The sequence below is a fragment of the Macaca fascicularis genome, chromosome 8 (genome assembly GCF_037993035.2).
Source record: "Macaca fascicularis isolate 582-1 chromosome 8, T2T-MFA8v1.1".
NCBI classification, from domain to species: domain Eukaryota; kingdom Metazoa; phylum Chordata; class Mammalia; order Primates; family Cercopithecidae; genus Macaca; species Macaca fascicularis.
Window position 1 is genome coordinate 10955629 of NC_088382.1, and position 71589 is coordinate 11027217.

At 45.6% G+C, this 71589-nt stretch overlaps 1 protein-coding gene and 1 non-coding gene across 4 annotated transcripts; both read left to right on the plus strand.

Annotated features, from left to right (window-relative positions):
• The first annotated feature begins 15096 nt into the window (after positions 1-15096).
• LOC123575410 (small nucleolar RNA U13) lies at positions 15097-15200 on the plus strand. Its single transcript, XR_006700700.1, has one exon. It is a non-coding gene; the product is annotated as a small nucleolar RNA U13 (small nucleolar RNA).
• Positions 15201-27742: 12542 nt separating this feature from the next.
• Positions 27743-49438, plus strand: LOC102114916 (uncharacterized). Of its 3 annotated transcripts, none has more exons than XM_074000235.1 (6): positions 27743-27866; positions 28845-40968; positions 41529-41730; positions 42302-42358; positions 42700-42817; positions 43135-49438. In XM_074000235.1, exon 6 carries the CDS (start codon positions 47950-47952, stop codon positions 48766-48768), a length of 819 nt encoding a protein of 272 aa, XP_073856336.1. In that variant the 5' UTR covers positions 27743-27866; positions 28845-40968; positions 41529-41730; positions 42302-42358; positions 42700-42817; positions 43135-47949; the 3' UTR covers positions 48769-49438. The 3 variants fall into 3 exon arrangements, with proteins under 3 accessions (XP_073856336.1, XP_073856338.1, XP_073856337.1); XM_074000237.1 differs by lacking the exon at positions 27743-27866 and having other exon boundaries at positions 40849-40968; positions 43135-48304; positions 48577-49438; XM_074000236.1 differs by lacking the exon at positions 27743-27866 and having other exon boundaries at positions 40849-40968; positions 41532-41730.
• The last annotated feature ends 22151 nt before the right edge of the window (positions 49439-71589 follow it).

A 71589-nucleotide genomic window follows, 5' to 3' on the forward strand; every position in this document is an offset into this window, starting at 1 on the left:
GATTCAAGCGATTCTCCTGCCTCAGCCTCTCAAGTAGCTGGGGTTACAGGCATGTGCCACCATGCCCAGTTAATTTTTGTATTTTTAGTAGAGACAGGGTTCCACCAGCCAGGCTGGTCTTGAACTCCTGACCTCAGATGATTCACCCGCCTCAGCCTCCCAAAATGCTGGGATTACAGGCATAAGCCACCGTGCCTGGCCAGTAACAACTACAATTTATAGAGTACTTTACAGTTAATAAGGCCCTTCCACTTACCTATTCTGCTAAAGCAGAACAATTTCTGAAATATATGCAAGAGGATTGTGGGATGAAACAAGGGATTTTTCCAAGACTAATAAGGGACTGTTGGTATAGGTTACAATTGGAACAATATGCCAACTGTAGCAGGCAGCCTCTAAAACAGCCCCCAGATGTCCACACCTCCTGGTATTCATACCCTTGTGTAATTATCTCCCCTTGAGTGTGGGCTGGGTTTATTGACTCACTTCTAAAGAAGAGAATATGGCAGAAGTGATGGTATGTCACTTCCAAGAGTCAGTTATAAAAAGACCGTGGCCAGGTAGAGTGGCTCACTCCTGGAATCCCAACATCTTGGGAGGCTGAGGTGGGAGGATTGCTTGAGTCCAGGGGTTCAAAACCAGGCCAGGACAATATAATGAGAACCCTATCTCTACAAAACAAAATTAAAATTAGCTGGGCACAGTGGTACATGCCTATAGTCCCAGCTACTCTGGAAGCTAGGGCAGGAAGATCCCTAGAGCCCAGGAAATCAAGGCTGCAGTGAGCTATGATCACACCACTGCACTATAGACTGGTTGACAGAGTGAGATCTTGTCTCTAAAAATAAGTGTTTTTAAAATTTAGAAGTTAAACAAAGGACTATTGGCGGGGCAGTGCCTCACGCCTATAATTTCAGCACTTTGGGAGGCTGAAGTGGGAGGACTGTTTGAGGCCAGGAGTTTGAGACCAGCCTGGTAACATAGCAAGATCCTGGCTCAAAAAAAAAAAAGGACTATTGTTTCCTTCTGGGGTTCATGTCTCTCTCTCTAGAGCAAGGCAACCACCACGTCACAAGGCAGCCCTGTGGAGAGACTCACATGGCAACAACGTGAGGCTTGCCAACAGCCAGGAGAGTGAGCAGAAAAGCAGACACACCTGCTTTGGACCATGAGCCCCTGGCCAACACCATGACCCCCTGACCGCAGCCCCCATGAGGGACCTTGAGCCAGAATCACCAACCAAGCTGCCCCCAGCAAGCTGACCCACTTATAAACTGGGAGATAATGTTTGTTGTTTTCAGCTGCTATATTTTGGTAATTTTTGATGCAGCAATAGATAGCTAATATCCTGATTTTCACATGTATCGACCCCCCAGCTGTGGACAACTATTAGATCTCTTCACATTCACTTAGATGTTAGCACACACATTCATTCAGTTCAACAGACACACACATGTAGGTATTTCATACACGTTAGGATGCTAAACATATCATTCAAATATAAAATGTTATTTAAATGTACACAAAGGTTCTCAGATGGCATCTTACTCCAGGCTCCTGAAAAAGCAGAGCTTGATGTCAACCTCTTTTGGTAGAGACGGAGTCCCACTATGTTGCCCAGGCTGGTCTTGAAGTCTTGGCTTCAAGCTATCCTCCCTCCTCAGCCTCCCAAAGTGCTGGGATTATAGGCACGAGCCACCATGTCGAGCCTGAAGCAAATCTCATACCAACTCATTGCTATGATTTATTCCCAGAACCTCAGCAGTGAAGTGGGGGAAGGGAAGCGAGGCAGGGAAGGACAGAAACAAATACAAAGTTGTGTGTTACCGAGGTGGCTGCAGGGTCACAAAAAAACACAGCCAGTTGCTTAGTCACACAGGAAGTCTCCAGAAAGACCATACTGTGCTCTAAATGCTTGTGTCCCCCCAAAATATGTGTTGACATCTTAAGCCCCAAGGTGATGGTGTGAAGAGGCCTTTCGGGAGGTGATTAGGTCATGAGGGAGGGGCCCTCAAGAATGGGATTCGTGTCCTTATAAGATACCCCAGAGGGCTCATTGGCCCCTTCTGCCATGTGAGAACACGGTGACAGGACAACCATCTGTGAACCAGGAAGCAGGCTGTCACAAACACTGGATCTGCCAGAACCTCAATCCTGGATTCCGGCCTCCAGAACTGAGAAATATATTTCCATTGTTTATGAGCCACCCAGACTATGGTATTTTGTTACAGCAGCCAAACCAACCAAGACAGTCCACATGCGGCCATGGCACCTTGCACAGCCCAGGAGAGCCAGACAAAGTGAGTCATGTATTTCCTGGCTCTTTCCTGTCTCCTGGCCCTTCTTAGTCAAAATTCACCCCACGGGATGTTAAAATTCCCTACACTTCCCAGCGGCGTTCCCCACCTCCTCCGGGCAGCCACTGGGGAAACCAAGTCCTGTCCCCTATGGCATGTGGTCAGGTCGCCCAGCTTGGAGCTGTCATGGCTATCCCCACGGCAGACGTCACAGAGGCTTCACCAAGGTCTGGCCCTCGCTGGGGAGGCTGAGACAGATGGCAGTGTTAGGAGGCAAGGTGACAGAGAAAGCAGCTGGGGTTCTCTGCTGATCAGACAGCCAAGAACCAGAGGGAAGTGAGACTAAGCAGATCGGGGCGGAACAGAAACTGGATCTGGGGAAGATGTACGCAAAGACAAATGCCTGCTCATTGGGGTGCATGGTTATATTTGAATTGTGCATGGGTATATATACATTCGATGTTACACGCATTGGCTCAGACTTTTCTATTTGTCCCTGAGCACGGGGCTGAGCCGCCCTGCACGGAGGCTTAGGAGAGGGTTCTGCAGCTCTCAGCAGCCTTGTCTCATGGAGCCACCCTCCTCCCTCAGGGGAATGCCACCTTCCTGGAAACCTAATATTGCTAATTTCATTGTCTGATTTCATATCATGATGTCACCAAGAAAACAGGAAGAAGGGAGCTGACTCAGGATGCAGATACAACCTGGACCTCAACCACGCCTACCAGGCTCTGGTTGCTGGGATGGCCCTCAGAGTTGCCCCAGATGGAGGCAAGGGACCAGGCCTCTGTATTCCTGTATCAGCTGGTCACTGTCAAACCACCCCCTGAGAGGGAGTGAGGAAACAGCCTTGGAAGAAGCAGTTCCCCATTACCAAGAGCAAATCCCAGCTCTGAGCCACTTGCAGCCGATGTTCCCAGGAGCCAGGCGATGGGTGCATCAGGCCCACAAAGGGAATCTGCTGGAATGCTACAGTAGCCACTGCAGTTGGCCACCATCTTGCCTAAACTTCCTATCTTAAGAATGACAACTTTGGGCCGGTTGTGGTGGCTGGTGCCTGTAACCCCAGCACTTTGGGAGGCCAAGGTGGGCAGATCACGAGGTCAGGAGTCCAAGACCAGCCTGGCCAACATAGCGAAACCCTGTCTCTACTAAAAATACAAAAAAAGTTAGCTGGGCGTGGTGGCGGGCACCTGTAATCCCAGCTATTTGGGAGGCTGAGGGAGGAGAATTGCTTGAACCTGGGAGGCAGAGGTTGCAGTGAGCCAAGCTTGTGCCATTGCACTCCAGCCTGGGCAACAGTGTGAGACTCTGTCTCAAAAAAAAAAATGACAACTTCATCTAACTTTGAACACAGTGATTCAGCCTAGACTTTTCCCCCAGGATCAAAAAGTCTTCCAATCGGGCATCACAGAAGATTCCCGAGAAGTGCTTTGATTGATCACAGGAGATTTCCCTCCGAGCTCAGTTGACTTCCTGATTCACTAGAGCTACAGGGAAAGGAGCACAGATAACCCCAAATTCCAAAAACATTTTCTGTCACAAATAATCCGAAATACAGGTTGGATTTCCGTAGCCACAATTCCTGGATTTGGTTGTACCACCCGGAGCAAAGGGACAAACCCAGAGATTTGCCCCAGACCAAGAACACTCCACCCCTCTTGTTTCCCTAAATCTAAAGACGCTAGTAAAATAAAATAAAATAAAATAAAATAAAATAAAATAAAATAACCTTAATCCTAGGTCAGAAAATCTCACAAAATCCCCCAAATGTGGCCAGTCTCCTCTCATCACTCTCCTTCACCTACCTTTTTTTTTTTTTTTTTTTTTTTTTTTTTTTTTTTTTTAATACACTGGGTCTCACTCTGTTGCCCAGGATGGAATGCAGTGGCGCAATCACAGCTCACTGCATCCTCAACCTACTGAGCTCAAGCGATCCTCTCATCTCAGCCTCCAGAGTAGCTGTAACTACAGGCATATAACATTGCACCCAGCAAATTTTTTAATTTTTTGTAGAGACAGAGTCTCACTATATTGCCCAGGCTGGTCTCAAATTCCTGGCCTTAAGTAATTCTCCCGCCTCTGCATCCCAAAGCACCGGGATTACAGGCATGAGCCACCATGCCAGGCCCCCACACCTACCCTTTATCCTTGCTCCTACAGTCCGTGCTGGAACAAAGGCTGCAGGGCCCTGTCACTGTGCTCATGAAACCCCAAACCTGCACGCTTACCAGGCCTCCAGGAGTCTCCTGCTCCCCTAAATCAGAGCTTCTTGAAGTGCAATCTGAGGGCTTTGGGGTCTGACATGGGAGGAAATAGATTCCTTATCCTGGATTTTTGCAGAGCAGCTATTTTGGTGTTTGTCTTGCTATTGGTTGTTAATCTGTTTCACATACTGGTCTGTATGTAAAACATAAAATGTTTACTGAAGAAAGGTCAAGAAAATACATTTGGGAACTGTTCCTCTTATTCAATATTCAAGTGATCGGCATCCACGTCGCATCGACGTCTGCTTCAGTAACTGGGCTTCCTTTCTGTGAGCACAGGCTTATCTCTCTGATACTTGCTGATCAGCCATTTTAACCCATTTAGACACTGCAAAGCCTCAGCAGTATCTAGCCACATTGTGTGACTGTTTTTTTCATTGCATTCCTTTTACAGTTGCTTTCTAGCATGGCAAGCAGTATTTGCTCCCCATCAACATTTATGCCATAGTCTTCATTTCAAATAAATACATTTCAGATCATTATGTGAAGGAATTTAAAGAAAACTATTAAGTAAATAATAGAGCAGGCTCACAGTTATAGCAAAAACCATGCAGGTGGTACAGAGATGAATACCATCCTCAGTGGAACAGTTACCTCCTGCTGGGTGTTCCATCTGCGGTCCATCATCCAAGGATTCTCTGTGACAGTTCTCCACCTTGTTGTGCATAAGAACCAGAGACTTTAGTTCAACACGTTGGAGAGGGGGACCAGGAATCTGCATTCTTAACAGGTGCCTCTGGTTATTCTGATACTTGATTATCCTCTTCCCAGAATATCAATTCTCCAAGTCCACCAGACCAAGAGCTCCTTAAAAGCAAAGACCATGCCTTCCTCATACGTAGCTGTAGAATTTACATATGGCAGCTGTATTAGTCTGTTTTCACGACGCTGATGAAGATACACCCAAGACTGGGTAATTTATAAAGAAAAAGAGGTTCAATGGACTCACAGTTCCATGTCTCTGAGGAGGCCTTGCAATCGCAGAAGGCAAAAGGCACGTCTTACATGGCAGTGGGCAAGAGAGAATGAGAACCAAGCAAAAGGGGTTTCTCCTTATAAAACCATCAGATCTCGTGAGACTTATTCACTACCATGAGAACAATATGGGAGAAACTGCCCCCATGATTCAATTATTTCCCACCGGGTCCCTCCCACAACATGTGGGGATTATGGGAGCTGTAATTCATGATGAGATTTGGGTAGGGACACAGCCAAACCATATCAGCAGCCCTCAAATAAATATTTGTGAAATACAGTCAGGCAGGTAGGACAGAAATTACACGAATTCCAAATGTCAAGCTGGGAAAGGTCTTTACATTTTGCAAACAGAAAGTGAAACTCAAAGAGGTTAAATTCCTTGGGTATGGCCCTTGACTGGTAAAAGGCAGAGCTGGAACTGAGGCTAAATATCTGAGCTCCAGGCCAGCATTCTTTCCCTTACGGTCCTAGAGCACTGCCTCTTGAGTCAGTGATCCTCCCAGGTTGGAGATGGAGTTGACAGGATCTTAGAAGATCATGGGCACATAATTCAGTTAGCTTGGTTCACTCTATTCTATAGCATAATTTTAGCCCTGAATTTTGTGTAAGTATAAGGGAGATGAAGTGAGGCTGCCTAGAGAGGTCTGCATGACTGGAGGAAAAAGAACAAGCAAATCTACTCTAATGGGTCAGTAGCAAATTCAAAGAAGCATTTACCAGGCACTGAACACGCCCTGGAACCAAATGAATGCAATATCTCAGTAACATAAAGAAGCTGCATCCCTCCCCAGCTTAGAGAACATGAGGACCTGTGTAGCCATCTTTATCCCCACTGATGTCCTGACTTATTGCTATAATTGCAGGGCCTCATTAAACACATCCCCAGGAGACAGCATAGTGCAGTAGTGAACATGCAGGCTCTAGAGCTAGATGCCTGGGTTCAAATCCTGACTCTGATCTCACTATCTCAATAATTTTAGTCAATTTTTTTTTTTTTGAGACAGGGTCTTGCTCTGTCACCCAGGCTGAAGTGCAGTGGCGCAATCTCGGCTCACTGCAACCTGTGCCTCCCAGGTTCAAGCAATTCTCATGCCTCAGCCTCCTGAGGAGCTGGAATTATAGGCATGCACCACCACACCCAGCTAATTTTTGTATTTTTAGTAGAGATGGGGTTTTGCTATGTTGGCCAGGCTGGTCTCGAGCTCCTAACCTCAAGTGATCCACCTGCCTTGGCCTCGCAAAGGCTGAGATTACAGGAGTAAGCCACTGCATCAGGCCAATCTTAATCAGTTTACTTAGCATTCTCTCTACCTCCATTCTCTCAAGTGTAAAAGTGGGTTAATAGGAGTTCCTACTTCATAAAGTTGTTCCTACATCAAGGGTCAGAACAGTGCCACCTAACATGCACTAGGCATTTGGTGTTAGCAACTATAATCACCAATCAATCAATAATCACCAATCAAACACCTTTGTTAGGCACCATGAGAGATACAGAGCTGCCCTACAGGTACATGCAGTCTGAAGGAGGAGGTGCAAAGTGTACGAAAAATTACTGTAATTCAAGGGGAGACAGTAAGCGTTCTAAGGTTGTACACATAAACAGTTACCATGTAGGAGCATCTACCTTGAGGTAGATAGTCCAGGCATTCCCATTTGACAAGCAATAGAACTAAGGCATAATGTGGTTACTTCACTTACCCACAATCACACAGATACTGAGTAGTACAGCCAGGCTTTGAAGACGGGCTTCTCTTACTGCAAAACCTGTCCTCTTCACCATAGTACAGGATACACATTGCCTGATAACATGCTATATTGTAGGTGCAGCTGTGACCGTTTCTAAATAAACTCCATCAATAGACCAACACTCCTCAGTGTTGACCTCACCAAACCCAATAAATCTCCAATGTATGTGCTAAACAATTACTAATTCAATTAATTACTTAATTAGCTAGCAGATACACTAATGCATTAAGAAGCCCATAATACCTAATTATACCTATTAGTACCAGCCTAATACTAATACCATTAGGCTGAGATTGGCACAATGCATTCCCTGATACCTAGAACAATGCCTGGTACATAGTATAGTATGCATTCAATAAATATCTGTTGACTAAATAAACTTACTCCTGGTTTGTGCTCATTTTTAGGTTCAAATGTCTTTAACATTTTTATTATTAGAGTTAGTATTTTGTGTGTAATTAGGTGCCAGACCTTATAAGGACTACAAGCTTCCTAATATTAACACAACATCTGCCCTTTCCTAATTATTGCATCAATTGATGACAAACCAAGGATCACAATAAAAGTTTATATCTTGTGCAACTCTACCAGGAGCCTAAGAAAACACCTCGTCCAGGCAAGAACAAGGCAGAGACCCTTGGATGGGGCAGGGGCAGGGCCAGAGAGAAGGTTGATGGACTCTGAAAAGAACAAAACTTCCACAGCAAAGAACATTTCAGCAGCCTAATTAAGAAAAGTGGACGGGGAATTAGAGATGGAGCCATCTGCCAAAAGATAAATTAGAACAGGTATGAAACCACTGACCCACTTTTTGTATGCTATGATCTTTAGTAAACACAGCCACAGTGCAACTTATGTTCCTATCAGCTGGTACGCAGGGAGAAGAAACCATCATAACAAACCCTGCTCTAAAATATGTTCTGGTCTCTTCTACCTTGCAAGGAAGTTTCTAGTCTCCGCACAACATGAACAGTCAGAGTCCTAGCAGGAAATGGATGGCAGTGCAAGCCAGGCAAAAGAGGGGAGATAGCAAGAGAGTATTCACAGAGGTGGCAGCAAGACTAGAAGAAACTAACAAGGATGGTGCAGTGCCCCAGGGCTAGCAACATGGAGGGCGCATTACCACCCCAGGATTCAAAGGCACAAGGGATGGTCTTGGTGTCCAGAACCTGGAGAAAGTAGCTGTGTGGGGAGGGACTCCTTAATAGGAGCTGTGACCTTTGGTTCTTTGGCATGGGGTGCAGCAATACAGCGAGGATAAGCCAGAGGGATAAACACCCTGCCACCCTCCTCCTTGTGGTGCCTCCTGTGGGCCAGATCTAACCAGAAGCCAGAGGGCCAGGGTGACCCAGTAGAGAAAAGGACGGACTTCCAAGGGGCTCAAAGACTCTTTTGGGGGGAGATGAAAATATATGCTATTCTGACTGTGATGATGATTTCAATGGTGTACACGTATCCCAAAACTCATAAAATCAAACACTTTAAGTATGTGTGGCTGGCCGGGCGCGGTGGCTCAAGCCTGTAATCCCAGCACTTTGGGAGGCCGAGACGGGCGGATCATGAGGTCAGGAGATTGAGATCATCCTGGCTAACCCGGTGAAACCCCGTCTCTACTAAAAAATACAAAAGAAAAAACTACCCGGGCGCGGTGGCGGGCGCCTGTAGTCCCAGCTACTCGGGAGGCTGAGGCAAGAGAATGGCGTGAACCCGGGAGGCGGAGCTTGCAGTGAGCGGAGATCCGGCCACTGCGCTCCAGCCTGGGCAACAGAGCGAGGCTCCGTCTCAAAAAAAAAAAAAAAAAAAAAAAAAGGGTGGCTTATTGTTCACCATTATACCCCAATAAAGTTGTAAAATATATATATAAACAAAGTTAAACCACAAACTGCAAAAATCACTGCAGTGAGCCAATAAAGGAGTATTATCTACAAGGTAATGAGGATCCCAACAAATCAATTAAAAATACAAATGAAGCAATAGAAAATGGGTACAGAGCACATCCTCGGAAAAAACTGTTCTGTCTCAAGAAAATGTAAAAATTCACCTTATTTACCTACGGTTTTGAAGGAACAGCAATATCTGTAAGGGTCACTGGTGAGAATTCGGTCCTTCAGTTGGGAAGAACACGCCTCACAGAGCATCCTAGCAGGACCTCCATCATCCTAATCACACCTCCAGCATCTTAACCGGACCCCCAGCATCCTAATCACACCTTCAGCATCCTAATCACACCCCTGGCATCCTAATCACACCCCCACCATCCTAATCACACCTCCATCGTCCCAACCACACCTCCATCGTCCTAATCACACCCCCACCATCCTAACCACACCCCCAGCATCCTAACCACACCCCCAGCATCCTAATCACACCCCCAGCATCCTAACCACACCCCCAGCATGCTAACCACACCCCCAGCATCCTAATCACACCCCCAGCATCCTAACCACACCCTCAGCATCCTAACCACACCCCCAGCATCCTGATCACACCCCCAGCATCCTGATCATACCCCCAGCATCCTAATCACACCCCCAGCATCCTAACCACACCCCAAGCATCCTGGCCACACCCCAAGCCCTTCTAACTCATCCTGCCAGACTCAGCATCCTAGGTGCTACCTGGCCTGTCAGATCACCAAATTCCATATGCAAAACAGAAGGCCCACTCCACATGTACATATGTCCTTGCACTGTATTTTTTCAGTCCAATCGTTTACAAACTTTCCATCTTATTGGGTTGCTTTTTTGTTTGTTGGTTTTTTGTTTTTTGTTTTTAACAGGGTCTTGCTCTGTCATCCAGGTTGGAGTGCAGTGGTGCAATCATGGCTCACTGCAGCTTCCAACTCCTGTGCTCAAGTGATCCTCCAGCCTCAGCCTCCCAAGTAGCTGGAACTACAGGAGTGCACACCAGGCCCAGATGATTTTTAAATTTTTTGTAGAGGCAGGGTCTTATTCTGTTGCCCAGTCTCATCTGGAACTCCTAGGCTCAAGCGATCCACCTGCCTCAGCCTCCCAAAGTGCTGGGATTACAAGTGTGAGCCACTGTACCCGGCTTCATTTATATTTACATTACTCAAACCCAATGCAGAGAAGGGATTGTTATAATCCTCAGGCCAGGATAGAGCTCCATGGAGGTTTGGACCACAGTCTGCACTGCTATGGTGAAGGCACACCTATCCTTCCTGCTGTGGAAACACAAACTCCTTGAGGCCACAAGGGCATCTGTTCCACCTAGCCCCTCAGAACGGAGCACGTGACTTCCTGCCCTGCGTCCAGAATCATATCTCTGAGTTTTATTACAGGCACTTTGCAAAACATTTCCAAATACGTTTTTTTCCCTTTGTTTTTGTTGCTTTCTTTTCTTTTTGAACCAGGGTCTCCCTCTGTCACCCAGGCTGAAGTGCAGTGGTTTGATCATAGCTCACTGCAGCCTAGAACTCCTTGGCTCAAGCTATTCTCCTGCCTCAGCCTCCCAAGTAGCTGGGACCACAAGTGAGCACCACCACACCCAGCTAATTTGTTTTATTATTATTATTATTATTATTATTGTATAAATAGGGTCTTGCTAGGTTGCCCAGGCTGGCCTCGAACTTCTGGCCTCAAGTAATCCTCCCGCCTCCACCTTCCAAAGTACTGGGATTACAGGTTTGAGCCACCCCTCTGGCTCGAACGTTTTTCTTATTCAAGTTTCACAAGAACCCTGATCTGGTATCACAGTTAATGTTATTATGACCCTTATTTGACGACTGCAAAGACTTGCAGGTGAGTGATTGTACCCGAGGCTGTCCGGTTCATCAGGAAGGGGACCTGAGCCTCCCGCCTCCTGCCTCCACGTGCAGCGTTTTCCCCAGAGCCCCGACGAGTTTTGGAAACCAGAGCTGCAGGCGACTGCCGCTTTGTGGAGAGAGCTGAGGCGAGGCGAGGCGAGCTGGGGTGGGCGCGGCCGGATGCAGAGCTGCAGGGTTCCTTCTCCTTCTCCGTCCCCCTCTGCCTGGCGGTTCCACTCCGCCTGCCCGCGGCGGACTGAAACTGACAGGCTCGCGGGAGAACTGGAGCAGAGGCGGGAGGGGGCGGGGACAGGAGGCAGAGCCCGCCTGGAAAAATCCCAGGTGGCCGTGGAAGGAATAAGGGGAGAAACAGGAACATCTATAGGAAAAGAGACATTATGTGCACATTTCGTGTCTCCTCGGCTTTCCAGCTTTTCTCCCTTTAAGCCTTTATTAAAGGGAAAAAAATGAACAGATAAATAGTTCGTTTATTAATTATTAACAAACAAGTGGCACTAATGAATAGCATCATTAAAGGGCATTTTGTGAATATTAATGTGTAGTTATAGTCTAAATAACGTCTCCGTTCTCCCCTTGGCCAGCCAAGGTCTTTCCCATTCTTGTTCGAAAGTCATCTATCTTAATTACACCGCACCCCCGCGCCCCCGCCAGCCCCGCCAATTAAAACCCCGCAGTCACAGCCCCTATTCGGCATTTCCTGTAGTCCTTATCACATAGGACACTATTAACACATGATTTTGACGTTTATTTTCATTGTCTGTCTCTGTGCACTAGAGCAAACGTTTTATAAAGATATGAATTTTTGTATTTTGTACACTGATGTGAACAAGTACCTGATAATGCCATAGGTGGACAATAAATATTTGTGGGAAAAAATAAAATAGGCCGGGCGCAGTGGCTCATGCTTGTAATCCCAGCACGTTGGGAGGCCAAAGCAGGTGGATCACTTGAGGTCAGGAGTTCAAGACCAGCCTGGACAACATGGTGAAACCCTGTCTCTACTAAAAATACAAAAATTAGCCAAGTGTGGTGGTGTGCTACTCCGGAGGCTGAGGCAGGAGAATTACTTGAACCTGGAAGGTGGAGGTTGCAGTGAGCTGAGATCGTGCCACTGCATTCCAGCCACTGCATAACAGACAGAGAGCCAAATCATGAGTGAACTCCCATTCACAACTGCTTCAAATAGAATAAAATACCTAGTAATACAACTTACAAGGGATGTGAAGGACCTCTTCAAGGAGAACCACAAACCACTGCTCAATGAAGTGAAAGAGGACACAAACAAATGGAAGAACATTCCATGTTCATGGATAGGAAGAATCAATATTGTGAAAATGGCCATATTGCCCAAGGAAATTTATAGATTCAATGCCATCCCCATTAAGCAACCAATGACTTTCTTCACAGAATTGGAAAAAAACTACTTTAAACTTCATATGGAACCAAAAAAAGAGCCTGTATGGACAAGACAATCCTAAGCCAAAAGAACAAAGCTGGAGGCATCACACTACCTGACTTCAAACTACACTACAAAGCTACAGTAACCAAAACAGCATGGTACTGGTACCAAAATAGAGATATAGACCAATGGAACAGAACAGAGCCCTCAGAAATAATACCACACATCTACAACCATCTGATCTTTGACAAACCTGACAAAAACAAGAAATGGGGAAAGGATTCCTGTTTTAATAAATGGCGCTGGGGAAACTGGCTAGCCATAAGTAGAAAGCTGAAGCTGGATCCCTTCCTTATACCTTTAAAAAAATTAATTCAACATGGATTAGAGACTTAAATGTTGGACCTAAAACCATAAAAACCCTAGAAGAAAACCTAGGCAATACCATTCAGGACATAGGCATGGGCAAGTACTTCATGTCTAAAACACCAAAAGCAATGGCAACAAAAGCCAAAATTGACAAATGGGATCTAATTAAACTAAAGAGCTTCTGCACAGCAAAAGAAACTACCATCAGAGTGAACAGGCAACCTACAGAATGGGAGAAAATTTTTGCAATCTACTCATCTGACAAAGGGCTAATATCCAGAACCTACAAAGAACTCAAATTTACAAGAAAAAAACAAACAACCCCATCAAAAAGTGGGCAAAGGATATGAACAGACACTTCTCAGAAGAAGACATTTATGCAGCCAACAGACACATGAAAAAATGCTCATCATCACTAGCCATCAGAGAAATGCAAATCAAAACCACAATGAGATACCATCTCACACCAGTTAGAATGGCAATCATTAAAAAAATCAGGAAACAACAGGTGCTGGAGAGAATGTGGAGAAATAGGAACACTTTTACACTGTTGGTGGGACTGTAAACTAGTTCGACCATTGTGGAAAACAGTGTGGCGATTCCTCAAGGATCTAGAACTAGAAATACCATTTGACCCAGCCATCCCATTACTGGGTACATACCCAAAGGATTATAAAGCATGCTGCTGTAAAGACACATGCACACGTATGTTTATTGAGGCACTACTCACAATAGCGAAGACTTGGAACCAATCTAAATGTCCATCAATGACAGACTGGATTAAGAAACTGTGGCACATATATACCATGGAATACTATGCAGCCATAAAAAAGGATGAGTTCATGTCTTTTGTAGGGACATGGATGCAGCTGGAAACTATCATTCTCAGCAAACTATCGCAAGAACAGAAAACCAAACACCACATGTTCTCACTCATAGGTGGGAATTGAACAATGAGAACACTTGGACACAGGAAGGGGAACATCACACACGGGGGCTTGTTGTGGGTAGGGTAAGTGGGGAGGGATAGAATTAGGAGATATACCTAATGTAAATGACGAGTTAATGGGTGCAGCTCACCAACATGGCACATGTATACATATGTAACAAACCTGCATGTTGTGCACATGTACCCTAGAACATAAAGTATAATAAAAAGAAATAAAATAATTTTTAAAAGAAAAAAAAAGAAAAAGAAAAAAGAATACTACAAGTGAGAGTGAGAGGGGTTCCCACCATATGCCACCACCCACTTCCTGTATTCCTCCTTTCTGTCATCAAGGGCTTGCAAGAGAGGCAAGAGAGGTGAAGGGAACTTCGCCTCAGCCATGAGCTGTGTCCTTCCCTCTGAGCAGGCTCTGGAAGTCTCCACTGCAGAGCTCCTGGCTGCTACCCTCTGGCACTCTGACGCCTTGGGTGGCATCCTCCCATGCGGGCACATAGTTTCAGAGTGGAAATAGCCCAGTGCTCTTATTTTACAGGACCCCGTGAGAAACAGTGGCCTTCCCAAGGGTACACAGTGAGCTCCTGAGTCCCTCTCTCCCTCTCTACCAGTGCACAGACACTTTGTCAGTCGGTGGCCAATGGCCTGGCCCTTGGCAAATGCTGGAAGGTGGAAGCTATATTGAGGCCTGGCAGCCTCTACTGTCTGTGTTCTCTTCTCCTGTCACCCCAGTGCTGGTCTTTCCTCTTTCCGCCTTCTCAGAGCCATGATGTACTCAGTGATTCATCAGTGATTGCATTTGTCCAAGCAGACAAACGCCTATTTCACTCCAGACTCCAGGGGAGGAGGTGCTGGCCTAGAATTGCAGTCATCAGAGAGCTAAGTAGACAGATATTTTGCAGAGGAGGATCATCTCGTCCAAACTCTAATACGTGCTTTTTCTAAAGAGCTTTCAACTTTTTAAACCCACAGGACAGAGCAGAGTCCAAAGCCAGAGAGGAAATGACTGGTCCAGGATCTCTCTGGGAGTCAGGGTTGTAGGAGTCCAGGTATTCTGATTCCCAGTTCTCCATCTGCAGATTTTCTCTTCCCTCCGTTATCAACATATCTTGAGAAGAGAAGAGCCACATAAACAAGAACATTTTCCAGCAGGTTTTCCCTGTATCTTTCCAGCTCGAAGTAAGCCTGACATATGGATGCTTATTCTCACTCCTATCTTGAACCTCATCATCAGAGGCTGCCAGAGTGAACTTAGAGCAAGAGATAAAAAAAAAAAAAAAAAAAAAAAAACAGTCCTTAAAACAGGCCAGATCCTTTTGTGGTTCATAAGCATGATGATTGGGTCTTCAGGCTATTGTGTGAGATGTGCCTCGCTCAAACTATGATATGACGTCTGCACATTACCCAACTGATGGGAAGAAAAAGAAAAAAGGCCAGGGACAGCAGCTCATGCCTGTAATCCCAGCATTTTGGGAGGGTGTGGCAAGAGGATCACTAGCGCCCAGGAGTTTGACACCAGCCTGGGCAATATAGTGAGACCCTGTCTCTAAAAAAAAAAAAAAATTAAATTAGCCAGGTGCGGTGCACGCACCTGTAGTGGGAGGATCACTTGAGCCCAGGAGGTCGAGGGTATAGTGAGTTATGTTTGTGCCACTGAACTGCAGCCTGGGCAACAAAGCTAGACCCTGTCTCATAAAACAAACAAACAAACAACCCCAAAACAGGCCACAATTATTTCTATTTGTTGAGCATCTAATATGTGCCAAGCACTTCCAAGTATCCATCCTCTGACATAATCTACACAGCAATCCTGCCATATCGGCTCAGAGACCACAAAGCCAGGAAGGATCAAAGCTGGCATTTACACTGAGCACTGCGTGACACCAGAGCCCATGTTTTTTGCTCCTTAAAATCTTAGCTGCAGTGGGCAACATCAAAATGGAGAAAAAGACCTTCAGGGAGGTGACCCTCTTGTCCCTCAGAGGCTGCCAACTCCAAAGGAGTCCCTTCCATCCCGCATTTCTGGGTTAGGTTTTCCACAGCTCCTGTTGCCATGGCATTAGGGGCTCTTGTCACCATTTGAAAACTCAGAAGAGGAAAATAAGAGGGTTCAGCTCTTTGATTCAAGAGCTGACCAGTTCAGGGCTGAGCATGGTGGCTCATGCCTGTAATCCCAGCGCTTTGGGAGGCCAAGGCAGGCAGATCACCTGAGGTCAGGAGTTCAAGACCAGACTGGACAACATGGTGAAACCTCATCTGTACTAAAAATACAAAAATTAGCTGGGCATGGTGGCAGGCGCCTGTAATCCCAGCTATGCAGGAGACTGAGGCAGGAGAATAGCTTGAACCTGGGAGGCAGAGGTTGCAGTGAGCCGAGAGCTGAGATCGCGCCACTGAACTCCGGTCTGGGTAACAGAAGAAAACTCTGTCTCAAAAAAGGAAAAAAAAGAAGAGCTGACCCTGACCAGTTCTTTTAAAAGATCAACTCAATCTGGTCTTTGAATGAGGATTAGAAATTAGAGACAGATGATGGCACTTGCAGGCCTTGAAGTTATTCAGCTTCTTGCTCTAAGAAGTTCTGTTCACTTTTCAGACATGATCTCATTCTCCTCCCCAGGATCATAGTGGGAGAGCAGAGAGGGGATGGGGACAGTTCTCTGTAGGGTCAGATGAGGAGTGAGGCTCATGCCTCCACCCCTGTGGCAGAACCTGCTCCCTCTCCTCTCTTCTCCTGCCTGGCATGAAAGCTAAGGCTATCACGCCACTGGCACTGTTCCAAGGAAGCTGGAATTTACATGAGGGCCATGGTTTGCACCATCAAGTTTAAAAGATCAAGAAACAGGGTCAAGTGTAGTAGCTCATGCCTGTAATCCCAGCACTTTGGGAGGCAGAGGTGGGCAGATCACTTGAGGTTAGGAGTTCGAAACTAGCCTGGCCAACATGATGAAACCCATCTCTACTAAAAATACAAAAAATTAGCCAAGTGTAGTGGCGGGCACCTGTAGTCCCAGCTACTTGGGAGATTGAGGTGAGAGAATCACTTGAACCCAGGAGGCGGAGGTTGCAGTACTGGGATCGTTCCACTGCATTCCCGGCTGGGCAACAGAGTAAGACCTTGTCGAGAGAGAGAGAGAGAGAAAGAAAGAAGTCCCCATGTCTATAGACTATTAGAGCTGAGAAGGACATCCCTGTTCCAAGTTTATCCTCCTACTCAACACCCACCTGGCATCTTCCAGAAGGGCAAACAGGAGCCCAGAGGGATGAAGCAAATGGAAGAGAAGGAGTTCCTGTTCAAAACAGCCTCTAGGTATCACGTCCCTCTTTCCTACTCCAGTGAGGAACATTTTCTATGCCCCCTATAAGATGCTCAGCATATGCTTTGTTCATCATTCTCTCGTTTGATTTTCTCCATGCTATGGTCTGTGTCCCTCCAAAACTCCTGTTGAAATCGTAACCCCCAAGGTGATGGTATTAGTAGGTGGGGTCTTTGGGAGGTGGTTAGGTCATGAGGGTGGATTCTTCAGAATGGGATTAGTGTTCTTATAAAGGAAACCACAGATAGCTCATTCACCCCTTTTGCCAGTAAGGATACAGCAAGAAGAAAGTGCCAACCATGAGCCAGAAAGTGGGCCCTCACCAGACACCAAATCTATCTTGAGCTTGGACTTCACAGCCTCCAGAACTGTGAGAAATAAATTTCTGCTGTTTATCAGCTACGCTGGTTATGGTCTGTTCCTTGGTTTCCCAATCTGTTACATCTCCATTTGTTACAGCAGCCCAAATGGACTAAGGCACTGTATCACCCTGCTTGCTCTTGGTGCAATGATACAGTGAAAAGAAAATGCCCCTTTGGAATCAGACAGACAGGTTTAAAGCTCAGCTCTCCTTGCATTGAATAGCTGTGTGATTTTTAGCAAGTTTCTTAATATTTCCTCAAACTCAGGGCTGAGAACAGTCTGGACAGGTCCATTTTAAATCTAACACTCTCTGGTTCTCTGTCCTAGATTACTTAAAATAAGGTACTGGAGGACTCCAGCTCTTTGCTTTATGTGTTGATATTCTAGTACTTGTATTCCAAATGTTTTTAACATTCAGCTTTGCATTCCATGTCTCAAATGTACCACATTTTTATACTTAGAAACTATGGTTTACATCACATTGACCAGTTCTCAATACAGAGGGATCTGTTGGGAGTTCTGAAACAGAGACACATACCAATTTCCAACTTGGCCAGACCACTCAAAAACGAAAGGAGAAGAGACAGAGCTCTTGCTTATGGAGTACGCTTTTTAGTAACCAGCTTCCCATTTTGTAGGTGAGGCCAAGGATGTCAAACGTTGTTTGTTTAGGCATCTGTGAATTAGCGCTCCCAGCTTTTAGCCCAAACTGCAGAGGAAAATTCATTTGAAATTTCCAGTAGTCCCAGCCTTTGGCAGCATATAAATTAAAAAGAAAGAAATGGCCTGGGGGTGCAATTCTAGAACATTCTAGCACAATAAGTAGTACACTCAAAAATTGAGCACATTAGACACTATTTATTTATTTATTTGTTTATTTTTATTATTATTATTTTTTGAGACAGAGTCTTGCTCTGTCGTCCAGGCTGGAGTGAGGGGCATGATCTCGGCTCACTGCAACCTCTGCCTCCCGGGTTCAAGTGATTCTCCTGCCTCAGCCTCCTGAGTAGCTGGGATTACAGGCATGCACCATCACACCCAGCTAATTTTTGTATTTTAAGTAGAGATGGGGTTTCACCATGTTGGCCAGGCTGGTTTCAAACTCCTGGCCTCAGGTGATCCATCCACCTTGGCCTCCCAAAGTGTTGGGATTACAGGTGTAAGCCACTGCGCCCAGCCTAGACACTATTTAATTAAGAATTCATCCAGTATTTTATTCATATGTTTAGACTAACCTCTCTACCTACCTGTTTTGTCAGAATCACTCTCAAACTCGTAGGGCTTGGAGAGCTAAGTAACATTCTAATAATTCAGAAGCTGTAAGTTTTCACACTTAAGTCCTTCAGTGCCCAACAGGCCTGAGCTAAAATCCCTGAGCAGGCCGGGCATGGTAGTTTCATTGTTAAAAGTAACTTTGTTCTTGTTTATATCATGGACTTCCCCCTACCCTGAAGGACAGGGAAAGTATCCCACAAAAACTTGCACTTGGGAAGTGCTCCATATTATTTCTGGGCTGTATTTTGTTATTGGATCTGTTTGAAATACGGAATTAATCTCCTATAGCCTCTTTTGTTCCTCAATTTCCCCATCTGTCATTTCTTTTCTAGTTTCTATCTAGTTGTGTATCAATCATCTATCTACAGGTGTGAAGAATCAAGCAGTCTCTAAACATGGTTTTCTCCATTGTCTGTCACCCCTGTGAAGCAGGCAATAGTCAAGAGGAGGAAATTATTGTTCCAGCTGAGAGGTCATCAGTTAAAGACCCTTGCATAGAAAGGTAAACATGATATCATCTCAAAATGCTCCTTGCAGGAAGACTAATAAATGTTGCCCCAAGGAACCCTTTATACACAGGATCTTGGGCTCCAAAACTGGCTTCCAAGGAGTTTTGAGTCCTTCTATTAGGTTGGCGCAAAAAATAATTGCTTTTAATTGCAAAAAAACCACAACTACTTTTGCACCAACTTAATACTTGCCAAAGATCTCCTACCCTGGTAGGACCTTTGTTCAATGTAACTACAGGACATCCTTCCTACCAAAGCAAACAACACAAATCAAGCAATTAAGTTATAAAATGAGGCTTGGCACCTAGAGGAAATAGAACAATGATTAAGAAGGAATCCAAACACCTAATAAAATAGAATCCATAAACTGGCAGACTATGTTCTCAACCTACTGCCACCAAATGTCATCTGACACATGTGGCTCAGAGTGGCAGGAGTGAGTTTTCAAAATGCTGTTGGTTGAAGAAGCTCCATAGATTATTTTGGGGTACTACTTGTGGGGTTCAATAGCAGGTCAAGTTTGCTTTGTGTCTCTGACAAATGACCTAGACCCATCTCCTGACGAGCAACGGAGTCTATCAGAATGCTTTTAGCTGCAAGTAACAGAAACCCTTGTTCAATCAATAAAGAACTTTATTATCTCACATAACAGGAAGGCCAGTAGAAATGCAGGTTTCAGAATTGATTGATTTGGTGGCTTGGCAGTGTCACCAAGGACTCGGGTTCTTTTCATCTCTCTTCCCTGTCATCCTCAGAGTTGGTTTTAATAATAGAATGGCAGGAATAATTCTTAGCATCTCATCCAGACCCTTCATCATCTTCTAGAGGCAAGAAGCCTTTCCCTGAGACCTTGCAGTGCTAACCACCAGCCAAGGAGAAAGACACACTTTCCCCAGTCAAAAGCACTCTGGAGCTGAGGGTGAGGTCATCTCTCCACAGGCACATGGTTACATGGGTAATGAAGGACACATGAACAAGATTGGGGTACTGTTAAAAAAAAAAAAGAGGGGGGAAATAGAGTGATCATTGCACAAACCATGCTAGGACACAATGGAATGACTGCTGAGGGATTGAATGCCTATAGGAGCATATAGGCAAGAATTGCATTGTCCTCAGACTGAGTAACAATATGGCTTTCCCTCCTTTCCGGGCAACACAAGGCAGTCTGTCTTAAGAATGCTAAAGGAAAGTCAAATCATCCCAAAGATGTGACAGCAATGAGTGGAAGTGACATGAAGGGAGTTGGGGGATGGGTGGAAGCACATGACAGTTACTCATACAGACCCACAGGCTTTCTGCAAGGTCCTGAGCTGTCTTCCTGCCCATGGGGAATGGCAAGGAGGGGATGTGTCACTGGCTGTTTCCAGCAACACTGTGACTGCCTGATAAACCGATGGTGTCAGTGTGAGTGTCTCTGGCTTATTAAGTTAATGGAGGAAGTAAACTTTTCTTCTGAATATGGAATGGACAAAAGCCAAGTTCAAAGGCAATAGCCAACTCAAAGCAGGATGATAAGTTTCCCTTGGAAGTAGCCTGACATCACTATCTGCAGACTCCATCATGGGCATGATTTGACATTTATCTAGCCCACAGTGATTAAAAGACAGAAATGCCTATTCCTTCCCATCAAAGACTTTGTAGAAACTGTTATTATTAATTGTTATGGCTTACCTACCTTACAGTTAACAAAACAACTTCCCATAAATGATCCCATTAATTTCATAAAACTTAGGGTATTTGTTGTTATCCTCCTTTATAATTGAGGAAACTGACCCTTAAGGAAGTTAAATAACCCACTCAGGATTATGCAGTTGGTGAATAAGTCGACCTATACCCAGAATAGCCTTTCATAGAGGTAGAACCTCAACTTGTCTTTATTGTACAATGTGTGGCATCTCTGAGGCCCTGAAGGGTTGTAGAGGCTATCTTCCACCTTGATCTGAAATTGAGCTTGACTTTCCTACTAGGAGGAACATCCCATTGAGCTAAGGCACCATGTCTCCAAATGAGTCCTACCGAAAAGTTCACGTACTGCCTGGGAAATGGAAAAGAAACTGGAATCCTATTTTCTGCCAGTTATACTTCAGTGGCCCGCCATGCCTTCCCTTCAATCCAGAGCTATGTAGCTAGCTCTCACATGGAAATCAGAGGGCCAAGGTCCATGGAAAGAAAGAGTTACTTAGACATAAGGTAATTAGATCAGTTATGAGGAGAAGGAAGAGATGCTACAGGATTTTATCCTCCTTCTTACAGGAGTGCCTCAGGCTGCTGGAAAAGGAAAAGGGAGGCTTAAAACTCAAAGGATAGACAAAAGGGAAATGATTCCAAGCCTGGAGGAAAACCCAAAGGAACCTAAATTACACCTCTGGGTGCTGAGCATTCCTTAAGATCCCGAGTTTAAATCATCAGCACAACTTGCGAAGGACATTGAATCAAACATTCAGAACTTCCCAGTCTAAACAGCGGCAGGCAGAGGTCCCAGCTTGTCTCCAAGGGGACCCTCCAGGCGCTGTCTTCGGTGCTGAAGCAGCGCAGCCTGATGCCTGGAACAAGCAGAGGCAACAAGGACCTTTCCAGGCTGCTCCGTGTTCTCTCTGATTTAGCTTCAAGGTCATAGCAATCCCTAAGCCTGGAATTCAGCTGCTTAAAAGGCAGAATTGGGACAAAGTGCCTAAATCTCCACCTCTAGCTTTACTCCCACCAATGACAACAGCTTTTTGAAGGCTTAGAAAAATTATTTTTGAAGCTTCAAGAATTGTATCAGCCAAACTGCCAGGTCAGATAATTTGCCAATAACATTCCAAAAATCCACTTTTCTAGTCCCATTTTCTCTCTCAGTGGATCTTCCTTTCCCCGTCTCAAATGCTGCCCTCTTATACTGGGCCTCTTCCACAACCCATTTCCAACCTCCTATTGGAAGAGCATCTGGGAGACATCTTTTAAAAGCCAGAGTGCATTTAAGTCAGTGTGGGCCTCCGTTTAAAACCTTACATTCAGCCAGGTGCAATGGGTCATGCCTGTAATTCCAGCACTTTGGGAGATCGAGGCAGGAGGATTACTTGAATTCAGGAGTTCAAGACCAGCCCAGGCAACATGGCAAAACCCCATCTCTACAAATAAAAAAAAATAATAAAAATAAATTACAAAATTAGCCAGTCTTGGTGGTACACACCTGTGATTCTAGCTAGTCAGGAGGATCACATGGGAGAATTGCTTGAGCCCAGGAGTTTGAGGCTGCAGTGAGCTATGATTACACCACACCACTCTAGCCTAGATGACAGAGGAAGACCCTGTCTCTAGAAAAAAAAAAAAAAAAAAAAAGAAAGAAAAATGAAAACCCTTGTATGCCATGGAGTGAAAAGTTACTGCCACTTGGGAAATGTATTTTGAAGGCAATAAAAAGGTATTTCTCAAGGCTTATAATGCCACACCCATGGACAGCTTCCTATTGAATGACCAATGTTCATTGCTATCATCATTGCACAACGTAAAGGGTTTGGGTATTATAGGGGGAAAAACACATTTAATTTACTGTCAACCAAGAATATTTAGTTATTCAAGTGAAACACAATAATGACTAAGACAGAAGCTCTGTTCTCAAGGCATTCCCAACTTAGTTGGGGGAATGAGTGGTGGACTGCAAACTGATAACTTACATACCAAGACATAAGCCAGGTTTCATAGGAGTCCAGTGACCTGCCTAGAGGACCAAGCCACAAATCTTGAGAAGGAATTTACTAGGTTAGCAAAAGGGGAAAGAAAAAAAGTACAAGTTTTGAGGTTAGAAGGCCTAGGTTCCAATCCTAATTCTGCCAACTAGAATGTGATCTTAGGACAGTCATTTTAACTTATTTTTCTTTATATTTAAAAGGAGAAGAAGAATACCGAGTTGCCATAGAGATGAATTGAGGTAATAAAAAACATAATTTATAAACCGCAAAGCACTATTAAATAAAAAGTTAACCATTTCTGACTGTTCAAGAGCTTGCATGTAAGTGCAATGAAGGCAGGGCCAGGTCCCCCTAGCTAGTTACAGCGCCTGGCATATCATTATCTTCCCAGAGACATGTATCAAGAGCCTTTTGATTGCAAAAGAGCTCTGACTTGGGGAAGAAAAGGTACAATGTTTGTCCTCAGTGGCCAGTTCTGCCCAAGCCACCCCTGGGGTGTGGGGCAGAGAGGTGCAATGGAAAAAAGGCAGTTTTCACAGGAGGAGTTGGCCTACAACATTAGCTCCAGATGGAATTTCAGCTGGAAGCACACAGAAGCAGCTGAGCTCAAAGAAACGTCTGAGGTTTTCTGGACCTCCTCTCTGGCTAGTGGATGAGATGCATCAGAGAGAAATGGAGGACAGGTGGTGCAGGCAGAAGGTAAGGAGAAGGGATGAGTAGAAGCAAAAGAGAGGTCACAATGGAGGGTCACATTCCAAATCTTTTGCTTGGGTGGAAAATTTTAAGGAATACAACTGTCACTGTGTATCTCTCCATCCTCATGAAGAGACACTTTTTAGAAAGAAGATAACCACAGATTATTAAAGTTGGATGAGACCTTTAAAATGATCTAATCCAACATCTTCATTTCACAAATAAGATTAGGGCCAAGAGAGGTGAAGTTCAAAGTGTAAAAAAAAAATGATTTCCTGATGAAACAGAACAAGGAGTCAAATCTGATCCACAGGTCAGTTTGTTTCTCACTACTCAATAGTTGAAAGAAGGTAAAGTTTGAGGTGCTGTAACAAATAAACACAACACTGTAGAGACCTGGTAAATAAATAAGGGTTTTTTCTCCACATTAATGTAACAATCACAATATGAGTAGCATATTGGTTTGGATGGTCCAGGAAATAGACTAATTAAGGGACTTGCATGCTAGAGGTTTACTGGGGAGTACTCCCTGGAGCAGCAACTGGACAGAAAGCTTGTTGCAGTTGCAACAGAAGCTTCAGCCAATGCCCCATGGGGCTCTGATGTCCCTTTAGAGTTGTCTAAAACTGAGGCATGTCCAATTTAACTTAGCACTGTCCAATCATTGGATATGGGATGCTCCTGGGTGAGGGAGTGGAAATTCTGGTGAGGCAGCTCTCTTTGGCCAAGAGCAATTCCTAAAGAAGAATTCAAATGTGACCCATCAGCAGCGAATGCTCCCAGCATCTGGGAGAACGAGTGCTTCAGGACTAAAGGGGAAGACCTGGAAAGCCCTCCCACAGTATCCACTACAGTAGTCCAGGTTTTGGGTTGGAGATAGGACAGCAGCTTTACTCCACATAGTGATTCAAGGATCTAATCACTGTTCAACCATCCCTCAAGAATCATCATTATCCACATGTCCAAAGCTGGTCATCATCATGTCTAGGTTTATGCTAGGGGAAGGAGAAATACAGCATGATAAAAACACACTACTCTATTAATAAACAGGCCTGGAAGTGGTTCAGATTCCATTGACAAGAACTCAATCACATTACTGTACTTAATATCTAGGTAAGCTGGGAACTGTAGTCTTGCTAGGCAGCACGCGCCCAGCAACAGTTCTGCTATTACCAGAGAACGTATTAAGAAAGAAGGCCCTAAAGTGCCATCTATTTTTCAGTGAATATATGGTTAAAATGATCTCTTGGTGTTTTAATTCCTCTTTTGGAGGTGGAGAACACATACTCCTTGAGCTTCTTCTACCCTATTATTCTTCCTGAAGCCAAATTTACTCCAGAGATAATCACTACCTCCAGTGGTCAAGCCAGACTGCTCTCTGGGTGGGGGTCTTTCTCGATTGCCCTTGGAGTGACCCAGAAAACTATCGAAGAGTCCCTTAGAGACTATCACTCTATTTCAGAGAAAGCTGGGGTTCTAGAGTTCTCCAGGAAAATCTGCAGGGCGCAATGACTTCAAGTCTGTGCCCCTGCCCCCCGCCCCCTCCATGAATGTCATCCCAGGGTGAACGACAGAGACTTGCCCTGTGAAGCCTGGCCTAAGTCATAATTTATGAATATTCTGTGTCTCTCTCCCTAAGTCTGTCAGATCATAAGCAGCATCTCTTCTGCCTCAATACCCAATATGACCTGATCCCACTTATTTCATATCAGAACCCTGTAACCTAAGTGCTGTTGAAGAAAGAACTGATGTTTTCAAGATCCAGGGCAGGACTTTTGAGACTTCTGTCTAAAATCCTAGAACTGTTTTGATAGTTCTGGTTCTCTGCAACTCAACAAAGCCCTCTGAGAATACAGTGTGGAAGCATTTTTCATTCTTCCTGTTTATAATCCTATGGTCATACTAAATCCCAGAAGGCATCCTTCTCCTGGGTCTCCAATCTGAAGAATGAAGAATGGGGATCTGCATTTGAGATATTTCTAGCAGTCGTGCAGGGGGCACCGCTGGAGTCAGAAATGTCTATATATGACCATGTGACCAGCCTACCCTGCCCAGGACTCCAATCACAAACTAGGAAGAATCAGGCCAGTTCTTTTGTGTGTTTTTTGTTTTGTTTTGTATTGTTTTGTTTTGTTTTTGAGATGGAGTTTCACTCTTTTTGCCCAGGCTAGAGTGCAGTGGCACAGTCTCGGCTCACTGCAACCTCGCCTCCTGGGTTCAAGAGATTCTCCTTCCTCTACCTCCTGGGTTCAAGCAATTCTCCCGCCTCAGCCTCCAGAGTAGCTGGGATTAGAGGTGTGTGCCACCACACCCAGTTAATTTTGTATTTTTAGTAGAGACGGAGTTTCACCATATTGGTAGGGCTGGTCTTGAACTCTTGACCTCAGGTGATCCACCCTCCTTGGCCTCCCAAAGTGCTAGGATTATAGGCATGAGCCACCGTGCCTGGCCTATTGGGCCAATTCTTATTGTGAGCACCAATGAGATCTATCCCTCCTGGAAGTGTCCTTAGAGTTTTAGGTGAGTACAGCTCTACACATGAAGAAATTCTTCTAGATATCAGCATCCTCTCTTTGATTTAGCCCATTTGGGCAACTTACAAAGCATGTTTATGTCCATTAACTCAGTGGTTTCAAAGAAAAAAAAAAGGGTGCAAGCAGCTACCCCAGGAAATACGCAGAACCATCCATGAAGTGCAGGAAGGAGAATACCAGAGGCTCCCTATAATCCAAAATATCAGAAAGGGAGCTTTATTAATATTCGATATGTAGGTTGACACTGATGACTTTTTTGTCTGTGTGTCAGTAGCCCAAGTGTCACTTCCAGGAAACACATTATCCTGAGGGAAGAACAGGAGTTCCACAATGTGAGAGGGGTAAATGAAGTTCCAGATTATACAAACTGGTTTCAGTTAAATTCACCCCCGACAAAGTGGATGCTTGGCTTAGAAAGATTCCTGCAAAGAAATCCCTAATGAAAGTGAATACTAATAACACAAGCAACGAGACAAGGTAGAGTTGACAGGTCTACTCCTGGTTAGAGCTCTTTGCAACCACATTGCAAGATTACAATGATGACTTATTCAGATCCAATATGAAGTTGGCCAAAAATTTTTAAAATTATCACATGGTTAAAAATGTGATTTAACATCTACTATTATTAATAATGAACCTTACCCTAAGTGTACATTAAGACTTGAGATATTGGGCTAACGGTATAAGTGCATTATATAATTTACAAATATATAAATATACATACATTGGGGTGCAAAGTAAAATTTTTACTAATGGGGACCATAAAAAGATTTAGAGAACATTTTCATAAGTCATCTAAACAGTTCCTTTTCTAATTTTTATTTTTATTTTAAGTTCTGGGGTACACATGCAGGATGTCCAGGTTATAATCACACCATGAGTCATATTATTTTGCAGATGAGAAAACTGAACCTCAGGGTGGCAAAAATGCCCAGAGACCATCGGCTATAGGATTTATGTGGAGGGGAAGACTAGCCAATAGAACTGGTACCCCAAAAGCTGAGTGAGCAATTCAGGGAGACATCTGTGGAAATTAAAACGCAAACTCCTCTCCCAAAGCTAATGAGTCCTAGGCTCTGTCCTGTTCTACTCCAAATAGATTACGCCAGGAAAGCCAGCACCACAAAGAATAGCTCATTCCATCATCCCTGAATGATGTCGCCCTGAACCCTAGAAGCTTGCAGAAATGTCACCCTTTAAGAAAAAAGCTGGCATTTGCCCTAGGATGCTTTAAAGACCCTGTCATCATTACCATCAACAAACACTTAGAAATGTCGCCTTACTCTGCAGGTCTGGAGCAGGAAGAGAGATCACAATCCCAAGCGATTCAATCTGACTGCAAAAAGGGCTCTGATCTGGACAAAAGCCAAGGTTTCTCACATTCATCCCTTTGGGGCTTGCAATGTTTAAAAGTAAATGTTCCCCCACCACTAGTACCCGCTGGGTGGAACTAGTCATGAGAAGAATGGAAACCCATTTCCCTCTGCAGCAATCCGGTCTGCCTCCCAAAGCTCAGAAATGTGCTGTGCTCAGCATTTCTGTGCTGATGCAGCATCCCTGGTAGAAAAGGCAGGGGCGGCCGCAGCGCCGCAGCAGCAGTTGCTCTAGGGGGTGGAAATCAGATTGCACCGTTCCTACCTCATTTGGCAGCAGAAGCATCGAGTCACAAAGAGGATGAGGTTCTAGCCCAGAAGCATCTGGGCTATGTCATTCTAAAGGTGGTGAGTAAAATGGCTATTCACTGGGGCATCAGGTTTTCCTTCATGCTATTTCCCTGAGTGGAGAATCTGGGTCTAGAAGGGTGTGTGTGTATGTGTGTGTGTGTGTGTGTGTGTGTGTGCGTGCGTGTGTGTGTGATGGTACACATGTATGGCGCTTACGTTTTCATTTTCACTGAGCAGCAATACTTGCAAAGCTGTGAGTGCAATAACTAAATAGATCATAGTGTTTTCAAGCGGGAAGGGGTCAGAAATCATGTATTCAAGCCTCTTGTTTCACAGAAGAGGATTCTGAGGTTCAGAGAGGTCAAGCCGTGAGATTACAAAGCTCGTAAGTGGTCAGCTCTGGAACCCAGTGCTCTGATTCCTGGTACAGGATTCTTCCTATTGCTCTACATGGGTGAGCAGTGACTGCCTCTGTGCCAAGTGACCTGTGTCCCCGGGTATGAGACTGAAACCTGCAGTTGCAGCATTAGTGTCACTGAGACACGTCTTGATGTTTCCAGTAAACATGGGAAGCCATTTCTCACTAACTGCAACCTGGGGCGCCGCAGCAAAACAGCAGCACGTGTTTGCTATAAATTGCTCCGTCCTAATGGCTACCTCCTCCCCTGAGGTTACTCTCCAGGTCACGTTGCAAACAAAGTGTATACGGCACCAGCAAGTCTTCCCAGCAGAGTCAAGTGGGCTGTTGATAGGGCTGGAGAGTGTGTTTCATCAATGATATCCTCCTTTTCTTGCAAGAAGTACTTGCTGAACGCCATCCATATGCCAGGTTGTGTGCAAGCCACTGTCACGTTCTTTATGTTATTTAATGCTCACCACGGCTTTGCAAGGTATTACTATGCATACCTGACCAGGAAGCAGAATGAGCCTAGGTAAGGTTAAACAGTACAAGCTATTTGAGGTCTCTTAAAAATTTCTAGTTTCCCTAAGAATTATGGTTTTAAAACAGTTATTTTCTGTGATCTTCCTTACTAGAATCACCATTGCTCCTAAACTGGAAGGGGATGTTCTTTCCTTAACAAAAAGCAATTATCTGCAACACTTTGGATCAGATGTGCAGTCAGAGAAGGGAAAATGACATCGAAAACTGGGGCTCTTGACTCTCAGCAACTGCATGAGCTTTTGAGGTTTTCTCCAATTTTTCTCCCATTTCTTTGGGTTCTGTTTCAAGTTAAGATTGCACAATGTGTTCAGGAATCTTGGCTTTTTAAACCAGCTCTACCCCTAATGGTATGATCTTGAATAAGTCAGCCTACTTATTTGGGTCTCAGCCTTCTCACTGATAAACTGACGACTAAGAGAAAATGATCTCCATCCTCCCTTCAAGCACTGAAATGTGTATGTAGACATTGACTCCTTCACTCACTCAAGCATTATCTTGAGTTTCCATGACATGCTAGATGTGGCACTGGTGGTGGAAGGATTTTAGAAATAAGCTCCTCCAGCCCTATACCTTTCAGCTTTGGAGAGGTTATTTGCCAACAGTTATAGTTCCAGTCAAGCCCCATCAAAACTGCCCAGCATGCGTTCCAGGAACTAATCATCAATTCAAATCATTCAGAGTTGGGAGAAAATTTACTATGTCCCTCTGCTGGCTCTAAACGATTTAAATTCTCTTTCCTCTTGCCATTTCCTATAGTAACATTTATTCAGTGTGTAGTCAATAAAACACAGTGCCAGGCACTATGTTAAGCAGTTTTCATGCATTACGTCATTTAATCCTGACAATAATCCTATTCAGTACATAATACGATTAGCCCTGATTTACAGATGAAGAAACTGGCAACTTGACCAAAGTTGCACAGAAAAAAAAAAAAAAAAAGCAGTGGGGATAGAGTTTCGGTTTGGGATGATAAAAAAGTTCTGGAAATGGATCGTGGTGGTGGTTGCACCGCATGTGAGTATATTTAAGGCCACTGAATTATACAACTTAAAAAGGTTATGATGGCAAATGTCATGTATATTTTACCACAAAAAAAGAAAAATGTAGTGGGGGAACTTCAGCCCAGATTAGCACCCTACTCCAAAATCACCTACCCTACCCCTAACCACTCCTCAGCCAGTGCTACCAGACAGGACTCAGAACTCAGAAATAGAGTAGGTGCCTCTACAAAACCAACAGCTGAAGGGACGTGTTTCCTCTCCAGAGAAGGGTTTAGGAAATTTTTCCTTCGTTCATTCTTCCTTTTTTCTTTAGTTTCTTAGCCACAAAATCATGGCCCACACATCAGGAAAGCCCCCCTTACTACTGAAGGTAACTTCTTCCGAACGATCACCAGATCCCCAAATCCGGGAGAGTCCGAAATCACTTCCACTCTCCTCCCATGTCCTCCTCTGCCTGTAAGCCGAAGCTCTGTCCACAAATTCAGTTCCACTTCAAATACATCTAGATGCCAGGTCGCTATTTTGCATGAGGTCCTGGGTTATGTGTTGTGGGGGAGCAGAGGTGAGAAAGATACCTTTTCTATCTCAAAGACTTTATAATCTAGCATAAAGGGCAAAATACACAAATAGCACGGAAGGAGAAAAGTCATTCGGTAAAATTGCAGAGCACGTAGGCTAGATGTGAAGGCTGCAGAGAGGAAGAACACACCAAGCTAGCCCCCTGCAAAGAGAACACAGAGGCAGGGAGAAAGGCCCTCAGAGGAAAGACGACAATCAGCTGAGAGGGGAAGATACTTGCAGTGGAGGATGTTTCTCCTCATCAATAAACCAGCTATGGTCTTTTCCAAGTGGTATTAGGATCGAAATCTCACCATCTTTTCCCCTTGTTTTCTTCCTACCTTTCTCTTTCTCCTTCTTGTTTTTTTTTTTTAGGCTTATCCTGTTGTTGTTTTTTTATTCAATTTCTTTTGTTGAACACTTAAATCTTCAATCTTTGGTCTTTCTTCTTTACTAATATAAGTATTTTAAGACTGTCAGTTCTCCTCTGAGTGTTCCTGTAACTCCATGACACAAAATTTTAAAAAGTAGTCATTAAATTAATTAATCAAGAATTTAAAATATAATTTCTTTTTGGAATAATGAGTTATTTAGAAATGCCTTTACCTCCACCCCCAGATTTATGGAGAGAAGCATGTGATTTGGGGGAGAGTTAATTATTTCTAACTAAATTATATTGTAGTCAAATAAGATGGTTTGTATGATATGACATCACAGTATTTGTTGAGACTTCTTTTGTGGGCTACAACACAATCAAGTTTTATAAATGTCCCACGTATGCTTAAAAAAATGTGATTTTTCTAATTATTGAGAAGAAAATTTCAAATGTGTCTGTTAGAATACGTTTGATAGTTGTGTTGTTCCAATCTTTTATATCCTTTCCAAATTTTTTAATCAATTACCAAGGAAGGTACATTAAAAGCTCTTACTATGTTTCCAATTTGTCATTTGTCATTTTCTCCCCAAAGTTGCTTCTTTTTTTTTTTTTTTTTTTTTTTTTTTGGCTTTTCTATTTTGAAACTATGTTTCTAGGGGCATACCAGTTTACAGTTGTTCTCCTAAGTAGTTGTTCTTTTTCCCTTGTTTATTATATACAGCCCATCTTTGTCACCAACAATGTTTATTGTCTTCCAGTCTATTTTATCTAACATTAGAAAACTGTATCAGCTTTCTTTTGATTAGTGTTTACTTATCATTACTTTTCCATCATTTTTGTTTCATGTTTTTGGTGAATCTCTTGTAAACAGCGTATAGCTAGATTTTCTTTCTGATCTAGCTATATTATTTCCTTTAAGCTCTATGAGGCAATTAAAAGGATACTCTAATATCTTGTCTAAAATTTTTAGCTACTAATTTCCAGGAGGTTGTCAGGGTGCTTATTGCCAGAAATGAGGGGTTTTGGACCCTATTTTTCGGTTATAAGGATTTTTTTTACATTCTCTCCCTTAGAGAGCCTGTGTTGTTCCATCACATCAAACAAGTTCTGCATTTCATCTTGTCTCTCCTAGACATTGCCAAGGAATTTCACATTTATATCTAAATTCTTCTCTTTTTCTTCTTGTAATGGTTCATGCTAATACATTGTACCGGCAGTGGAATGTTGATAAAGTGGCTACTGTGGGGTATACTTCCTTGAAAACAGACATTAACTTTAAGGATCAAGTCCCCCAAAAGAAAGAGAGTTTCTTAAACCTTTGTAAAACATGATGAAAATCAGCATCTTTTGCTAAACTATCACCCACAAAACATTGGAGAACTTCTCTGGCTTTTATCCAGAGTAAAGCCAATTATACTAACAGCCTTTGTTTGACAATGGTTGCCTTTTTCTTTTCTTTCTTTTCTTTTTTTTTTTTTTTTAGGTAAAATATATCTTCAGCTAATATTTGTTGAGCACGTACTATGACATGGCACTGTGCTAAATATTTCTTTATGCACTGTGTCATTGTATCCTGACAAGGACTCGAACACAGGTGTAACTATTATCTCCCTACAAGGGAAGCTCCAAACGTTTGGGGTTCTAGCAGGGCCAGGCTAAGGCTCGGTGAAAAAGGAAGGCAACAGACTGTCCAAGTTCCCTCAATACAAAACTCTACCTCTTCTCATCGGTCCCTTCCTCTGGCTTCCTGCGAGGTTGTGCAGTGCTTTTGTCTTTGATTTCTAGCTACCTGATCAATAACTCTGCGGCCTTGGGCTAGGAAGATACTTCACTTCTCTGGGCCTCAATTTCCTTGTCTGCCAGCTCTAAGATTCTCTCTGGTCTCCCACCACCCCACACACAATGGGGTCAAGACCACCAATCAGCTGAGAAAGGCCATGTCCCCCGCTCCTGTTCAAGCTCCATTTCTGCAGGAGTTTCTGACACCCTGCCTCAGGATTTTAAAAGCTCCTCCTGAAATTCTGGAAAGAGTGGTAGCAGTGCCTCCCCATTTCCTTCTGTGCTATTCTGACAAGGCTTGTTCAGTCACATGGTGGGTCAACGATGGGGCTGATATGAAATAATCTTTCCCCGAGCTTCCCTTTGGCTCAGGCTGGGGCCAGCCATGGACCACACAGGCTGGAGAATGGCATGGAGCATGGCAGTTCACTGCTGGCCCCTGCCGGCTCTTCTTCTGGGGCTGGGAACCACTGATAGGAGCTGCAGTCCTCAGGCTCACCTTGGTCCATCTTTTTTTTTTTTTTTTTTTTGAGATAGAGTCTTGCTCTGTTGCCCAGGCTGGAGTGCAGTGGTGTGATTTTGGCTCACTGCAACCTCCACCTCCCGGGTTCAAGCAATTCTCCCTGCCTCAGCCTCCCAAGTAGCTCACTTTGGTCCACCTTTTAGAAAAGAGGCAGAAAGGTGGAGACGCACAAAACTGGCATTCACTGGATGTTATCTCAGTAAACAACAGCCCTATGGTGTCGAGACTATCACTGTCCCCATAGTGCACATGGAAAACTGGCCCAAAGTCACCGAGGAGGTAGGGCCTGGAGCTGTGGACTCTAATCTGTCTTGGCTCTGAGACCCATGCTTGTTCTCTCACAGGATGTCCCGTCTACAGCAGAAGGGGCCAAGGAGCCACACAAAACCAGCGCCATTTCCGCAGTGCCCAGAAGGCATCCTCTGTCTCCCCCAAACATCCATGGCTCACCTGCTTAGGGGTTCTCAAAATATTAATTGACGGTCTGGCCTTTTTAAAAATTCCCTTAAGAGAATAAACATAGTGAGGTGCTGGTTGCTGAGTTGAGATCTTGCCCTACAAGCAGACTGGCTGAGGAGTCCGGAGGGAGCCTCATGAAGCGGGAGCAAGAAACAGAACAAAGAGGAAGGTGGAGCACAGGGTAGGCAGAAAGAGCCCCTGCACCCTTCATTTACCTGGGAGGGAATAATTTAGCCGAAGGTTTCTGTCTATGGCAAACCTAGAACGAGAATCCAGGCCTCCTGCCTCCCAGGCCAGCAGTCCCACACCGCATAGCGTTTTGCCAGCATGCTGGCTCCTTTATTGGACAGGGAACTCTCTTGCTAATCTTGTAGTTGTAGACAAATGACTAGTAAGGAATTTGTAATGAACGCCATCTTTTCCTGTCCCCCGGCAGCTCCATCATTTCAAAGAAATATATATATATAATACACAGAGAAGCAAATCCCACAAAAATGAAGTTCCCATCATTAAAAAAAAAATTCTTCCTGCTTTTTCTATCCCTTGTTTCCTGTTGTTTACTATCAACTCAGGGTATCTGCCCAGGCACCAAAAACCAGGGACCATCTTTGCCAAGTGGGGGTCTTGCCTTACCAGCCCGGCTTTAAAGGAGACTGGAAACGGGATTATCATCCAGAAATACATTCATCCTGATTTACAGCCTGCCACCCCAAGAATTTCTCTGGGCAATATGCCCCCACATGGGCTGCTAAGTCCTCAATTTCCCAACCTCCCTTCTCCGCCCCACCCCAGGTGGCCAAACACTGTGACTGCTAGGATGCTGTTTAAACGCAGAATGCTATTATCACTATATATCATACTGATCGGCTTTCTAGGTCGTACTGAGGATGTCAGAATGATGCAAGCCAACATTTTTATTATTTAGATACAGTATACTAAGTTTATGTTGATTACTCTGAGTATCATCTTTGAAAGATAACTAGCATTAAAGTGTTGATAATGTTCCACTTTTGCAATCATATTTGCATAGTGTACAACAGAGTTTAGCAGGAAAAAAACCGATCTTAAGTGATGTTTTTCATCTGCTCTGTCAGCCTCACCCTGCTTGTTTCAACTTGGTACATGAGGCAGGACAAACGCTTAGCATTTTTTATATCAGCTTTACATTATATAATGTTATTCTTATTCCCTCTGGGAAGCCTTCAGCATGCAGTTGTAATGGAAAAAGGAGAGTCTTTGGGGCCAGTTGTATCTGGATCCCAATGCCAGCTTCTGCACTTGAGAAAGTCACCTCTTTGTAACATGGGGTTAGTGTGACTGTGAGATTGTAGATAATATAAGAAAAACATCTAACTAGCCCTGCGGCTGGCATGGAGCTGCCATACAGTGGCCCTTTGTCTTACGTACAATGTTTTTAAATGCCTAGTTACCGCATTTTGAAATTAAAGATTGAAAGTAAGCCAATGTTCCCCACACTGTACTTCCAGCTGACGACACTCTCGCCTCCCAGCAGAGTTATATATGCAGATGATCTGTTTGATGCTAGTGAACACAGGAGGGACACTGATTTTATTTTATGAACAATAGTTAAACGTCTCCTGAGTGTCGGCTACTGGGAAATAAATATTCTAGATTTCATCTCTTCATTCATTCATTACAAACAAGCTATCCTGCAAACGACCCCCTCGTTCTTCCTTTTTCCTTTTTCCATCTCCTTTTTTTTTCTTTCACAATCCCCCAGGCCTACCACAGTCTTTTTGCCCAATTACATACTGTTTTTCATTTTTGTCTTGTCACCACCTAATGTCCAAATTTATTTAAATCATCCTCAGACACAAACCTACAAGATCTGAATCACATTTGAGGGTTTTTCCCCCTTCTAACTTGTCAGCTGCCTCATTTATGATTGACAAGATTTCCATTTCAGTCATTGCTACTAATTCTGCTTCAAATCTGTATATTTAATGAACACACCAATCGGCACTTCATTGTTAGTCAAGGCCATTTTGTCAAGTGTAATGCTCTGATTTTATAATGTATAGTACATGGTAGCTGCTTCTAAATGAAATTCAAAGAAAGCCTTGTCCAGTTTGCACTGTAACAATATCTGGCATCGGAATACGAGCACTCCATCCTCTCCATGGTCTCATGCTTTATGCATATAGAACATTGTTTTCATGCTCCCATCAGACTCAAACACGGGCAAGGCTTTTCTCCTTGTAAAGGTATGTTGAATTGTATATCTCTGCACAAAGAGAAAAAGAAAAACAGTTTGCCTGCACCAAAACACAGTCCAAGTTCTCTAACGCAAACACAATCTGACACATGCTAAAAATTGCCTGAAGCGCTGGTGAGTTATAGTTCGCCTCCCTGGGGCAGATAATTCATTAGGAAAGAGCTGCATGCCCTATGTAGCAATTGAACAAAAATATTTACTTGTGGTAATATCAGATGATAAGGGTAACAGGGTTTCCTTTGGAACAAGGAGCGGAGAGGGAACCCCTGCAGTAGATGCCCATCATAAGCATTGCAAATGAATCATTAGCCTTCATCCTGCAATCTAGGTCAGGATGGGCGCTAAAGGGGAGGGCTTTTAAATCTGCTACAGGACTCAGGTCGAATCTGCGTAGGTGAAAACACAGAAAGCATTCAGTTATACTGTGCTGGGCGAGCTGAGGGGAATAGAAAAATGCTTTCACCTGATAGACCTTTTCCTAACCCAGAGGGTAATAAAAAATAAAGATGGCTATACTTTCAGATGAATGCCACTTAAATGCACGCGCACACACACACACACACACACACTACTTTTCTCAAAGCTTCCATGTTCAACTTTTCAGGCCCTCAACACAGTGTCTGCCAGATAGATTTTAAAAGGGAGACAGTATCTTCCAGACTCAGAAACATGTGGATTCTGTCAAAAAACAATAGAAACATACACTATTCGTGTTGAAAAGGACTTTAGACATCATCTACTCATGTTGAAGAAGAGGATAGAAAACAAGGAAAGTGACTTATTTGCCCAAGATCACACACGTGTCCAAGACCACAGCTTATTTTTCTTTCAGGTTTTTTTTAAATAAATTCTTTTTTGTGCAATACAAATAATTTATTAAGTAATCCAGAAACAAAACAAATTGACTGTCGCCTGATAGACTGAATTTGTGTCACAAACTCTTGCTCCCAAAATGACTGTGAAAGAACACTATGTTTCCCATACCTCTGTCTTGGGCTGGGGTAGTCCTTCCTCAGAACCCCAGTCCTAGCTTTAACGTGATTATTTTCTAGACACGTTGTGGCACTTAATTCACTGGGTCAAAGGCTCTGACAGTGTGTGTGGCTCTTGCCCTGTCCCTCCAGGGTCACAAGAGTTTGGCTGGGTGTGTTTTCCTAAATAGCTCCTGAAATATCGCTAAAACTAGAGATATTTAAATAGAAAAAAATTCAGATTTCAAAATTCAACCCAAGCTAAACACTAAATGAACTCACTAGGGTCAACTATTTCTTTTATTTGTCAAAATCTTTAGGAAGCTTTTCATGTTCAAATACATGAGGAAAAAATACATACTGGCAATGAAGAGACCCAGGTTTTGTTCTTAACTTCACCACTGAAATTGCTACAAACCACCCACATGGTCTCTAGAAGCTCTTTTTCCATCTCTCTGGGCCCTGCTCTACTCTTTTATAGTAGTAAGGGGGGCACCAAATAATCTCCAGGATTCCATCATTAGTTATGCCACGCAAATAATACCTCCAAAATTGTTTTTTTAAGGACACAGTAACTGCAGAACTCTCTGTAGCTATTTCCAAAAATGTGAACTGACATTCAAGGAACACAAAAACAAGTCAGTACCTGCTACTGTATATAAAGGTTTCAAATGAGGGAGTTTCACTACTGAAATAATTTTCCAAAACAATGTTGACTGACTTGGACTAAAAGCTTATGTATCTAACCATCTAACCACTATTTTCCCCTCATTTCACTTTCCAGATTGATTTGTGAGGGTTTTCCTCTCTCTCTTTCTCTCTCTCCCTTATTTTTAAAACATTTGTTAAGGCCTGAAGAGACTGCAAGGGGCTATGCACAGACAGATAAGTAAGAACAAGCTGGGTCTTATCTAGACTGAGCATTTCACTAGGAACAGAGTTTTGTATTCCGCTTCTCCAGCCACCACCACTGAAAGGTTATAGAATATTCTATTTCAGGACACCTTTAAAAACGAGAAGCACATTTAAAAGTACTGCAGAATGTTATTTTGATTTCTGCCACAGAATGAATCACTCCTCCTGAATGCAAACACCAGCAAAGAATGCGTTAGAGGATCCGCCATCATATTAAAAATTAAATCCGGCTGCATTTCATAATGGGTTTTCCTTTTTAAAGCACGGTTTCATCTTCTCACCATGGAAATTGCACTCTGATGGCTGTTCTTTATGGTTAACACAGGCATCGGCTGAGGTCAGAACCCTGCTTCTGTGAACAGGGAACCACAAATGTCACTGACACATGGTACGCTTGGCAAATAATATATTTCTTTCCTGTGTCTTCAGTTTGTCTAACGTCATGCTTGTGGTAAGCTACAGAGAGTTTATTTCTCGGGTTGTCCTTCCTTCCTTTGGTGGAACCAGCAGGAGGCACACAATATACAATGAATTCAAAAGTGCATCTCTTTTGATTTTTGTTGTTGTCTTTATTTTAACCTCCAAGAAGTGAGAGATTTAACTCAGTCTTCACCCCAGGCTAAGCTAATACTTAGGTCATGTCTGAGCTCTCTGGGGAACCCTCGCTTTATACCATCGGAGGGGCCATGGTGTCTTTTCACGTGGAGCAGCACAGCTGTCCGGCCATATGGGCCCCAAACAGTCCAGTCAATCGGATTTGGGGAGGTTTTACAATATAATTTCTTAACGTGTTAGTATTTGGGGTGAGTTTGATCAGGAGCATAGACAACACTTAAGCCCAAGGGTTTAGGTTTTAAGACGCCATCACAAATGTCCCAGCATCCGATCAGACTGGTTAAAAACAGATATGAAATCCGTGACTGGGGGAGGGGAAAGGACTCCTGGCCCCCTGGTTGAAGCAAGCCCCAGGGGTATGCTCTAACTATTAATTCAGCATCAGCTGCTTTTTTTTTTTTTTTTTTCTCTCTCTCTCTCTCTCCTTTTCTTTTCTTTTTTAACCCGGGCCTCATCATTTAAGGCGTTCCCACTCAGGCCTGCAGAGCCTGTTACAAAACCATGCTCTCCTCCCCTCCCCCCATGCCGCAAGATGAGCGGCAAATACCCTGCATTGCAGCAACGGCGAGGAGGGACTGCCAGAAACCGTCCTCAATCTAAACAAAACCAGGCCTTTAAGAAAAACTACGGAAAAGGGAGCAGCAGTGTGTCCTACTGTCCTTCAGTCCAGGCCAACTCGGGTCAGGGCCCCATCCCTCCATATACAAGGAGTTCCGAAACTATCTGCGAAAGGAATTCTTAGTGAATAGGAAACAAATTGTCCTGAAGCTAAAAACCCTTATCAAAATGGTGGGAGTCTTGAACCAAGCCACTGCCAGTGTAGTTTTTCCACCACAAAAGTATTTTGGTTTGAGGGGAACGTTATCAGAATGGTAAGTTTTTCCCTGAAAGACAGCCCAAATGATGGCTTTTTCCAATCAGTATGGTCTTCAGAAATCAAACACCAACTGCAAGCGCCGGTTTATTTCTTCTTTTTCTTCTTTCTTTTTTCTTCTTCCCCTCCTCTTCCCTCTCCTCCTCCTCTTCCCCTTTTTTCCTTTTCTCTCTGTTTAAACCAAAGCTTTCCGCTTCTTGAAATTTACAAAAACTGCTTCTTTTCTAAGCTTATCGTGGTGCATTGTTGGAAGCAAAGGCCAGTGCTGAAAGGGTTTGAGATCGCCATTCTACTTCTGCTGGGACAAACACCCAATAACTGACAAGAGCCGAAATGACCTCGAAGCGAGAAGGGCCGCGCCCGGGTCACCCTTCGTGCAGCCACTCAGCTGGGTGGGCACCTCTGCTGCGACCCTCGCGGGCTGTGTGGTTTCAGGAGGACTGCTTTTAGCTGGTGGGGCTTGTTCTCCCCATGTCTAGTTGCCCTGAATCCAGCAGTGCCCAAGAAACACTTAGACCTCTCTCTCTCTCTCCCCCTCTCTCTTTTAAGTCATCAAAGAAGAAAAGCCGGAGTAGGGGAAGCAGATGGGCCCTGCGTGTGCGTGAACCGCGCGGGTCAGGGCTGCCCCTCGCGGCTGCGGCACTGACCCCTTGGAAAGTCCGAAGGTTTCTGGTTGCAGGCGTTGGGTTATGGTTGAGGGGCTGGGGCAGGGGGTCGTCTTTGGTTTGGCTCTTATAGGCGGATTCATTCTGAGTCATTCCTCAAGGCCAAGCTCACCCGGTGCTCCCGGAAAGACACAAACACCGCCACGGCCACCACAACAAAAGGCGTCTCCCCGAAGTAGGTCTGATGTCCGCGGGACGGGTGGGCCCGTCGTGGAGCGCACTTCCGCGCCTCTAATCTCGGGAGTCCATCTGGCCCCGGAGCGCGGGAGGGCTCCGGGAGGGGCGGGGCGCGCGCGCCTCCCAGGCGCGGGCACGCGCGCCTGCTCTCCTTCACATTCACCTTGACTGCGGGGGGGCGGGGGATGGGGCGATCGTCCCCCTCCCCCCCACTCCTCTCCCCGCCCCCGCCGCTGTCCTGCCTAGACGCCCGCCTGGGAGGGGTGGGGGAGGCTGCACCGGCGCTCAGGTCTCCGCAGCGGCCCGGCAGCCGCGCGCTCTCCGCAGTGATGTCAACCGCATCCGCCGCAGCCCCTGGCAGCCCTAGCCCGCGCTGCGGCCCGCGGAAACCCCAGCCCCGCGCCTCCCGCCAGGGCCGAGGAGCAGAGGGTGCGCGGGTCCTCTGAGCCCCCCACTCCGTCTGCCTAAGCCGTGGAGACCGGGAGTGGACTCACGGCAGTGCCGGGATCCCCGGGGAGGAGGAAGGAGAAGAGGAGAGGGAAGGGGGCTGTGGAGTCAGGTGTCGATTTGACGCCCGCGGCCGCCGAGCGGACTCTGCCCCGGACTGGTGCCGCCTGGGGGGCGTTCAGGGAGCGTGGGGCGCCAACCACTGCAGATGCGGCGGCGCGCGTGGGCTCGGGCAGGCACCCCCTTCTCCCGGGATAGAAACGGATAAACGGAAGCGCGTGTGAGTGTGGGGGTGCGAATCGCCACCTCCGGCCTTGGCTTTCCCGCTCTTCCGAGCTCTCCCACTTCTCACTTTCCCCAAATCCGCATTTTCCTTGGCACAGCTCTCCCCGAGCACGAAGGAGAGGGAGGTACCCGGGGGCAGTGAGAATGACGTGTGCTGGTGCAGAGGGGGTGGGGGTCTGCGGGCCTGGATCTGTGGACGGGCACCTAATCCTCTTGTTTTCGGAACAGTCAGCAGATGTGGCTTCCTTTACCTGAATAATCCGTTAAAGGAATAATAATTTTTAAAAAGGAGCTCGACCTCACCCAAAGAGGACGGCGCACGAGATTAGGGCTTGGTAAGGATAAATTAAAAGGCTCCCAATTCTCTCTGTCCCTCTCTGCCTTCCCCTCTACCCCTCCCCCTCCCTCCTCCACCCTCCCCACCCCTCCCCCTTCTTCCTCATCCCCTGCAATCCGCGCTCGACGCGAGTTCACGCGAAGGGCTGGATTTCCAGGCGGCTCCGCAACTTGCGCGGCGCGGTGTTATTATTCATCCGAGGGTGCTGCCTCCGCAACCTTTGCCTCCTGCGCCGCTCTCCTTCCCCAGTCCGCAGCCGCCAGCAGTGCAGTCCCTCCGGCACTTACGCTCCGGTTCACCAAGAGGAAGACTGATTTTTTTTAAAATCATGCTCATCATCATCATCATCATCATCATCACGTTCCTTATCATGGTTATCATTTCCTCCTGCCAGGTGGAGCGACCACCAGCGCCGGCTCGCCTCCTGCGCCTTCCCCAGCGAAGGCAGCAAGCAGTTCGGGCTTGGCCCGGGCGGCCGCTCCCAGGATGCTTCCCGCACCTCCGGCATCACCCCCTCATTCATCTGCCTGTATATTATCTCGATCCCTTTCATTTCAGTAGATCCACTGCCTTTGGTTGGGCTGGCTGAATCGCTGGGGACTGCGGCCAGTCTCTTAAAAAGGAGAACAAAAAGCCGAAGACCTTGTGTGGCCGCACAAAGCACCTTGGGCTCGGCGAGAAGGGACGCGCAGGAGCGCTGAACCCGGAACACGCGTGGCCGCTGCGGAAGGGCGTCCGCCCGGCGTGCGGACCGCTGAGGGTATTCGGGATTGAATTTTATTTGTCCTTGTTGCTTGCTTTCACAGTGTCGACGTAGGAGAGGTGTCGGGGTTGTTGGGGTCTCTTTTTTTCTGGGAGGGGTAGCTGAATTGTGGGAGACCAGGGTGCACTTGACTTGGCTTTCCTGCTACTCTGCCTTGCCTTCTCAAGATGCGGGGGTTGGGAAGGGGACAGGGGACTCAAAGCTTAGAAAAGAGAAGGAGCCCGCTGCTGCCTGGAGGGCTAAGGGAGTAGAGGGTGGAGGTGGAGTTGAGTAGGGATGGGCCAGCCGGAGGAGCACTGAGGAGGAGAAGGGGTCTTCTCCTGCCTCGGGTCCACAAGATGAGTTTTGCTGGGAATGAGAATTCGGGTGTCTGTGGATAGGAGCGCTGAGAAATTGATGAGAAATTGACATGTCCGTGCACATGCATGAGGCGGCGACAGGATTTGTGTGTAAACAGTGTGAAGAGGTGGAGGAGGGCATGGGGGGGGGGGGAGTTAAAATAATGTCTTATTGTCCTTTTGGCTTTCGGGACTCTCATCCTCTGTCTCGCCCCCTTTTTTTGACCCAGGGATCCAGCCGCATTATACACGAGTGACCTTTTAAATCTACGTCCACCCTTTACCTGGTAAAGCCCGTTGACAGTTGGAGGTGGGGTGGGGAGAGTGTAGGGGTGCTCTCTCCCTCTCTCCCTCCCTCTGCCTCTCCTCCCTCGCTCCCCCCTGCACTCCTCTCTCTTCCTCCCTCCCACCTCCCTCGCTCCCGCCCTCCCTGCTGCATTTTGCATGAGCTATCTAGGTCATTAGCATTTTAGCGTATGCAAGACTTGACAAAGCTGATGAGGGGCCAGATGGGCCTCGCTCTTATGTTTTTTTTTTCTTTTTTTTCTTCTTCTTCTTCTTCTTCCTCTCTCTCTCTCTCTCTCTCTCTCTCTCTTCCTTTTCCCCCCTCCACCACTTGGGACCTAAGCGAGAGGACTGCAGCAGGCGAGTTCCGGAAAGCTGAATCCCCAGGTCCCGGCCCCGGACCGAGGCAGCTCGCCCCTGCAGCACGCCCGGCCCGGCTGCGCCTGCACTCAGCGATGGAGGTAAAGAGGCGGCGGCCGCGCGCCCTGCCCCGGCTGCCGCTGCCGAGCCCCTGCTGCTCTCCTTGTCCCTCGCCCTCTTCTTCCCCGTCCTTGCCCACTTCAGTTTCCTGAGCAAAGCAGAGGGCGACATGGGTGGGTGGGTTTGCTGCGCTGGGGCGAGGTGGGGTCGATGTTGTTTTTTCATTGTCTGGAGCTGCAGGGGAGGCGAGGCGCGGGGAAAGGGGCGAGGGGAGCCGGGGTAATTAACACGGGGGAGGCACCCCTCCGTCTCCCACTTCCACCCACACCCCCATCCCTCCACCCCCTCCGCTTTGCAGGAAAAAGCCTGGATGCGAAAGGATGGGGGAGAACAAAGAGCCTTTGGAAGACGTCGCTGTTATCTCATTGTCTGTGTGATTGGGGGAGCTGCGGCGGGGAGGATGCTGTGGTCCCTTCCTCCGGCGCTCCCCACCCCCATCCCTCTCCCCGCTGTCAGTGCGCACGCACACGCGCCGCTTTTTATTTCTTTTTCCTGGTTTTCTTATTCCATCTTCTACCCACCCCCCTTCCTTTCTTTCACCTTTCCTTCCTTCCTTCCTCCTTTCCTTCCTCAGGAGAAAGGCCTCTCTCTCCGTGTTCACAGCGGACCTTGATTTAAATGTCCATACAATTAAGGCACGCGGTGAATGCCAAGAATGGGGCTGGCTGAGCACCGTGGGTCGGCAAGGGCCCGCCAAGGAAGGAGCGACCGACCGAACCAGGCGCCCTCCGCAGACCTCAGCGCAGCGGCTGCGGGCGCGAGGGGAGGGGTTTCGAGCTCCCTCCGGCTGCCTGTCCCGCACCGGAGCCGGTGGGGTGGGGAGGTGTGCAGCCTGTGACAGACAGGGGCTTAGAGATGCAAACAGACTCAGGGAGAGAAACAGAAGCTGGTTCTGTGACAGAAGCAGATCTGTGCAGCACAGATGCGGTGTGCGTGGGGAGGGGGTCGCTTGGGAGCGCATTGCGGAGTGCTTGTGTGTGCAGATTTTTCTCTGGGCTCAGGACTCATTGTATGTGGGTCGACACTTTCCTCCGTGACTGTGTTTTTGTTCTGAGCTGAGTTTTTCGATTTGCCCTTAAAAAAATAATAATTTGGCATCCAGAGACTGGCAGACTGCCTCAGGGCCTGGACTGCGGATATATTGTGTTCTGCTTGAGGTTTGGGGAGGAGGGCAGGCGGTTGGAAGGGAGAGGGGGAGCTGTTTGTCACCCTTTGCTGTAGAGCTGAGAGCACCTGACAAGCTTAAGGAAGTCGCTAGGCTATGTGGACAAGAAGGAGCCAGTTCCCAGCGGGTTCACAAGCTCCATCGGAGCTGAAAGCCTGGCCATGGCTCTAAGGAGCACCTCACGCCCTCCCTGTAGCTGTTATTGCAGTTTCAGGCAGAGATCCAGGAGCTGCAGAGGAAGGGAGAGGCACAATAACCTACATGGACCCAAGGGAGACATGTGTTCCTTTAAAAATGTGAACAGAAGGAAAAACAGAATGTGTGCAAGTGGGGGTCTGAGGAAAGACTGTTTTGAAAGAGGCTGTCAGGGAATGGAAAGGGTTAAGATTTCATCCTGAAGAACCTGCTTCCCAAATCAGGCCTTCCTCCCATCACTAGACCCTGAGCAGCAGCTGGTCCTAGAGACCCCCCTCTTACTGCGCTGCCACAATCTCATCCCATTTCCAGCTCTGTATTAACCACCAAGCTGCAGCGGATGGGGCAAGACCTAAGCTCATTAATTTCCAGGTGGAGGAAATGGAGGAGGGGCAGGTCCCTGCAGTAGAGGGAGGAGCAGAGAAAGGAGGCCAAGAGCTGGATCCTTCTGCCCAGGAAGCCTGCTGCATCCCTTCCCCCGAGCATGGCAGAGGCCTGGCTTTGCAAGGCCAAGGCCATAAGGGATGTTTAGGAGATTAATTTGATTCCTTACACAGTAATCAAGGCCTAAGAGTCTCCACTGAAGCTTACTGAGGACTTCTTTCCTCTCCAAAGCCTCAGTCTAGCCTGCTAAATAAATTAGTATTCAGTGATGCCTTGGATCGGGGCCCCTCCCTGGCCTCACTTCCCCCAAATATTTATTGAGTACCTACTATGTGTAATCCTTGTGTAATTTTTACCTCTTAGGCTCTTCATTTGCCCTCCTAAGGCAGTGTTTAGAGTCAGGCAGAGGTTAAGTGTGTAGCACCCCACCTAGATACTTCCAGAACCTTCTCTGGGTCTGCAGAATGTGGCACAACCTGCTTGCCCCCGCAGAGAGAAAGCTGCAGTGCACATCTTGCAGACTGCAGGTGCTGGGCTGCCTCTGGAGACCCAGAAGGCAAGCTTGGCTGCAGGACAGAAAGGGAAAACAGCTTCTCTCACCCCTGAGCCTTAACAAGCCTTGTCTATTTGCCATTGCCTTCAAAATATACCTCCTCTGAAACTAGTAGCTTTCTGAGTTCTGGTGTCCCCTTCGCCCTTTCTGGACAGGTTTGGGAAGAAGAAAGCAGTCAGTGCTGGGCCTTATTGGGGTGTAAAGCCCCTTGCTCTGCCCCCTCTGCTCACTGTGAAGGCTGCTGGATGCTTCTTTTAGGCATGGTTTAACCTTCTGATTACTAAAACCCTTGCCCCACAAATGTCCACATTGACGAGCCTCTTTTTGGTAATTGCTTCCCTGTAATTCCTTCAGAGGTTGCTGTACCCTTCGCGGATGTGCCCTCCGGTAAAATCTCCGGATGCCTTCCCACGTAATGCCCCTTTCAGATGCTTTAAGCTGAGAGCTTAAACCGCAGGTACCATGGCTGACGCCTGCTAGGTTTCTGCTGTGGATAATCTATGATGGGAGGGGCATATTTTTTCTTCATTACTTATGTAAACTCTTGTTCCAGAAAGCTTTAGTGTGTGTGGGAGTGTTCTGGGTCTACTAGGTCTGTGTGCAAGGGTGTGGGCATTTGCCTGTGTCCACTGGGTGGGTCTCATTACAAAATGTATGTTTATGTAGGGCTTTAATGGTCGAAAATGGCAAAGAGACGAATGGACCACTTGGCCCGGTGTATAATTGCCAGGCCCCTTCTGTGCTCAGATAAGGTGTCCAAGTGAAGGTCAGCCCTTCCCTTCTGTATTTGGGGCCTATTTATGCCACCAGTAATTTTACAAGAAACCTGGATATTTCTCCCCTTTGAGGGCATTTAACTCTTTAACATCTTCTCTCTTACTACCTACTTGAGCCCCTCTAGCTACAGTCTATGGCTTAAATGAAAGGGGAATTATATGGTTAAGAAAAAGTAGGATGAGGTTGAGGCAGTTTGCTGACTGAATATGTGAAGAAGGCCCTGATGGGCTCATATGCACCGCCGCCATCACAGTCCTCAACGTGATGCAAGCTTATATGATTCTTGAGGTAACTCTACCAGATACTTCCAGATTTAGAAATGTATCAAAGGAAAAATTGGTGATATTCTTCTTTCCCCTGCCAGAAACAGCCCAGATCTCCGCTTAAGCGGAAAAGAGATTGACCTTCTAACAGAGGCAAAGGTAAACTCCTGTAAGTTACTTCCGTTACCAAAGGGAGGGGGGCAGCTTTTGTGAATGTTTGAGGAGCTTTTGCCACAGAGATATTTGGAGGAGGGGTGTGCCCATATGCACACATACATTTTCCCACATAACCATATCCAATGCTAGCATTTAGAGGAAGGCATTTAGCCACCAAAAGTCCATCCACCTATGCTGCTTCCACAGGGAAAACATTTTCTCTTTCCTCCTCTTGAACTTACATAATACCCTCCTCCCATTCCAACCTTAGAATGGAGTCTTTTGGGGGCAGCTGCAAAGCATTCTCCCTAGGACAGATGGAGCCTCCCTTCCCTCATCTACTCTGTGGGTGGTTTCAGGGCCCATGAGTCAACATGAGGAGTTGTGCTGGTGGTATGTGTGTTGGAGGCTGGGCTGGCTGATTCACAGTGACGAGGATGTCGATAATAACAATAATGAGAATGATGGTACCCAATAAAGACTTTTTCCCCCAAATTCCATCTACAATTCTTTCATTGGGTGTTTTGCCAAGTCTTTCTCAATCTCATTTCAGCTTTTTTAAAAGAAAATGCATTCAATACTTAATTGCATCACAAATGTAGACATATAAGAAAAAAGGACTTCAAACGGAATTTATGGGAGGCAATGTGTGTGGCTTTTTGCCTTATAGAACTGTGTAGAAGGCCTGGAATGATCTTCCTGCAGCAAATTTAGATGGCCTTAAAAAAAAAAAAAAAAAAGAAAGAAAAGAAAAAAGAAAAAAAAATCGGGCCTTATTGAGGGCAAGGAATGTTCCAGGTCAGAATAAAAGTGTCAGCAACTCTCAATAGGTTCATCTTTTTATTTCCTATCCTTCTCCCTTTTGTCTTAAAATAGAAACGCTACCAAGACCTGAGGGACTGGGTCAGGGGCCGGGAAGCCCAGAAAACCAACTTCCAGAATCACTAAGAGCTTTCTCTCTCAAAATTACACTGGGAGGGTTCTTTTGAAATTCAAATCCAACCTGTTTGTTGCTTAAGCACACACAAAATACTGAGACCTGGAGTCCAGGAAGCAATACTTTGGCTGCAAGTGCATATTGCAACTTCGTGTGATGTCGCCAGGGCGGTTCTGCGTCGAGTTGCGGCTGCACGACTGTAGGCGCGGGCCCCATTTCGGCCCCTGCCGGCCCGGACCGCGCCCAGGGCTTCTCAGTGACTCGCTTCCCAGCACGCACGAGGCATTCTCGTCTCTTTCTCTTGGAATGCACCAGAGACTTCTCCATGGAGCAAGGAGAAGATGAGCAGGCGCTGGTTTCCCTTTTCTTTTTTGCTCCCATTTCCCAGTCCTGATTTTTTTTTTTTTTTTTTCTTTCTCTTTCTCTCCTGAATCATGCAGACCTGGAACTCCTGAGATTCGGGTCCTCCTGCAGTTCCCAAAGCTTTGAACTCATCCAAGGTGTGGGTAGACGCGGGTTAGTCTCAGGTTCTTTCTAGGATGAGCCCCAGGCCCAAGTTCTAAGTCGAGGGGGAGGCGAAGAGGTCAGGGCGCCCCCCAGCTCAGGGCGACAAACGCCAGGGACTGTCCCCGGAGAGGTCATTTTTCCATTTTCCATGCACATTGATTTCACTCTAGCGCCAGATGGACACTCGACGGTCAACGTTAGAGATTATTACGGAGTCGGGGGCAGGAAGAGGGACGAATCGAGGCGAGGGTACATCCTCAGTTTCCAAGGGTGGCCAAGCCAGACCGAAGGCCTGGGCGGGAGGTCACGTCCTCCCCTGGCCACCCGCAGCGCTCCCCAGCCGCAGGCCTGGGCCTAGACGCCGCATCCTCACGGCCGTGCAGCAGGTCAGCCTGTGTGCCCGGGCCCGCAGTCCTGCTTCCTTCGTCCTCCTCTGGGCCTCTCTCCGATCCACTTCAGTACCTGCGGCCTTAAGGACCCCACCCTGCACCCCGGAAAGCCTCCGAACTTGCAAGAAAAAGGAGCTGGCAGGTGCCGCCTGGGAAGGGGTACAGACAGGGGGGAGGTTGGGAGAGGACCCCGCCGCGAAAGCGCTTGGGGGTTTGGAGTTTTATTTGCTGAGTCCGTCTCAGTGCACCCTCCTGAACTCCCCATTAGGACGCCCCGCCCATACCTCCAGCCTCCTCTCCCGGATAGCCCCAGTGACCCTGCCAGGGAGCAGGCATTTTCCCCTCAGGACCCAGAGACGTGTCCTCGCCATCCCCAAACACCCTCCTTCCCCTCCCCCGCAACCCTCTCCACAGAAGCCAAAACCACCACAAAAATCTTCAACCTGCAAGGAAAAAGACATATTCCTCCGTCGGCCTCAGTCAGCGTTAGTTCCAGATCCCACGCCGGAGGGGACCGAGCCGCTCGAAGTCGGTTGGAAGGAAGGCGCAGAAGGCTCTTTCTGTCTTCATGAATCTCCTTGCAAATGCAACCGCTGCTGCCATTAGGACGCGGTCTCTGTTTTCTAAAGAACTCGATTCCTTCCGTTTCCTCATCTGTTGGGTCCATCAGCGTGCAGTGAGTGATACCAGGTCCCTTTGGGTCAACAGGCCGTGCACCGAAACTTTCGGAGCCCTGGCCTCAAGGTCATGGGCCGGGTGGTGCCCGACTGAGGCTGTGCCACTGAGACCTTCCGACGTGCAGGAAGGTGCCCTGAGCTGCACAGGGGGCTTCTGTCAGCCCCCTCCCACTCTACACAGATTGATGTGGCAATATTTATTCCCATTTAATTGAGACACTGGTTTAATTTCAGGTTGCTTCGGCTTAAGGCCCAATGGGGTTTTCTGCAGCTCTTTTCCCCAATGCCTCTACAGAAATTAATTGCTGTTAATATCCAATTTTGGCTGTATTATTCGTTAGCCAATTATGTATCCCATAGCCCAGGCCCCTTGCTGCTTTCAGTCTCTGCTGGAATCAGCTCACACTATGCTGGGCTTCTGCTTTTCCGCTTTCCCCTCTATTCAAACTCTCTCCTCCCAAGATGATTTACCGGCCAGTCAGGCATTTTGCTTGTGTCCCAGTGCTGGCTGAGCTGGGGGAGGTGTCTTTAAGCCGTTTTCCCCCTTTTGAGGGAAATGTCTTCTTTGCAGTGGAAATAAATAATTTCCATTTAAAAAAGAATCTAAGCTTCTCCACTCTCTTCACTATCCCAAGGCTTGCTTTCTCTGGAGCCATTTTTGGAGAGTGGTTTTGCGTCAAAAGCAAGCAAGGTGCCCCAGCCTCAGGGCTCTCCTCCCCACCTCCCTAGAAGTCCCTCTGAGACTGTGTTAAAGCCACCACATACACATAACACCATAGATTCAAACAGTGTGCTTGGAGGATGTCATTTCACATTTCAAGGAGGGAAACTTGAAAAAGCAATTTGGGAAAAGCACTATTTTCAGAGATGAGGAGAGCAGCTCTCCCCTCCTCCCCCACAGAGGCCCTGGAAACCATTCCAGCCTTGCACTGCACAACCCTGCTCGATGGAGCTGATGCAACTGGGGGCAAGAGCCTTTAAAAAGTGTTATTTTGCCTTGGTTTTTTGTGCCTTGAGTTCAATGATAGACAGAAGCAAACACTTCCCATCACTGATGCTCTGGAAACAGAAACATACAAGTGAGAATCCTAAGGACAGCAGAGGCCCTTCTTTGTCTGCTTCCTGTCCTTCCCCCATTTGGAAAGAATGCCCCCCATGCCTTCATGTGCCCTCACACTTATCTCTAGCAGTTCTGTAACAACCTGCGCAGTGTCGGCATCAGAACCGAGTGCAGAGAAAACAAAAAGTCCAAGCCGCTGGCTTGGACTGCGGCCCCTACAGATGAAGCCCGAGGTGGGAGGTTTTCTTCTCTGCCTGGAAATCCTATAGTCAGATTTGTCGTAGGGGGGAGGTGGGTGGTGACTGTGGTGGAGGGCTGGGACATTGTTAAGAAGGTGCCTTACACAGAAGGCTCAATAAATACCACCCAAATTGGATGTAATTAAATTAGCAGCAGCTGTCCTGCTTTTCCTGTCGAAAAGCTACAATTAGGCATGAAGGCCTCTTGGGCAAAGGCTAGATAGAGTGGCATCCTAGGAAAGGAGGGGGCTAACAGTGTTTTTGGTTCATCTTCTATCCTCAGCCCCTGCCTAGCTTGTCCAGATGTGTGGAGTTTTCTTTTCTTTTCTTTCTTTTCTTTCCTTTTTGTTTGTTTGTTTTTTGTTTGTTTGTTTTTGAGATGGAGTCTGGCTCTGTCGCCCAGGCTGGAATGCAGTGGCTTGATCTCGGCTCACTGCAACCTCCATCTCCCGGGTTCAAGAGATTCTTCTGCCTCAGCCTCCTGAAGCGCTGGGATTACAGGCATGCATCACCACGCCTGGCTATTTTTTTGTATTTTCAGTAGAGACAGGGTTTCACCATGTTGGCCAGGCGAATTGGTAATATTCCAAAAATATTACCAAAGGACTGCCTATGGTCTCGAACTCCCAACCTCAGGTGACCCACCCGCCCTGGCCTCCCACAGTGCTGGAATTATGGGCATGAGCCACCGCACCCAGCTGAGTTTTATTTTCAAAATAGTCCAAGCATAGTAAAGAACCCACATACTGTGCCCAGTCCCAGAGAGAATTTCTGGGAAAATAAGAGGAAAAAAGCCCCTCTTTTTTAGAACCCTTCTGCCGTCCTTTGAGAGCACTTTAACTTTCAAAGATCCTCATATTCAAATCTCTCTTGTCACCACTCCAATTCATATCTCAACCAAGGCCTTTCCCACTGCGGTATGCCCTCTAAACAAAACTAATAACAACAACAACAACAACAACTATAATAATCAACTTCTATTTCCTTCTCCTCTCCTTCCCCCAGCCCCTTGAATATATCTCTATTCTCAATGTTCAAGAGGCATTAGAAGAAAGACAGTGAGGTTAAACCATTTCATACTAATACATGAGTTACTTCAACAAGTCTTTTAACTTCCCCAGAGATATTTAACATTTTAGAAGAGGTGTTGGCTGGGCACGGTGGTTCATGACTGTAATCCCAGCATTTTGGGAGGCCAAGAAGGGAAGATCACTTGAGCCCAGGAGTTTGAGGCCAGCCTGGGCAATGTGGCTAGACTCTATCTCTACAAAAAAAAAAAAAAAAAAAAATCAAAAAATTAACCGGAGTGACGGGGCACAATCCCAGCTACAGTCCCAGCTACTCAGGAGGCTCAGTGTGGGAGGATCGCTGGAGCACCAGAGGATGAGGCTGCAGTGAGCTGTGTTCATGCCACTGCACTCCGGCCTGGGAGACAAGAGTGAGACCCCGTCTCAAAAAAAAAAAAAAAAAAAAGAAAACAAAGAAGAAAGAAAAAAAAGAAGAAAGAAAGAAAAAGAAGAAAGAAAGTGAGAGAAAGAGAAAGAAGAAAGAAAGAAAGAGAAAGGAAGAAAGAAAGAAAAAGAAAAAAGTAAAAGAAAGAAAGAAAAAGAAAGAGAAAGAAAGAAAGAAAAAAGAAAGAGGAAGGAAGGAAGGAAAGGAAGGAAGGAAGGAAGGAAGGAAGGAAGGAAGGAAGGAAGGAAGGAAGGAAGGAAGGAAGGAAGGAAGGAAGGAAGGAAGGAAGGAAAAGAGAGAGGCACTTACCTACAAAGTCTAGTTGTAGGAGTTTCTTGTAAAGGCACCCAAAAGCAGTAAGGCAGAATCACATCAGCGCCTCCACTTTCTGCTTGAGGATAACATCATTGTTCTTTCCTTCCAGACACACCAGTGCTCAGCCTTCCAAACATAACATAACAGGAAAACACATGTAAAAAACCCTAATGAATCCTCATGACTTGATGTGTCCTCTGCCTCCTCTATTAGCACCAATTGGTAGGAGCACCCCAAGCTTTTGCCAGGGACATCTGTGATGTTGGTACCTGTGATATCAGTCTAGGTCAAGGTACTGCATCTTTTGCAAATTTGAAGCCAGCCCTTTGCATAATCATGAATTCTGATTTTGCTATTTCCATGAATTTTTTTTTTTTTTTGACAGAGTCTTACTCTGTCACCCAGGCTGGAATGATGCAGTGATGGGATCTCGGCTCACTGCAAGCTCCGCCTCCCAGGTTCAAGTAATTCTTCTGCCTCAGCCTCCCAAGTAGTTGTGATAACAGGTGCATGCCACCATGCCTGGCTAATTTTTGTATTTTTTAGTAGAGATGGGGTTTTGCCATGTTGGCCAGGTTGGTCTCGAACTCCTGACCTCAAATGATCCATCTGCCTCAACCTCCCAAGGTGCTGCGATTACAGGCATGAGCTACTGTGCTTGGCTTCCATGAATTATATTTAACTAATTATTTGATTAAATACCAGACTATCTGACACAGTAAGCCTGCTTCACCCTGCTAACCCAAGGTAGACACAAAGTGCCTCCAGGCAAAGCTGGAACTTGGGACTGGGCACTTCCCTGGGCTGGGTTTTGGTCACTCTCCCATCCTCAGCCAGCTCCTTCCCCCACTTAACCGGAACTCTCTCATGTCCTTGCAGCCCCAGCTCTCCAAGCACCCTGTCCCATGTCCCATTCTCAGTGCATCTAAGCTTCCCGCAATGGCAAAGCTGGCACCAAGGAGCAAGTTCTCATGGGGTGAGAAGCAGATATGTTAGGACTTTCAGGGAGAGTGAGAGCCTTCCCAGCCTCCTGCCAGCCTCTTAGAAAACTTTGCCTTTGAAAATGTCAACTGTCTCTCCCTTCTTTCCAGCCTTCTACTCCTACCTCAGCATCTTGCCGCCTTCATGTGGACAGTAAATCAACAGCAACAGCATAGCCTGAGGGTTGGTAGTCTTGCCTTTTTCTGTCTTTCTTTCTTTCTTTTTTTAGATGGAATCTCGCTCTGTCACCCAGGCTAGAGTGCAGCGGTGTGATCTTGGTTCACTGCAACCTCTGCCTCCCAGATTCAAGCAATTCTCCTGCCTCAGTCTCCTGAGTAGCTGGGATTATAGGCATGCACCACCATGCTTGGCTAATTTTTGTATTTTTATTAGAGATGGGGTTTCACCATGTTGGCCAGGCTGGTCTCGAACCCCTGACCTCAGGTGATCTGCCCCACTCAGCCTTCCAAAGTGCTGGGATTACAGGCATGAGCCACTGTGCCTGGCCCGGACTGTGTTTCTATTGTACTAAACCTGTCCTATCTGATTCCTGAATCACTCCTTGCACTATTGACCAAAACCTATCCAAGACAGCATGTGGAGGCAGCTAGGAAAATTATTTAATGTGATCCCAGGGCCTCTCAGAAGCCTAGACAGACTTGGTGCCTTCCTTTTTTTTCTTTTTGAGGCTTCTAGTACATTCAGAAGTGCCAAATCAGAGCTATAAAAATTGCTGTATGTATAGCATCTTCCAAAAATATTACCAAAAGGATTGCCTATGAGAGCCTTTGAGACCGTGTGATTCCACGAAAAGGCCCTGTATGTTAAGGCCTCAGCCCCCAGAGAAAGCGAAGCCCGCTATGACCACCAGCTCTGGTATCATATTACCTCTGCTTGGTCCACGGCGCTACCACCAGGCTGTGTAACTGTGCGTAGGTTGCTAAACCTCTCTGAGCATCCTCTGTAATAAGGTGATATAATGATGGTATCTACTTCAAAGGGTTGTCAGGAGGAAATGAGATAATGCACGTTAAAATATTCAGCACATCACGTAGCACTGTTCAATAGAAATATAACGCAAGCCATATGTGGTGTTTAAAATTTTCTAGTAGCCACACATTTAAAAGTAAAAAACGTGACATTAATTTTAATCATATATTTTATTTAACCCAATACATATAACCAAAAATGGCATGATGGTGCACACCTGTGGTCCCAGCAACTCAGGAGGCTGAGGGGGAAGGATCACTTGAGCCCAGGAGTTTGAAGCCGCAGTGAGCTATGATCACACCATTGCACTCCAGCCTGGGAGACAGAGCAAGACCCCGCCTCAAAAAATATATACCCTGCCTCAAAAAATGAGAAATTTAACATTCTTTTATTCATACTAAAACTTCAAAATTTGATGTGTGTTTTATACTTCCAATGCGTCTCAATTCAGATGCTAAATTTTAATCAGAAATACTTGCTTCTTGGCCGGGCGCGGTGGCTCAAACCTATAATCCCAGCATTTTGGGAGGCCAAGATGGGCGGAACGAGGTCAGGAGATTGAGACCATCCTGGCTAACATGGTGAAACCCCGTCTCTACTAAAGATACAAAAAAAAATTAGCTGGGCGTGGTGGCGGGCGCCTGTAAGTCTCTGCTACTCGGGAAACTTAGGCAGGAGAATGGCGTGAACCGGGGAGGCGGAGCTTGCAGTGAGCGGAGCTACTGCAGTCCAGCCTGGGCGACAGATTCGGGAAAAAAAAAAAAAAAAAAAACAGAAAAGAAAAAGAAAAAAGAAATACTTGCTTCTTATTTAGATTTCATAAGATTTATATAATAGTTGAAAAAGTACATTCACATACCCATGTTAGTTTCAACCTTTCTTAAATATTTTCTAATAACTGAATAGAGTATCTGCTTTTAAATTTAAATTTAAAAATCACCTCTTCAGTTGCACTGAGCATATATCTATATCTATACCTATATCTATATCTATATATATATTTTTTGAGACGGAGCCTCACTCTTGTCACCCAGGCTAAAGTGCAGTGGCGTGATCTTGGCTCACTGCAACCTTCATCTCCCTGGTTCAAGCTATTCTCCTGCCTCAGTCTCCCAAGTAGCTGGAATTACAGGCATACGCCACTATGGCCAACTAATTTTTGTATTTTTAGTAGCCATGGGGTTTCACCACATTGGCCAGGCTGGTCTCGAACTCCTGACCTCAGGTGATCCAGCCACCTCAGTCTCCCAAAGTGATGGGATCACAGGCGTGAGCCACCACGCCCAGCCCTGAGCACATTTCAAGTACTCAATAGCCTCATGGTTAGTATCTACCACACAGTGCAGGTGGAAAATACTGTTTGGCACATAGTAAGCACTCAGTAAATGCTCACTGCCATTACCCTCAGGGCCCCATCCCTCCTAGGCACAAGGAGCAGCTCCTTCTCTTTCTTCAGACCCCAAATCTGAGGCCAGGCCTGTCATTTGTTCTATGCATGGCCTATGAAATGCATGAGTCCAGGCTCAGCATGTCCGGGGCCTCTTTGGAATATGTCCTAGTCCAGTCTGGGTGCTATAACAAAAGACCACAAACTGGGTGGCTTATAAACAACAGAGGGCTAGTCATGGTGCCTCATATTTGTAATCCCAGGACTTTGGGAAGCTGATGTGGGAGGATCATTTTATCCCAGTAATCTGAGACCAGTCTGGGCAACATGGAGAGACCTTGTCTCTACAAAAAAAAAAAAAAAAAAAAAAATTTAAAAAATTAGCCAGGTGTGGTGGTGCATGCCTGTGATCCCGGTTACTCGGGAGGCTGAGGCAGGAGGATTGCTTAAACCCAGGAGGTCGAGGCTGTAGTGAGCCATGATTATGCCACTGCACTTTAACCTGGGCAACAGAGTAAGACCCTGTCTCAAAAATAAAATAAAGTAACAGAAATAAATTTATCACAATTCTGGAAGCTGGGAAGTCAAGATGAAGGCGCCAGGAGATCTGGTGTCTGATAGGGTCCACTCCCTTGTTCATAGATAGCGCCTTCTCACTGACCTCACATGGCAGAAGGCGCAAAAGAGTTCTGTCGGGCTATTATAAGGGCACTAGTCCTATTCATGAGGGCTCCACCTTCACAACTTCATCACCCCTCAAAAGGCTCCGGCTCCTAACACCATCACCTCAAGGGGTTAGGATTTCAATATTTGAATGGCGGGGGGACACAAACATTCAGACCATAGCAGGGAACAATTTTATTTATGCTGTGATTTAGGGTCTCACTCTGTTGCTCAGGCTGGAGTACAGTAGCACAATCACAGTTCACTGCAGCCTCATACTCCTGGGCTCAAGGGATCTTCCTGCCTCAGCTTCCTGAGTAGCTGGGACTACAAACATGCACCATCACCCCTGGCTAATTAAAAAAATTTTTTTTGTAGAGAGGGGATATTACTATCTTGCCCAGGCTGGCCACAAATCCCTGGGCTCACATGATCCTCCTACCTCTGCCCCTCAAAGTGCTGGGATTACAGACATGAGCCCCTGCACCCATCCAGGGTAAAATTTCACAGTCACTGAAGGGGCCATTTTCCAGGAACATCTTCCTGACCTTCCCCACTGGGATTCTAGGAAGGCTTTTGGGCTCTCCAGGGTTGTCTTGCCATGCATGTGTGTGTAGGGAGTAGGGATAACAAGCCTTCGTGGAGGGTTATTCTTTAAACCATAACCCAGTACATCTGTGCAGCAGAAATAACAAGACTAGCATGGTCACACTAGTGACTGATAGCTATTCCTATTCACAAGCCAAATGAGGAGAAAATAGACATGGGTGTGGTACATGTTCCTAAATTTAATTCTGTGCTCATCTCTCATTCCATTAATAACCAGTCTTATCCTTCTCTATATTCATGTTTTTCAACTACTCTTTATTGAAATTGTGCTGCCTATCAATCACCAATGTGAGCTAGGTGGAATTTGTGGATAAATAAGACTCACGCCCTTCCTGCCCTCAGCAAGCACACAGTCCAGTAGAGAAGACAAATACATTAGCAATGATGGCAAAGCAAATATGAGCAGTCCTATGAAAGACAGACAGTCAAAATGCCAGCAGAGTTCAAATGAAAGAGAGTGTTTTCCAGTGAGAGGGCTGGGGAAACCTCAAGAGGCAGGTGGGATCTAGGATGGAGGGAACACCCTCACTGGTAAGATTAGCATCCACTCCATCCCAGATGTGAGGAAGTTTTGCAGAATTAAGCATAGGCACAATGGCAATATAGAAGAAGGAAAGTTTGGGGTTAGATTGCAGGTGGAAATTGCTGGGTCATATGGTAATTCTGTTTCGTTGTGTTTTGTTTTGTTTTTGAGACAGTCTCACTTTGTCACCCAGGCTGGAGTGCAATGGTGCAATCTCAACTCACTGCAACCTCCACCTCCCAGGTTCAAGCGATTCTCCTGCCTAAACCTCCTGAGTGGCTGAGATTACAGGTGCCCACCATAACACCCAGCTAATTTTTGTATTTTTAGTAGAAATGGGATTTCACCATGTCAGCCAGGCTGGTCTCGAACTTCTGACCTCAACTGATCCACTAGCCGTGGCCTCCCAAAGTGCTTGGATTACAGGTGTGAGCCACCATGCCCGATAATTCTATTTTTAATTTTTTGAAGACCCACCATATTACATCATTCCATATACCCACCAACAGTGTACGAGGATTCCCATTTCTCCACATCCTTGCCAATCTTTGTTATTGTGTGTGTGTGTGGGGTGTGTGTGTGTGTGTGTGTGTGTGTGTGTGTGTAGTAGCCATCCTTAAAGGGTGTGAAGTGGTATCTCATTGTGGTTTTGATTTTCATTTCCCTAGTGATTAGTGATGTTGAGAATCTTTTCATGAGCTTCTTTGCCATTTGTATATCTTCTCTGAAAAAATGTCCAAGTCCTTTGCCCATGTCTTAACTGGGTTGTTTGCTTGGGTTTTGTTGTTGTTGTTGTTGTTGATGATGCTATTGTCATGACAATCATTACTTTTGCAAGTTCCAAGGCAGTTTTTTTGGTTGTGTTTGTTTTGTTTTGTTGTGTTTTGAGACAAGGTCTCTCTCTGTCACCCAGGCTGGAGTGCAGTGGCACAATCATGGCTCATTGCAGCCTCGACCTCCTGGGCTCAAGTGATCCTCTCACCTCAGCCTCTGAAGTAGCTGGGACTACAGGGGCATGATACCATGTGTGACTAATTTTATTTTAATTTTAGTAGAGACAGAGTCTTGTTATGTTCCCCAAACTGCTCTGGAATTCCTGGACTCAAGCAATCCTCCTGACTTGGCCTCCCAAAGTGCTGGGATTATAGGTAAGAGCCACCATGCCCAGACTCCAGTGCAGTTTTGACAAATGAGATGGAGTCAGCAGCCCATTACCCACTGAATAAAGCTGAGCTCTCCTAAGTCCTGCATTGGTGGTGCCCTGCTCACCGGCATGCCCAGTGATTGTCCTGTGCCTCCTGGGTTATTTGCTTAAATCCTCAAACCTCCCTCCTTGGCTGGGTTGCTGAAACCCTTCCTACAATTCCTGAGAGCTACATTTAACCTCTAGAAAGCTCCTATTCCAAATCTGATGAAGCACTGAAAACAAAATACTTTCACATCCTTGACCCTGACCTGTAGCATATTACTCAAAACTCTTATGATTTCAAGTCACAGAAACCCAATCTGAACCAGCTGAAACACTCAGGGGGATTTAGTATTTCATGGAACCCAGTGTCGCAGGGACAGGTGGAAACACTGACTCGAACATCTCTTTCTGAGTTTCTCATCTCAGCACCTCTCTGCATACGTTGAAATCTTCTTTTTTTCTGCTAACTGGCCTCTGCTTCCCAGGTTCACACAGCAAGAAACATGGCCATTGGGTTGTCCCAGGATTTGCATTTTATAGCCCAGCTTAGGTCAGGTGGCCACCCCTGTGCCAATCAACTTGACCAAATGAATGAAAAACCCCAATTGATCAAGTTGGAGTTAAGTGCATGCAGGGAGCACCTATGGTAACTGTGGATGGCAGGGAGGGCAGCTACCTAGAAAAAGGTACTGCTGAACAGGTAAGACCGCAGGTATCCACAGCTACCACCAATCTACTGTGAAGAGTGCCTCTGAAGTTGTGCAATACACAAGCTGTATGATGCTGGTCCTAGTAGAATATCTTATTTCTAAACTCCAACCATCAGGTTGGCATCTGCCTCCACATTTGCCCTCCTCAGAAGATCTTGACACCCAAGTTCACCCCATCCTCTGGAGTCCTGTGGTATGAAAAAAAGACCATTTGTCCCAACCCTGGAGCCAAGGTCCAGCATGCTCTGTGTCCAAGTTCAGATTACCACAAAAGCAGGTTGTGAAGACCGTAAGTTGTTACCTATTTGCTTTTTAACCAATTGTATATATAACATTTGGTGCTTTTCACAACGCCACACTGTTTCTGTCTTACTGTACTGTTTCTCTTCCTAGTAAGCTACCAACATTTCCCCTCTCCTCCCTAAAAAAATGAAAAAAAAGAGAGAGCTGCAGGTAATGCCTATACGTTCATCTCCTAGGAGGTCCTTGAGACGACGGGTTCCAAAGAGCAGTTGGGAACATGAAGAAAATCCCAGTGGGGAGACCCTGCTCCCAAGTCTCACTAATTCTGGATTTAATTCTCCATTGTAGGCCAGGTGTTGAATTAGTGGCCCTCCCACCCTACCTTCTGTTTTCTATGATCTCGTCTCATCTGATAAAGGTTCCAGATCTGAAAGTCTCTGAGACCAGAACCTTAATCCAATTAAACCCTGCTAAAGCAAACAAACTTGGGGAAAACAACGAGGTGAAGAGGTTAACAGCAGACAAAACCTCCACTGACAAGCTAAATTAGCCTTGCCCACCTCAGGAGAAGGTGAAAGATGGACAGCAGAGACAGCTGGTAGTGATTAACATTTGCTCAAAATTCTAAGGAGCTGATTTTTTTTTCCAAGTTAAATGTTAACCTGTGAAAAGAGGAACAGTAACTACAGGAAGAGGAATGTGAAGAAGAAAACAGAAAGACCAGCCTGCTGGGTGGATGTCTTCTTCCCAAAGTAGTTGAGACCAGGGATACTGAGGAACAGTTTTCCATTTATCCTTCATCATCTCCATTCAACAGGGCCACTGAGCTCCAAATGAGCATGGAAAGATGGAGGAGCTGCCAAACCTGACCTTGGAGGCCCTGGTCAGGAGCCTGATGGAGACCTTCCAGTTTTACACTCTTTGTGAATTTGTCTGTGGGGTGGGTTTGTTCTGATGCCGTGAGTAGCTTCCACTGGAAAAGGCACCATCTCCACCCAACATTTTAGGTACGTTGGTGCATTGGGAGGACATTCTTGGTGCAAACAATCATCTGAATATTCTTTGCTATCCTTTGGTAGAGGCTCTATTTACCACATTGAAGAGTAAAAAGATTATGATGTGTGTTTTGGGTGTGTGCACGTGTGTGTGTGTGTGACTATTAGTGAAAACTGCTAGTAGGATGTCAGTGTGGAGAGAAATTCAGTCCTCCCACAAGTGATGAGGCCCAACATTAAGGGGCAGAACATCAGTGAGCACCACATTAAGGCACTAATCTCGACATCTGGGAAGAAGCAAAGAAAAATGTGACATGCCTCTTACCTTTTAGGGACTTATAATACAGGAAAGAGAAGACTTGTATAAATGGCTAAAAATATACTAAGGAATATAACTAATAACTAATGCAGAGTGTGCTGGTAAAAGGTTGTGTGGGTTCAGGAATGTCAAAAGTTGCAGCTGCTGTGAAAGCCAATATGGCAGATCCTCAAAAAATTAAACACAAAATTACCATATGACTCGGCAACTCCACTTCCGGGTATACATTTAAAACAACTGAAAGCAGAGACTCAGATAATTGTACACCCATGTTCATAGCAGCATTATTCACAATCGCCAAAATGTGGAAGCAACCCAAGTGTCCACTGGCCAATGAATGAATGAGCAAAACGTGCTGCGTATCGACAATAGAATATTATTCAACCTTAAAAGGAAACAAATTCTGGTACGTGTTGCAACATGGATGAACCTTGAGTGGATGAAGAAAACAGAAAGACCAGTCTGCTGGGCGGATGTCTTCTTCCCAAAGTAGTTGGGATCAGGAATGCTGAGAAACAATTCCCCATTCATTCTTCAACATCTCCATTCAGCAGGGCCACTGAGCTCCAGGATGAGCATGGAAGGATGGAGGAGCTGCCAAGTTTGACCTTGGGGACCCACGTCAGGAGCCTTCTGGAGACTTTCCAGTTTTATGCCCTTCGTGAATTTGTTTGTGGGGTGAGCTATATGAAGTGAACTAAGCCAATCGCACACAAAAAATAAAACTGTATGATTCCACTTATATGAGGCACCTAGTCAAATTCAGAGACAGAAAGAAAAATGGGGGTTGACAGGGGTGGGGAGGACAGAAGAGTGGGAAGTTAGTGTCAATGGGAACAGAGTTTCAGCTTTGCAAAAGAGTTCTGGGAATGAATGGCGTAATGACTGCACAACACTGAAGGTACTTAATGCCCCTGAACCACATACTTAGAAACTGATTAAGATGGTAAATTTTTTGTAAGTGTATTTTACCATATTTTTTTTCAAAGTCATGTGGTTTCAGATGAGACTTTATAGAAAAGGTGGCATTGAGCTGCCTGAAAGAAATAGATGAATTTCAGTATATAAAGAAGAGGAAGAAGGACATTAGAGACCAGGGGAAGGACATGAAAGGATCAAAGGCAGTGAAGTATCCATGGGTACGCACAGTGAGTGGTTTAAGTTTCCTGGAACAAAGGGTTCGAGAAGGAAAACAAGGTCAGACAGCCATTGAAACCCAGACAATGGTGAGCCTTGAAGGCTAGACTAAGGAGTTTGGATTTTATTTCTAAGTCAGCATATCCACCGTTTCCATAGTGTTCCACAGGACACTAATTCTATGAGATGCTCTGAAAAAAATGGGGGAAGGGAGCCATTGACGAACAGGTTTGAGAAAGGCTGCATAGCCCTATGGCCAATTTGCCATGCACACTAGCTAACATTGGTAAGTCCCTACGTAAAGAAATCTGCCTCATTTTGCTTAAGTCAGTGTTGCCCAAACTTGTTGGATTATGCTGCCCTGGGATTCTCGTGACACCTATTAACATCCTCCCAAAGCATTCCACATGTTTAGAGAAACATCTCCATAGGAAAGGGAGCTATTGGAGCTTTTTAGCAGAGGCATTTACATGGTCAGAGTGCTGCTTTAGGAAGGCTAATCAGACAGCAGATTGATGCATGGATTGAGGGGGATAGAGACAAATGACTAGAACTGTGGATATGTCATTAAGGACGGGTGCAGGTCAGATTTCTAGTGTCTGAAACACCGAAGAGACATTTCAAGTACCGAGAAGACACCCTGTTACTGAGATCAAATGCTGGCCATCAGCAGACTCCTCCACCTTCCCCAGATTTTGACTCACTCTACCCTGAAGCACATAGGATCCACCATGGGTTCACGCCCCTCCATGTCTCTCAGCCCCCAGAGGCACATGAAGTGGTGCGTTGGAGTGACTGGTGCCAGCTCACGGAAGCCTCTACTTGGGAGTTTTGCAAGAACCATTAGTAGAAGACTGCCATGGTGGGGCCACCTATACGGTGAAAATCAGCCAATGCTACAAATGAGAGCTTTTGTTTGGGGGGATCCATTTAGCAGCACATCACTGACCAGGTGCCAAGTCGGGATTAAATGTGTAAGGGTTGTATTAGGCAAAGCACTTGTGTGAGGAAAAAAAACGGGAAGGGAGGTAGGATAGTCTGGGATGGCGTGTCCAACAGCAAACCAGGGAAGGGAAGAGAGAGGAGAGAGGGAAAGGAGGTGGGGTGGACGTGCCCCAGACTGCAAGCCTTCTGAGGAAGGGTCAACGAGTCCTTCAGCCAAAGTCAGCCGTCCATGGATGTCTTCCAGGAACCGGCGTTAGATCCCCGCAGCGATCAGCCACTCACAGGGAGCTGCCCGCGGGGAATGCAGCCCAGGGCACACGCAGCAATGGATTTCTGCGCGCAGCGGCCTTGGCCCTTGGTTTGTTTACGCTTCTCGTTGATGGTGGTCCGTGAGACGCATGCTCATTACCACCCACTGCCCACCCCTTGCCCCACACAGATCTATTTCTCCAACCAGGAAAGTTCAGAAAGCAGCGCCTCCAAGGCTCCCAGGGGCCTTTACTTCTTGAGCGATAAACCACAGCCCCCGTGACTGCCGAGGGTCTTGGAGCATCCTAGACCCTCCCCCGCCCTGCATTTAAATTCCCCTCACCCTCAGCTATCAGGTCAGCAGGTGTCGGTAGTTTACCTGATGGGATGACCCTCATTCCTGAAGGGTCTAAATTAGAATCATACCCTGCTCAGTCTGGAGTGACTGCACCTGCGTATTCACAGTTACAAGTGGGTGAGGGAGCCGCAGGAGGCACCCGAGCCCAGCCCCTGGCTTCTCCCCGTGTTCCTCCCCGCCCCCACTAGGTAAAAGCGCGCCTGCCTCCTGCTGCTGATTAGATCAATAAAGCCTGCCAATACGATGATTTCTCTTTTAACCTACTGATCCTTGTGAACGAGGCCTCCTAAGTGTCCTGGCAGCAGCTTCAACTTGCGGTTCAACAGGACCCTTACTGTGTCTCCCGGCCAGAGTGTGCCCTCTTTTGGATCCGGACCTCCAACCCTGCAGAGCCCAGGGTCGCAGAGCAGGAAGCTCCAAATCCCGCTGTGGGTCTTAGAGACTGACGGTAAGTGAAGTCACTTCTGCTTCTACCCCTTGGTTTCCAGACTCATGTGTCTTTCCTTTTGGGGACACAATGACATATACAAGTCTTTGTACACTGAAGGATGGCACCTCGTCCTTGTGGGGGTTTCCTCTGAGCTAGCGCTTCAGTTGCTCCTTGAAAAGGCCATACCAGCGTTCTGTGAGGCCAGCTGCCCCAGGGGGTTGCAGTGTGTGATGCAGTGAGTGAACCCCACTGTCGTGGGCTGTGAGGTGTGTCTCTTAGTCGGCTGCTGTGCTGTGTGGGACTCACGCCTATGGGTCAGGCATTCTATAAGCCCCCAGATGGTAGTGCTGGCTGAGATGCTCTGGGCAGGAAAGGCAGATCCATTCCCAAAGTATCTACACCTGTGAAGACAAACCACTGGCCCTTTTAGGTTGGGGTCCTAGGGGAATAAGGCCATAACAGTAGCAGCTCTGCTGCTGACATTCAGAGGCACAGTGGCTAGACTGGTAAGCCGGAGCCATGCTGTTGACCTCATACATAGCCTCCATCTCCACACCTTAGCCATCTATTTGTTCATGCTCCTGTCATGCCAGTTCTGGGGTGGACGCTGACAGCCAGCATCACTGGGCCAAGTCATCGTGTCTAATTGATTGTTCAGAGGCTCTTCCATGATGAATGTGTCCTGGTGGACATGAAAATGTGCAACAGAATCCTTCACATTGTGTGCCCATTCTCAAGTGTACATTCACACACCTCAACCCCAGACCTTAGTCACTATCCAGGATTTGCAAACAAATTCTCATCTTGGGCCACGTTTTTTCCCCATGCAAAGGGTAGATGACCAGTTGCACTGTTCAAAACCCTGTCTGCTAGGAAGAGCTTATCTCGCCACTGAGTTTCAGGACCACACCTGAATGTGACTGTCATCTGTTATATTTCATTTTTATTTATTTTTATTATAATTATACTTTAAGCTCTGGGGTACATGTGCAGAAAATGCAGGTTTGTTAGATAGGTATACACATGCCATGGTGGCTTGCTGCACCCATCAACCTGTCATCTACATTAGGTATTTCTCCTACTGCTATCCCTCCTGTAGCACCCCCCCCCCCACCTCCTGACAGGCCCCAGTGTGTGATGTTCCCCTCCCTGTGTCCATGTGTTCTCATTGTTCAGCTCCCACTTATGACTGAGAACATGCGGCGTTTGGTTTTCTGTTCCTGTGTTAGTTTGCTGAGAATGATGGTTTCCAGCTTCTTTCGTGTCCCTGCAAAGGACATAAACTCATCTTTTTATGGCTGCATAGCATTGCATGGTGTATATGTGCCACATTTTCTTTATCCAGTCTATCATTGATGGGCATTTGGGTTGGTTCCAAGACTTTGCTATTGTGAATAATGCCGCAATAAACATACGTGTGCATGTGTCTTTATAGTAGAATGATTTATAATCCTTTGGGTATATACCCAGTAATGAGATTGCTGGGTCAAATGGTATTTCTGGTTCTAGATCCTTGAGGAATCGCCACATTGTCTTTCACAATGGTTGAACCAATTTACACTCCCACCAACAGTGTAAAAGCATTTGTATTTCTCCACATCCTCTTCAGCATCTGTTGTTTCCTGACTTTTTAATGATTGCCCTTCTAACTGGCATGAGATGGTGTCTCATTGTGGTTTTGATTTGCATTTCTCTAAGGACCAGTGATGAGCTTTTTTTCATATGTTTGTTGGCTGCATCAATGTCTTCTTTTGAGAAGTGTCTGTTCATATCTTTCACCCACTTTTTGATGGAGTTGTTTGTTTTTTCTTGTAAATTTGTTTAAGTTCTTGGTAAATTCTGGATATGAGCCCTTTGTCAGATGGATAGATTGCAAAAATTTTCTCCCATTCTGTAGGTTGCCTGTTCACTCTGAGGATAGTTTGTTTTGCTGTGCAGAAGCTCTTTAGTTTAATTGAACTCATTTGTCAATTTTGGCTTTTGTTGCCCTTACTTTTGGTGTTTTAGTCATGAAGTCTTTGCCCATGCCTATGTCCTGAATGGTATTGCCTAGGTTTTCTTCTAGGGATTTTATGGTTTTAGGTCTTATGTTTAAGTCTTTAATCTACCTTGAGTTAATTTTTTAAAAGGTGTAAGGAAGGGGTCCAGTTTCAGTTTTCTGCATATGGCTAGCCAGTTTTCTCAACACCATTTATTAAATAGGGAATCCTTTCCCTGTTACTTGTTTTTGACAGGTTTGTCAAAGATCAGATGGTTATAGATGTGTGGTGTTATTTCTGAGGCCTCTGTTCTGTTCCATTGGTCTATATATGTGTTTTGGTACCAGTACCATGCTGTTTTGGTTACTGTAGCCTTGTAGTATAGTCTGAAGTCAGGTAGCATGATGCCTCCAGCATTGTTCTTTTTGCTTGGGATCGTCTAGGCTATGCCAGCTCTTTTTTGGTTCCATATGAAATTTAAAGTAGTTTTTTCTAATTCTGTGAAGAAAGTCATTAGTAGCTTGATGGGGATAGCATTGAATCTATAAATTACTTTGGGCAGTATGGCCATTTTCATGACATTGATTCTTCCTATCCATGAGCATGGAATGTTGTTCCATTTATTTGTGTCCTCTCTGATTTCCTTGAGCAGTGGTTTGTAGCTCTCCTTGAAGAGGTCCTTCGTCTTCCTTGTAAGTTGTATTCCTAGGTATTTTATTCTCTTTGTAGCAATTGTGAATGGGAGTTCACTCCTGATTTGGCTCTCTGTTTGTCTGTTATTGGTATATAGGAATGCTTGTGATTTTTTGCACATTGATTTTGTATCCTGAGACTGCTGAAGTTGCTTATCAGCTTAAGGAGATTTTAGGCTGAGACAATGGGGTTTTCTAAATATACAATCATGTCATCTGCAAACAGAGATTATATGACTTCTTCTCTTCCTATTTAAATACCCTTTATTTCTCTCTCTTGCCTTAATGTCCTGGCCAGAATTTCCAATACTATGTCGAATAGGACTGGAGAGAGGGCATCCTTGTCTTGTGTCAGTTTTCAAAAGTGATGCTTCCAGTTTTTGCTCATTCAGTATGATATTGGCTGTGGGTTTGTCATAAATAGCTCTTCTTATTTTGAGATACGTTCCACCAATACCTAGTCTATTGAGAGTTTTTAGCATGAAGCAGTGTTGAATTTTGTCAAAGGTCTTTTCTGTATCTATTGGGATAATCATGTGGTTTTTATCATTGGTTCTGTTTATGTGATGGATTACTGATTTGCATATGTTGAACTAGCCTTGCATCTCAGGGATGAAGCCGACTTGATCATGGTGGATAAGCTTTTGGATGTGCTGCTGGATACCATTTGCCAGTATTTTATTGAGTATTTTCACATTGATGTTCATCAGGGATATTGGCCTGAAATTTTCTTTTTTGTTGTGTCTCTGCCAGGTTTTAATATCAGAATGATGCTGTTCTTATAAAATGAGTTAGGGAGGATTCCCTCTTCTTCTATTATTTGGAATAGTTTCAGAAGGAATGGTACCAGCTCCTCTTTTTGCCTCTGGTAGAATTCGGCTGTGAATCTTTCTGGTCCTGGACTTTTTTTGGTTAGGCTATTAATTACTGCCTCAATTTCAGAACTTGTTATTGGTCTATTCAGGGAATTGACTTCTTCCTGGTTTAAGCTTGGAAGGGGGTATGTGTCCAGGAATTTATCCATTTCTTCTAGATTTTCTAGTTTATTTGCATGGAGGTTTTGATAGTATTCTCTGATGGTAGTTTGTTTTTCAGCAGGATCAGTGGTGATATCTCCTTCATTGCTTTTATTGCATCTATTTGATTCTTTTCTCTTTTCTTGTGTATTAGTCTGGCTAGCAGTCTATCTATTTTGTTGATCTTTTCAAAAAACCAGCTCCTGGATTCATTTATTTTTTCAAGGGTTTTTCGTGTTTCTCTCTCCTTCAGTTCTGCTCTGATCTTAGTTATTTCTTGTCTTTTGCTAGCTTTTGAATTTGTTTGCTCTTGCTTCTCTAGTTCTTTTAATTGTGATGTTAGGGTTTCGATTTTTGATATTTCTGCCTTCTCTTGTCAGCATTTAGTGCTATAAATTTCTCTCTACACACTACTTTAAATGTGTCCCAGAAATTCTGGTATGTTGTGTCTTTGTTCTCATTGGTTTCAAAGAACATCTTTATTTCTGCCTTCATTTTGTTATTTTCTCAGTAGTTGTTCAGGAGCAGGTTGTTCAGTTTCCATGTAGTTGTGTGGTTTTGAATGAGTTTGTTAATCCTGAGTTCTAATTTGATTGCCCTGTGGTCTGAGAGACTATTTGTTATGATTTCCTTTATTTTATATTTGGTGAAGAGTGTTTTGCTATCAATTATGTGGTCAATTTTAGAATAAGTGTGATGTGGTGCTGAGAAGAATGTATATTTTGTTGATTTGGAGTGGAGAGTTCTTAGAGGTCTATTAGGTCCGCTTGGTCCAGAGCTGAGTTGATGTCCTGAATATCTTTGTAAATTTTCTCTCTCATTGATCTGTCTAATATTGACAATGGGGTGTTAAAGTCTCCCATTATTATTGTGTGGGAGTCTAAGTCTCTTTATAGGTCTTTAAGAACTTGCTTTATGAATCTGGGTGCTCCTGTATTGGGTGCATATATATTTAGGATAATTAGCTCTTCTCGTTGCATTGATTTATTTACCTTTATGTAATGGCCTTTCTTGTCTCTTTTGATCTTTGTTGGTTTAAAGCCTCTTTTACCAGAGATTAGGATTGCAACCTCTGCTTTTTTTTGCTTTCCATTTGCTTGATAAATATATCCCCATCTGTTTATTTTGACCCTATGTGTGTCTTTGCATGTGAGGTAGATCTCCTGAATACAGCACACCAATGGGTCTTGACTCTTTATCCAATTTGCCAGTCTGTGTCTTTTAATTGGGGCATTTACCCTGTTTACATTTAAGGTTAATATTATTATGTGTTAATTACATCCTGTCATTATGATACTACCTGGTTATTTTGCCCATTAGTTGATGCAGTTTCTTCATAGTGTCAATGGTCTTTAGAATTTGGTATGTTTTTGCAGTGGCTGGTATCGGTTGTTCCTTTCCATGTTTACTACTTCCTTCAGGAGCTCTTGTAAGGCAGGCCTGGTGGTGACAATATCTCTCAGCAGCTGCTAGTCTGTAAAGGATTTTATTTCTCCTTTGTTTATGAAGCTTAGTTTGGCTGAATGTGAAATTCTGGGTTGAAAATTCTTTTCTTTAAGAATGTTGAATATTGGCCCTCACTCTCTTCTGGCTTGTAGGGTTTCTGCAGAGAGATCCACTGTTAGTCTGATGGGCTTCGGCCTTTGTCGGTAACCCGACCTTTCTCTCTGGCTGCTCTTAACATTTTTTCCTTCATTTCAATCTTGGTGTGTCTGACAATTATGTGTCTGTCTTGGGGGGGTTCTTCTCGAGGAGTATATTTGTGATGTTCTCTGTATTTCCTGAATTTGAATGTTGGCCTGTCTTGCTAGGTTGGGGAAGTTCCTGGATAATATCCTGAAGAATGTTTTCCAACTTGGTTCCATTCTCCTTGTCACTTTCAGGTACACAAATCAAATGTAGGTTTGGTCTTTTTCACATAGTCCCATATTTCTTGGAAGCTTTGTTCATTTCTTTTCATTCTTCTTTCTCTAATCTTGTCTTCATGCTTTATTTCATTAAGTTGGTCTTCAATGTCTGATATCCTTTCACTTGATCAGTTTGGCTATTGATACTTGTGCATGCTTCACCAAGTTCTCGTGCTGTGTTTTTCAGCTCCATCAGGTCATTTATGTTCTTCTCTAAACTGGTTATTCTAGTTAGCAATTCGTCTAATCTTTTCCCAAGGTTCTTAGTTTCCTTGCATTGGGTTAGAACATGCTCCTTTAGCTTGGAGGAGTTTGTTATTACCCACCTTCTGAAGCCTACTTCTGTCAGTTCATCAAACTCATTCTCTGTCCAGTTTTGTTCCCTTGCTGGTGAGGAGTTGTGATCTTTTTGGAGAAGAAGAGGTGTTGTGGCTTTTGGAATTTTCAGGCTTTTTGCACTGGTTTCTCCCCATCTTCATGGATTTATTACCTTTGGTCTTTGACATTGGTGACCTTCAGATGGGGTCTCTGAGTGGATGTCCTTTTTGTTGATGTTGATACTCTTCCTTTCTGTTTGTTACTTTTCCATCTAACAATCAGGCCTGTCTGCTGCAGATGTGCTGGAACTTAACCCGGTTATCAGCCTGGCAGCAGGAGCAGAGATGAGGGTGTTCCTTAGGGGAGCACCTGGTGCCTCAACAAGGAGAAGTATTGACAGCACCTTCCAGGGACAACAGATGAGCTGGCAGGGCAGACAACCTCTGCAAGGCCAGAAGGTCCACCAGTGTCTGTGGAATCAACATCCTCGACATCCATCTAGATGCTCCCATCCATGCTTCAGGGTCACAGGCTGTCTTAGTCTACTCCAGCTGCTGTAGCAAAATGCCATAGATGGCAGCTTCAACAATAGACATTTATTTTCTCACAGTTATGGAAGCTGCAAAGTCTAAGATCAAGGTGCCAGCCAATTCTGTTTCTGGTGAGGGCTCCTGTCCTGGCTTGTAGATGGCTACCTCCTCATCATGTCCTCACAAGGCAGAGAGAGAGAAAGACAGAGTCTCATGAGGCCACTCACTCTGCAGTGCTTCCAGTCATCTCTGACTCCAGTTATCAGAGAGATAAAAATCTGACATTCAAAAAGAATTAGCCTATAACATTTTTAAATCCTTGGGTGTTGATCTAAATATCCACTTCTGCCAATAAATGGCAGAGATCAACTTCCTTATCCCCGCAGTTCCCACTGTACTGGTAGGTATTCATTATTTGCTCCTAGAGGTTAAAGATAGAACTACCTGCATGCCAGGTGCCATGGCTCATGCCCGTAATCCCAACACTCTGGGAGGCTGAGGTGGGGTGGATCACTCGAGCCCAGGAGTTCAAGACCAGGCTGGCCAATATGGTGAAACCCTATCTCTACTAAAACTACACAAATTAGCTGGGCATGGTGGCGGGAGCCTGTAATTCCAGCTACTCGGGAGGCTGAGGCAGGAGAATCATTTGAACCCAGGAGGCAGAGGCTGCAGTGAGCCAAGATCATGCTACTGCACTCCAGCCTGGGTGACAGAGCAAGACTCCATCTCAAAATAACAACAACAACAACAACAACCTGCCATTGATGGCAGGAAATGAGACTGAGTATACTAAATGCTGTCTTCATGTTTTGTACCACGTCTCTTCCATAATTTTCTTCTGGAAAGCTTACCACCAAGAAGCAGTTGTAATGATTTGCCACTGTCGTTTTTATAACATTCATGATGCTAAATGCATCTCTATGAATGTTAAATGGCCAGTAAAGGTGCATCCCCACACTACTTCAGAAAGGCAAGGGGTGACTGGGTGGGATTTCATTCCTTTACCCAGGGGAGAATCTTAAGTTCACAGCAGCAGAGCAACCACTGTCTGGGAATGAGCTACTGCAGGCCAGAGAGCCCCCAATCGCCAAAGGTGTTCCAGGACAGCTCCAAGTTGATCCCGTGCCAACGGATCTTTACATCTGTCCTCTGCTTTTTCTCTTTTATTTCATATCCTGTCCCAGTACCTCCTGACCCTAGTCAAAATCAGTTTCCAGTTATCAGTGGTAGGTTCCCATAAGCTCCTTCTGGCCTAAACTTACAGAAAATAAGAATAAAAAGATCCTGATTGTCAAGTCAGCATTTACTTATTGAGCTCCTGCTGCATACCAAGCACGCACTGTTAAGTCCTGGGCTATGGAGATAATAAGATGCCAGCCCCACTTTCCCAAAGCTCCCAATCAGCTTGTTCACAGTCCTCATGCTCTCGCTGCCTTCGGAGCACCGGCATCTAAATTATTCACAGAGGATAACATAGTCTATTTTGGGGTAATTCCTATCACACTTCGTGG

Bases quoted from the DNA above. Each gene is read 5' to 3' on its own strand.
- LOC102114916 (XM_074000235.1), top strand. From the start codon at position 47,950: ATGGACACTCGACGGTCAACGTTAGAGATTATTACGGAGTCGGGGGCA.